Here is a 72089-nt window from a genome sequence, read left to right as displayed (position 1 = left end):
AAAATAAATTCAATATATTAATGTTAATTCGTATTGTAGTTAATTTTGTGGACATAAAGAGGACTAATATGATTACCCTATTTCATCAGTTGTAGTTACCCATGCATGTTGGCTTTGGTAAACTTTCATATTCGTCCATCCTGCTTAACATATAAGATGTAACACAAATGCATGCTGTACATAGATTTTATTTATTTAATTGATGATGTTTGACATTACGTGGTGTTTGCCAAAAAATTGTTTACATCTGAATGTCCATGTATATGCATTTATCCTAATTATAGTTCGTTAGAATTTATTAATTATAGATCAAATTTAAATGAATGCATCAAAATGTGTATCTTTTTTTATTGTGATTCAAAGTATCGAAATGTGCATCGTTTTGAATAAATCCATTTTTTATAATATCTGTTTTTACTATTGTGAATTTTCTTTAATTTTTATTTTTTTCAATATTCAGCTTAATTAAATATATTCAGTTAAATTATTATTTTATTATTATATTTATATATATGATAATGGAGATGACATCAATTTTATATTAATGAAAATATAAAAACATTTTTCGTATATACAAATAACATCACTCTAGTTATATTAGTAGGAATGTGAATTCCTACGCGTAGCTAACCAGTTTTTTTTTAATATATACTCCCTCCGTCCCCAAAATAAGTATGTTATGAGTTAATATGTTATAATTAGTATTGGGATTGGTGAAAATGTGAAAAGTGGTAAAGTGTATTGATAGTGGAAAAAAATATGTTATAATTAGTATTGGGATTGGTGAAAATGTGAAAAAGTATTACTCCCTCCGTCCCAATAAAAGTGGCCACTTTTATTTGGGCACGGAGATTAAGAAACTTAGTGTTATGAGTTAATTGAGTGTGGTCCACCAAGTTTAATGAGAGTAATTACTTTTCACCATCTGACTTCTTCTCCTTCTCACTGCACCTGGACGCCGGCGACGACGACGGCGGCGCCGGCGCCGGCGGTCGCCCCTCACCGTCCTATCATCGCGAACCAGACACCCACATCTGACTTCACCTACGTCGAGCTCTCTCTCTCCTGTCGAACTAGCCCCCAAATCGCGGACCCAAATCGCGGACGGCGTCGGCGAAGATGACTGCGACGCCGGTGTTGGATTCAGACGAGGGATTCAGACGGGGATCTTACAAACCGCAAACCAGATCTCAAATCGCAAACCACAAAAATCGCAAACCACAAAAATGTTCAAGAAATCCCAAATTGCAAACCAGATCCCACAAACGGCGCCAGATTCAGACCGGATCTTACAGAGAGGCAAGGGCTCGCTCTCTTGCCGGAATTACAGAGACCAGGCGACAGTGCGACTCCAGAATTACAGAGAGAGGAAGAATGAGCGCGAGGGAGAGAATTAGGGCAGTGGCGATTTCGATTTCAGAGGAGAAAATTAGGGCTCTCTTGATGTTTCACAAATTGAGAAACTGAGAGAGAAAACTGAGAAAGCAATGGCGTCCTAGGCCGGAGGCAGCCTCACCGGCGGCTGAGACGGCCGGAGAAGAAGAAGGCGGACTCCTTGGTGAGAAGACCGAGCGAGGGAGAAGAACGAGCGAGCCTCAGTGAGGAATAGAGAAGAGAGGATAGAGGAGATAAGTTTAATTAGAAGCTTAATTAATTTTTATTTAATGGGCTTAATTAAGTTCAAACTTTCCTATTTTGAAAAGTGGCCACTTTTAATGGGACAAACCAAAATGGAAAGGTGGCCACTTTTATTGGGACGGATGGAGTATAATTAGTATTGTGAGTGGTGAAAAAGTGAAAAGTAAGAATAAATATAGTATTATTAGTGGTGGGGTAGTTATCCAAAAATGGAAAGAAAGAAAGAGGAACTTATTTGAGGGACGTCCCAAAAAAGAAAAAGAGGAACTTATTTCAGGGACGGATGGAGTATATTATTTTCTGATCAAAAAAGAAAAAAGTAGGAATGTGAATTCAAATTTTAGCATAAATTGTCCATTGTTCGCGTAGCTAACCAATATGGTTGTTTTGTTGTAGTAATTCAAAATTTTGTAACCACATTTATTATTTATGAAAAGGATATGTGTGGTTCCGCGAACTTGTGCATCTTTTCGAAAATACTAATGCACGACCAACATGTGGTCAACAATTTTTACCTAAAGAGAAGAAAAACATGTGGTCAATAAAAAAAACACGTGACTAATTAAAAAACAATAACTTTTGTGGTCATTCATATTGTATTGGGTTAATTGTAGTTTATGGCCCGAACTTTAAAAAATACAAAAAAATAGTCTGAACTTTGAATTCATTTGTAAAAATGACCCGAACTTTAAAAAGACAGAAACATAGCATGAACTTTGTAGTTATTTGTAAAAATGGCCTGAACTTTAAAGTCATTTGTAAAAATGACATGAACTTTAAAAAATACGAAAAATGAGATGAACTTTGAAGTCATTTGTAAAAATAGCCAAACTTTAAAGTCATTTGTAAAAATAACACGAATTAAAAAAAATACAAAAAATAATTTGAATTATGAAGATTTGTAAAAATGACCTGAATTTAAAAAAAATCTAAAATGGCTCGATTTTTCATAAATACAAAATCTAAAATGACCTGAAAAACATGTGAAAATTCTCTGTCTGTGCGTAATATGAATTTTATGTACTCGAAGTTTAAAAAATTCGTGTTGTCAATAATATTTTACGAGAGAAAAATTATTTGTACTAGATTAAAATTCTTATGATAAGAGAATTAATTATCATACTTTATTATAAATATTCCAAGTGATTTTATAATTTTCATATAATTTTCACGTCAATGTCGGACTTTCCACGTTGTCATAATTCGATTCCGAAAGTGTAAGCTCATGCCATTTTTATACATTTGATAAAATTTGAGTCATTTTTTGTATTAATAAAGTTCGTGCCATTTTTACAAATGACTTCAAAGTTCATGCCATTTTTTTGTATTTTTTAAAGTTAATGTCATTTTTACAAATGACTCCAAAGATCAGGCAATTTTTACAAATGATTTCAAAGTTCAGGCTATTTTTTTGTATTTTTCAAAGTTCAAGCCATTTTTACAAATGATTTCAAAGTTTAGGCTATTTTTTTTTTTTTAAAGTTCGGGCCATATTTACAAATGACTCCAAAGTTTAGGCCATAAAAATTACAATTAACCTTGTTGTATTCGTACGTAAAAGTGTACATCGATCGATCCTAATTGATATAAAATTATACTAGCGTCAAACCCGTCGAAATTCGACGGGAATCATTTTATGTCATCATTTATAATTATTTTATATTATTTTTATTACAATAGCGTATGAAATAGTTTATATATAAATTATTTCTTTAATTAATTTGATATGATCAAATTAAATTAGTAATACAATATTTGAAATAATATTAATCTTAATCACTTTCGCCAATTAAATGTAAGTTGTGATAATAGAAATACATTTTTATATAAATATTCATTTGATGAAGTTTATAAAAAGTTGATGTAGGATTGAAGATTTTAGAAGAAAAAATATGTAAATTTAAAGTATGATATGATGTACGATTGATGTGTCGCATCTGCTATTAATCGTATATCGATAATATTTACTCTCCCCGTCCCTCAAACATTCCCCTCCCCCCCCCATTCTTTTCTATTTTGGTTCGTCCCCAAAATATCTTCCTAACATATTGTTGGAAACAATTTCACTAATTATTATTCTTACAATTTCACTTTTTGTGGGACTCGTTCTCCACTTTCACTAACTATCACTTTTATAATTTCACTTTTTGTGGGACACATTCTCAACTTATCAAATACATAACTAACTTTTATTAAAACTCGTGTCATCCTCTCTTAGGAAGATGTTTGGGGGACAGAGGGAATATTAAGTTTGTTCAAATTCTTTAAATTTGACGGATAAAAAATAATTTAACTAAACATATGTCATCTGAGTATCATCTTATATGGACCTAATAAGACCAAATAATCATATGAAGCTCTAAAGACCACATATGACATTTGAACGCCAAAATTTTGAAAATCATATTCTTTGAAGTTTGAAATACCACATCTGAATTTTGAGCATCATCTTGTATGGATCGGAGCTTGAAGATTATAACTTACTTGTGACTATCATTTTCTCTAGCATTTGTGAAACTATAATTAAGTTATGAGAATAATTTCCTCTCAAAATTTAAACAACATCGTCGAATTTGAAATCATATTCAATCATATATATATATAGTTAATTATTTAAGTAAATACATATCTATATAAACGTATTATATATATACATATTAATTTGCGAGTATGATGTGATAAACTTAAAACTAATATTATATAATAAAATAAAATACAAATATAAATCTTTTTTAGATATGGAAATTGATTAATAATTTAGAAAAAAAGAATGAATGAAAATTGAAGAAAATTACAATAGAGTGATTATACGGCGCCACGTATGATAGGATTTATTTTGCTATTATATATATATTGATTGGGCATAGGCATGTATTTTATTTATTTATAACATTTAGTTGAAGAATATCTTTTCTAAAAAATGAATTGACATTTGAATTGATTGTTTTTCGTGGATTAATTTATTGGTATACTTTATTTAAGTTTTAGTCACACTTGGAACAATCTAAAAATTGATTAGAAATATATAAATACATAAGAATGAATGAGAACTAAGGAAAATTAGAATGAAGTGATTTTACGATGTCACGTAGGATAAGATTTATTTTGCTATAATATATGTAGGATTAATTAAATGGATATGTTGGATTTATCTAATAGTTTTATAAAATTATTTAATAGTACAGACTGTATCTAATAGTTTTATACGATTATTTAATAGTATATAATTTATATATAAATTTATATGATTATTTAATAGTTTTTAAATGTAAAAATTGATTAGAAATGTATAAATAAATAAGAATGAATGAGAATTGAGGAAAATTAGAATGAAGTGATTATACGATGCCACGTAGGATAAAATTTATTTTGCTATAATGTAAAAATTGATTAGAAATATATAAATAGATAAGAATGAATGAGAATTGAGTGATTATACGATGCCACGTAGGATAAGATTTATTTTGCTATTATATATGTAGGATATATATATATATATATATATATATATATATATATATATATATATATATATATATGTATATATAGATTGGGCATAGGCATGTATTTTATTTATTTATAACATTTAGTTGAAGAATATCTTTTCTAAAAAATGAATTGACATTTGAATTGATTGTTTTTCGTGGATTAATTTATTGGTATACTTTATTTAAGTTTTAGTCACACTTGTAACAATCTAAAAATTGATTAGAAATATATAAATAGATAAGAATGAATGAGAACTAAGGAAAATTAGAATGAAGTGATTTTACGATGCCACGTAGAATAAGATTTATTTTGCTATAATATACTCCCTCCGTCCACGAAAGAACTTCCTATCTTTTCTTTTTGGGACGTCCACAAAAGAACTTCCTACCTATTTTTGGACTATACCCCACCACTTATAATCCTCTTACTTTTCACTTTTCACAACTCCCAATATTAATTATAACACATTTTCACCACTCCCAATACACTCAACTACCTTTTATCCACTTTCAATACACTTAACAATATTTTTTCTTAAACCCCGTGTCACTCCCTCCTAGGAAGTTCTTTCATGGACGGAGGGAGTATGTAGGATTTATAATTAAATGGATATGTTGGATTTATCTAATAATTTTATAAAATTATTTAATAGTACAGACTGTATCTAATAGTTTTATACGATTATTTAACAGTATATAATTTATATGATTATTTAATAGTTTTTAAATGTAAAAATTGATTAGAAATGTATAAATAAATAAGAATGAATGAGAATTGAGGAAAATTAGAATGAAGTGATTATACGATGCCACGTAGAATAAAATTTATTTTGCTATAATGTAAAAATTGATTAGAAATATATAAATAGATAAGAATGAATGAGAATTGAGTGATTATACGATGCCACGTAGGATAAGACTTATTTTGCTATTATATATGTAGGATATATATATATATATATATATATATATATATATAGATTGGGCATAGGCATGTATTTTATTTATTTATAACATTTAGTTGAAGAATATCTTTTCTAAAAAATGAATTGACATTTGAATTGATTGTTTTTCGTGGATTAATTTATTGGTATACTTTATTTAAGTTTTAGTCACACTTGGAACAATCTAAAAATTGATTAGAAATATATAAATAGATAAGAATGAATGAGAACTAAGGAAAATTAGAATGAAGTGATTTTACGATGCCACGTAGGATAAGATTTATTTTGCTATAATATATGTAGGATTTATAATTAAATGGATATGTTGGATTTATCTAATAGTTTTATAAAATTATTTAATAGTACAGACTGTATCTAATAGTTTTATACGATTATTTAATAGTATATAATTTATATATAAATTTATATGATTATTTAATAGTTTTTAAATGTAAAAATTGATTAGAAATGTATAAATAAATAAGAATGAATGAGAATTGAGGAAAATTAGAATGAAGTGATTATACGATGCCACGTAGGATAAAATTTATTTTGCTATAATGTAAAAATTGATTGATTAGAAATATATAAATAGATAAGAATGAATGAGAATTGAGGAAAATTAGAATGAAGTGATTATACCACGTAGGATAAGATTTATTTTGCTATTATATATACATAGCTATTTGCTAAGCACTATCATATCCTCATATATAATTGTTGAATCGCGATTGCCAAGCTATACGCATCAAGAATATACAATAATTTTTGCAATAATATAAAACCGGAACAAATTTATTTCTTCTATAGTTTAATTTTATTCAAAAAAAATTCATAACAATGATGCAATTTTTGTATTTAAAATATTGGAGAAATTTAGAAAATAAAGTAGAACAATAAATTAAATCTAATATAATCTTAAAATTATTCTAGAAATCTATCTTCGTCACGTATTCACATTCCTAGTTTTATATTAGTGACTAATTAAAAAAGAACCAATAAGCATTGACCTCATTGATCACGAGACTAAATTATATTGTAGTTGACAATTAATATGGTTGTAAATGTACAGCAATATATTATCTCAACAAGAATGTTTTATGGAGTAACAGAAAAATAAAACTCACACGTGCATGTGTGCTAAGATTTTTTCCTTGCATAAATAAGACCATCTTCTTCAGCTCAGAATGCACAGAACTCATTAGCCTCTCTCTCTCTCTCTCTCTCTCTCTCTGTCGCTCTCTGTGTGTACTGTTTGTCTCTCTCTCTCTCTCTCTCTCTCTCTCTCTCTCTCATATTAGAAAAAGAAAATGGCGAAGATTGTCGAAAGCATGAAGAAAGGCTTACTTAATCTTGTCGAAATTGTAACATGTGGCAGCACAGGCGGTAATAATATTTTCCTTTTCTTTTTACTCTCATTTCTTTTTCTTCAGCTCCTTTAATTTGTTGCTGATAATTAATGTCATAACCGCTTCAATCAATTCGTTATCGGTTTTTCAGCGAAGGAAAATGATGGTGAAATACCAAAGCTGAAAGTTGAGGTACGATTCTTTTTCTTAGTCAGATTAATTAGTTTTTCTGACCAATCACTAAACTAAACTATATATATGAGTATGTTTTTTTGAGGGACATGCATGATTCCATTTATTATATCGCTTAATTATCAGATCATTATTTTTTCACGCCAAAACGATTCAACGGTAAGATCTCAAGAAAGAATTAAAGATATAAATTCTTATATATATAATAGAAAGAAAATAATAAAGCAAGTGCCAACAAATGGCTGATGTTTAATTTTATTTACAGGTAGGCCAGGGGTCTGCCTAACCCCCACCCCTCGGTTGTTTTGTTTTCTTTTTTCTATTTTTTTTTTCTTAAATCTGCTGTATTATTTTTTTCTATTAATTATTCCATTTTTTTTGTGATTTACAGATAAAATTAGAAGAAAATTCGGATAGCCGTACGGTTGTATCAACTTAGAAGAAAATATTTATCCATGAAAAAAATAAATTGTCTGCCCTAATACTTCTTGTCTTATTAATTTATTTCAGTTATTGAAGTGTCTTTGTTATGTAATGTTGCCGGATTTGGCACTTGTAGCAAGTCTTTAATGAAAGTTCTGTTTGAGAGATCAGCTTTCAAATGTTAGAAGACTCCTTAGACATATCGTCTAGGGGAGTTTGGTTGAATTTTCATTCTTAGAGTTCACATGTACTCAATTTTAATTTTATATACAAACTTTAAAATGTAACTTAATAATTACCTAACTATTGATTTATACAAATGATATTTTTTTCGTATTAAAATGTCTTCTGTAAATAACTTAACTTTGACCAAATTTTAGTTTTGCACAAAAACTTAAAAACCTGTCAGATGATTACTGAAAATTTAGATTTATCTAGTTTCATTGGCAAATTGCGTTCCTGCTCAATTTAATGCTGACACGTTCGCTTCAAAATATAAGTTAGTCAAATAGTCCAACTAATAAAACTACACAACGTAGTTTTTAATTATTTACAAAAACATTTCCAACGAATATAGTAAAACAAATAGTCCAAACGACGTAAAATTTTCTCAGATTTTAGATTTTTCATCTGACCACCAACCAAAATACGGTCCACAAAACTTCAAAATCTCATTTTGCAAAATTGTTGGAAATAGCACAACATCATTATTTAAATTTGTAAATTTCAAATGATTTTTAAATTATTGCAGTTAAAACATTACTTTTATTTTATTTTTGAAATTACAACGTTTACGTACTTTTTTTTTTTTCCTTTTATCAAATTATGTAATACAAAATGACATCAAACGTTCGACGACGTAGTTTTATTAATATTAAAAAGCTGAATATGTTGTTGCAACGACTTCATAAGAATTATACAAATAAAAAATTCAAATAATGTCTTATTATTTCCTACAATTAACCCAATTTTTTGTACTTTTAATTTACTTTGAAAGATGTTACAGAGAATTAAGGGTCAAAATTAATAGTTACTCCTACTTCATAATACAATAGGACCTCTATAATCGAGACTGTGAAATTTTGTCATTATAGAGATGTACGGATTAATCAATAATTCATTGATTAAAAAAGATAATCGATATGATAATCATCGAATTCAAATTTAATTACATTAGAAATTTAGCAAACTTAAATTCAATAACATGTAGTGTATTCCTATTAAATTAGGGTTTTTGTCCTATATATATATATATATATATGGTGCGGTTATAGTGAGAACCACACTTATCGTGAGAACATAAGAACCATTAAAATCAATGCATCTACTATATAAATTAATGCATTCGCTATTAAATTTAATGCATCCGAAAATAATAAATTTTTTGCTCCCTTCAGGATTCGAACCCAGGATCTGCATTCATCCACCGTAGATCTTGATGATCGAATGATTTAAAATGGTTCTCTGTTCTAATTTTATTTAGTGGTTCTTATTTGAACCTCTCCCTATATATATATATATATATATATATATATATATATATATATATATATAAATGCATTCATTATAAACAACACAAGCTACTTACAAGAAATATTTTTAACACTTTGGATATTCAAGCTTTTCCGGTCTTCATTGATACCAGGTTTTATTGTGCTTTATTATGAGCATATATAACAACTGGCGCCATCTGTGAGAATGCAAACTCAAACTAAGACGTTGATGTTTATATTTATTTTTCACAGGCTAATTATTAGTTGTAGTTGGTAATTGGAAACCTTATTTCTGAATTGGCAAGTTCCAACACCAGTTTTTGAGTTCAAGAAAAATTACAATGGAGAAGGACAACACCAATCGGGACCCCAATGTAGAGCTCGATCTGAGGGACGTTGTTGCCATATAACTAGGATAAAGGAGTTAGCAGCAGTGTTGTTAAAGGAATAGGGTGCGTCTGTTGACCCGAAGTCAGCCCTGCCATTCAACAACATCACATCCACGTCAGAAGAATGAGGCACCCATGTGGTGATGACCGACCAAATGCTCCAAATTTTAAACATTATGCTCATGCGACAAATGATGAGCATGTCGGGAACCCCCTCTAGTCCATTTGTCACTCTGACACCGGTACTAGCAGCCCCAGGAAAACTCCCACATATGCCGGAGGACAACGATCAAGAGAAGCAGACAAAAGAGATAACTCTCAACTTGGTGGAAGCCCCTCAGAGATAATTGAAAACCAACAGAGGAACCCAATGATAATCAGCGAGACTAGGTAACAATAGAAAATGAAGTAGAGTCAACCAAAAGGGCATCACAACACACATACCCAGGCAATGAAGGTCAAGTTCTGCAGGCATAGTTGGCCTTCATGCAACAATAGGTTCATAAGCTTCAAACAACATTGACAGAAGCCTAAGGAAGAGAAGCAAGCATATGTCGAAAATGTCAGAGGTATTTCAAAGGATGTGCTAGTTAAGAAACGAAACAACATCTACACAGCAAAAACACCACTAAGAATGAGCTAGTGACAAAGTGCATACACCACTCGCCCACACTAGTTGTACTACTCGGAGTGAGAGACACTCGACACTTTGATCTGATTATTACTTGTAACCTAATCTTGCCCAAAATGTTATCGATAGAATTAACACTTTAAGGGAGTTGGGGGGGGGGTGGGGGTGGGGTATTCAATTCAGATCGTGCCAGATCTTTCTAAAGAAGGTAAGTGGATCTCGTCTTCTTCCCCGTTTGCTAATGGGGTGCACTGCTTTGCCCAATTTTCACCCAAAGTCTGGCTCGCTGCTTTGTCTGTTTTGCCTAATTTTCGCCCAAACTCTGTCTCGCCGCTTTGCCTGTTTTTCCCCCAAAACGTGGTTCGTCGCTTTGACCTTGAACACGACTGGATCCCGCACGGTACTTGATCTGGACAAAAGGTGCACGAGTGTTATGCCCATTAATGATCTCAAGTTTTTGCCTCTCTTATGGAATGCAGTCTGTTCTACCCAGATTTCTGCCCTGTTATCCTGTTGTCCAAAATGTGTCCTCCCAAACACAAAGACACAAGAAATAAACAAAAAAAGACTCGATTTAACGTACAAAAAGATCATGAAAAATGAGCTCGTCAGCATGCAATTAAATTTAGCAAGACATTTCATCCTCCGACTTATCGACAATCAAAAAGGACAATTCAAAACTTAGAAAATATACTGCAAATGATCAATATTGTAGATAAAAGCTGAAAAATGAGAAAATGTCATGTTATTGATCGCATTTGCTTATAATAGGGTTAATAGTGTTTTATGTCACGAACTTTTAGCGTTTTTCATAAAATGTTCCTAACTTTCATTTTCCCCTAAAAAGCCCCGAACTTTCAATTTTTTCCATAAAATGTCTTACTATATAAAATTCGATGAAGGAAAGATGACTTATCTCGCCGAATGAAATACTTTCGGGACCGTCATTGTTGGAAAACCATATTAGGAACCACCATTGTTAAAAAACGTTGAATATTCGGGGTTTTTTTGTCATCTTTCCATACCGAATTTTATATAATGAGATATTTTATGGAAGAAACTGAAAGTTCAGAATTTTTTAGGAAAAAATAAAAATTCGAGACATTTTATAAAAAACGTTAAAAGCTCGAGACATAAAATACTATTAACACTAATAATTATCGGGCCTAGCTCGGCCAAAATGTGTTTAAATGCGCACGACTAAGTGACACAAAATTGAAACCACGATAGATTATTTTTAATTGTAACTAATTATATTCAACGAACTGTTTTCACAAACAATTTTTCTATAAACTTAGAAAGTAAATATAATATTCTAATTTTTGAGTATATTATATCGGTAAATATTAATAAAATACTACAATTATGTTTTCATATCTGCATTAGATTCCTCGAATCCTCGTATAATAGTGACTAGGGAAAAAAGAAAGACCCTAGCTCATAAGCATTGACCTCATGGATCACGAGATTAAACTATTTTATAATTGACCATATGGTCCTAAAAGTACAGCTCTATTTAATTAACGACAACAAATTTCATCGGTAATTGACGTTTTATTTTTTATTTTTATTAATTTCAATTGAAATGATTTTATTTTTAATTTTTTAAAGTGTATAGAAGATACCAATAATTGATATATTAGTACTTCTATTCATTAAAAATCTCTTTTAATATATAATCTCATTTATGCATATGTTTAAAATATGTCAAGATGTATAACTAAAACTTGTTAATTTTTAATAATGATTGATTTCAAAATTAAAAAAAAAACTAATATTATAGTTTAAAAAAAGTTAAGATATTATCATCAATTTTAAAATAAAAAAATATAAAATACAAAATAAAATTAATTTTAAATTAAATTATTATTTAACTACGTAAATAATAAATTAAATTAAATATAAAAATAAATTAATTTTTAATTAAATATTAATTAACGACGGATTAACGTTGATAATAATAAAAATAAAATTAATTTTAAATTACAATATTAATTAACAACAAAAATAATAAAGATAAATTAATTTTAAATTAAAATATTAATTAACGACATATTAACGATAAAATAATAAAACTAAAATTAATTTTAAATTAAAATATATTTTATTTCAAAATTTTTAAAAAAATTGTGTAAATTCAGAATTTGTCCAAATTTTATGTATTTTACGATAATTTACCAAATGAAAATATAAGCCCAAGCACCGGTCTGGGCTTGCACGGGCTTCCCAAAGAGCCCATTTCACAGATGACCAATAGATTCTCTTTCAATAAATCAATGGGAATGGAAACAACATATAGAAAGAAAAAAATATATATAAAAGGTTAAAACTAGAAAAATAAGTATGAAATGAAAAACAAAAAACACGATGAAATGATATTAATTATCATTCACAATTCACATTAAAGCTCATGTTTGGTTTTACTTTTTTGGAGCTTGGAAAATGATTCAGTTAATTGAATCCATTTTTTGTTTGATTTGGATAATGAGTAAATTATTACTCTCACTTGAGAGTAACCCAATCATCCAATTTGTTAGCCCTCAAAATAGAGGAGAAACAAAAGAAAGTGAATCCATTAATTACTAGTGATTCATTTATATTGTTGAACTAAACGCTCAATAAAAATAACAGTTATTATTACCATTTCTCTCATTTATTTGATTTCATTCTCTTTTCATTTTTCTATTTAAACCAAACAAGCACTAGGTTTCCTTCGCTCCAATTACATTTCCCAAATTTTACCGGATGCATTTTTTTGATGTATTTTGAAGTATCTTACTGACCATATAATATAGTAATTAATTATCCTTTGTGTTTTTATAAATTGTAAATTCACAGCAGTTGAATAGCAGATCAGATCCAAGATTGAAGCAACGAACAATCAAACAAGAAACTTGAAAATAAATGCACAAGTGTTTATGTGGTTCGAATCCACAAATCCTCTTTCCACGGATAAGAAAATGAATCACTTTTATTCACTTTTGACAAAAAAAAATATTATGCACATCCATCAATCTCACCCCAATTAACCTCAAAGACCTCATCATGTCCTTCCATGAAGTCGCTTGAAGATTGTGAATGCTCATAATAAAAATGGATGTGAATTATAACCTAGAAAATCAGAACGAACCAAAGAGGCATTTTATCAAACAGATAGGAGAGCTTTACAATCTTGAACTCACAACAGGGGAGGGAGGGGAAACCAAGACTTCGAATTGAGGCAACAAGCTTACCAAAGGGGTCAGGGACGGGCCGGATTGCTGAGGCGATAGTGATGCGGCATTTCTTCACGAGGTTAGGGATTTCTCGACATTTTTGGAGACCTCGATGGTGATGCGGCGGACGGGGCAGACGTAGAAGGTGGTGCCGGGCACGGTGGAGGTGGCGAGGCGGAAGGCGGTGCAGAGCATCTACCAGAGGCACTCGACCTGCTTGCCAACCTCAGAGCACTCGAATTTGAAATTTGAAGTTGAAGTATGTACCTTGTTCACAGAAGTATTATTTGGCATGCCTCACCAACTGTCGGAGTGTAGACAGCTGGGAATAGCTTCTCTACATTATCAATGAGAAGCTTGTAAAACAATCTCTCGGTTCTCTCCTGCAAAGCAGAATCAGAATCAATAAATGGCATCCATCAGATTCTTCTTAAAAGAAGTATAATGACTAAATCACCTATCTGAGCAAAAATAAATATTTGAAGTACCTCGAGTTCCATCATGGCTATGTACTTGTGCAGGGGAAGCTGATACTGGCGAAGGCTATGCATAAACTTTTGAAACCAATGGCAGCTGAAGGACTCCTATTTATCAAGTAACATGCAGTAATAGTTACATCACCCCAGAACCTTTTGGGAATACCACTTGTAGCAAACATAGACCTTATCCTTTCAAGCTCTATTCATCCTTTCAATGATTTCGTTTTGCTGTGGGTTTGCCGGTACGATTCTATGCCTTATTATTCCTTTATCTGCACAAAACCTTTGGAACTCTTCAGAAAGAAATTTCAATCCATTGTTTGTTATGAGGTATTTTAGCTTTAGACCAGTATGATTCTCCACCTCTTTGTGCCAATCAGTAAACTTTTGGAAGGTGTCAGACTTTGCCTTTAGAATATACAGCCACAACTTTCTGGAATAGTGATCAATAAGAGAGAGATACCACTTTCCACCTCCTACTGTCTCATTTTTAGATTACCCCCATAAGTCACTATGCACATATTCTAGAGGTCCATTTGTTTTTATCTGGCTGTTTAGGAATGGGAGCCTCTTTCTTTTTCCAAGAACACATTCATCATATGCCTTTACAGTAAATTTCTGGTGGTGTTGCAACAAACCTTGTTTGAGCATTTTATTAAGACCCTTTTCACCAAGATGCCCCAATCTGCCAGATTCACCAACAATTGTAGTTGCCTCCAGATAATAGAGGCTCTTGTGTCTTTTGCCTATCATGAAACATTTTGAGCCTTTCTTAACATGCAGCATACCATGATCAGAAAAATATGATTAGCCTTTTGACTCTAGTTGTCCCAAAGAAACTAGATTCATTTTTAAATCTAGTATGTACCTTACATCTTGTAAAGTTCTTATAACACCATCATGCATCTTCATCTTGATGTTTTCAGTTCCTCTAACAATGCATATTTGATCATTCCCTAACACAACAGATCCCCCACCTCTTAGGTGTAGGCCATTGAACCACTCCTTTATGTGGACACATATGGAAAGAATGTAATACCCCGTTCCTTTTTGCTAAGTTTAGAATAATTTTAAACTTAGATTTAAGATGATTCACACCGGATTGAGAAAATAAATTTATTTAATTCCAACAAAAATGATTTACAAAAACTTTTGTAAATATTTAGTTATTTAAATTTTTGTGCATTGCATATTTATTTAACATTTAGCATCTACACGAGCTATTTATTTAAGCGAACACTGAACGATTATTACAGTTTTCATAGTACAACCCGGAAGACTTTTTATTGTATTTTATTTTATCCAACCACCTACTCCCTCCCACACCTACCTCTCCCATCAGCCACCCTATGCCTACCCAATTTCCTTTCCAGCCATGCCTAAGGGCAGGCTGTCAAATTCCCTTGCTTTAAGCTTTAAGCCATGTCTTTAAGTATGCAGTCCAATCCCCACGCTAAATCAAAACACTCAAGGCCATTTCCTGGCACCTCTTTACAACTCTCAGCAACTCTCAACTCTCTCCCAAGCGTTATGCTAATTACACATGTAAGTTTGAGTTTTTGAACTTGAAATTTCTCCATTTCTTTCATGTTTCATCTTGCAAGTATTGAAAATAAATCAATATCTGTAGTTATTCTACTAGCTCCATTCACGAAGTTCAGTAGCAGTAAATCCAGCAGCTGCACCTTTCAAACTTCAGCAACAAATCCAGTGAAAAGTTTATATTTCCAACTCATTCAATTCATGCCAAATCCATCAATCCTTAGCCGAGTAGAAAAGCACAAACACACGTCCATCATCTCATCAGATATATGCATACATATTTGTGTATATAATTACATTCAGAACATGATTGTTTTTAAAAGAAGAAAAGAAAGAAGTCTTGAACTTGTTTTCGCTTGTCACGTTTTGTGTGTTCGCTGGAGTTGAGTCGAATCGAGGGAGGTGGCGGCGGCGGCGGTTCATCGCTGCTGTTCGTCCGGTGGTGGTGGTGGTTCGCCACTGTCACAGAGAGAGAGGGAGGGAGCGGCGATCTCGCCATTTCCAAGGAGGGAGACGACTCGGACGGAGTGAGGCGTGGGTATCAATATCGAGGGAGAGTCGGCGGCAGCCTATCTGCTGCTGAGGGTCGGAGATCTGAGGGAGAGACGGCGGTGGTTGTCGTTGCAGTGGCCGAAGAGAGAGATCGAGGGCGGCGGCGTCCGTTGTCGCCAAGGGGGAGAGGGAGAACAGAGGTTGTTCCCGCCGGGTTCGGTGAACAGAGGGGAGAACGGCTGCGGCCGGAACTAGAGAAGAGAGATGAGGGGCGGAGACATTGCCGGTGGTTGTCGTCCGCCGGAGTAGAAACTGAAACTTGAGGGCGGTGGTCGTGGATTTGGGCTTCGGCTGCCGTATTTCAAGGCACCGCTCCTCGCCGGGGCCGTGAGCGGTGCAAGGAGCGTCTGCGTGTGTGGGTTCTGTTTGAGTGAGAAGAGGGGTGACGGCTGGCGGCCTTGCTGCCGTCGACCTGAGGAGGGAGAGCCGAGCGTCGTCAGCGGCTGTCGCTGTTGCTCCGGCAAGCTTCGGCGGCGGCGAAATTCTGAGGGAGAAGGGGGCGGATTTCTGGCGGAACCGAGGGAGAGAGAGAAAAGCTATGTGTTTGTGTGGGTGCGTGTGAGTGCGACCGAGAGAGAGAATAGGGAAGAAAGGGGGTGGGATGTTGGGCTAGGGCTTAGGTGTTGGGCTAGGGCTTGAAGGTTGGGATGTTGGGCTTTGAGTCTTGGGCCGAGTTGGGCCGATTTTCCATTTGTTTTAAATTTCAGCTGGGCTCTTGTTTTTAATAAATGTGTTGGGCCCCTATTTTATTTAAAGACTTTGGACTGCCTTCAATTAATTAAATTGGGCTTTCTTAGTTTTAATTAATTGAACTATTATTAGTTTGATTAATTTATATAAAGGATAATTTTCATAATAATATTAAATTATTATTATGTGCATATTTTAAGTAAATTACTTATTATATGCTAAGCATGACATGAAAATTGCATTTTTACTTGCAATAAAAGTATTTAATTGGTTTTAATTATAAATCCAATTATTAAAGAAAGACGAGTAAGAATATTGTTGGTGTTCTTAACTCAAGAGAAATGTTTTTAATTATTTATTCATTAAATTTTGAAAACCCGGCTAAGTGAATCATAGAATATTAAGCACTACACCATGACTTAAGATTAGAATTCAAGGAGACCTATTGAGAATAAATTTCTTGTAGGCTTTGAGCAACAGGAGGATTAGCACTGCTATTCCGATTCAGAGATAAGGTTAAACGACAGGCTTTGCCTATACAGGTGGGCTTACTTTCCAAATGTATAAAGTATGATTGAGTTATTAAGCTCTAAATGTTTCAATGAAATGCAAATTGTTTATTTAATAAAATGCAAACTGTTTATCCAATAAAATGTTTATGTGCACTCTACTCTGTTTAAGGCTCGCAATTCATGGATCGATCGAGGTTCTCTTATGGCCTAACACGTTATTTGAGAATTGTGTACACTTGTTAGTTGTTTCGGTGGGTTGATCTCCATCGGGTACTAATTCATGTAAGAGCCGTTATAAGGGTGCTTGGTTGGATGTGTTCCGGAGCATGTATCATGTAAGGCCTGCCTGGGTAGCGTCCCGAGGTCAATTCAACTTGTCTGAGTTATGTCCTCAGGGCAAGTGCAATGGGATAAATGGATCCGTCGGTGGCTAAAAGGTCCGGGATCACAGCGAGTAACAGAAAAGGGAGTGTGACATGTGCGCACAAATGAAAGAAATGTTTTAACATGCTTAGAAGTTATTTCAATTTAAAACCTTCTAAGTCATGTCAAGTATGATTGGATAAACTGTCTTTATTAAAATATGAAATGTTTCAGAAAATGCATGCCCACTAAGTACATTAGTACTTAGCCCAAAAATACTTTCAAATGTTTTCAGGTTGGCTGGCCGGTGCTGACGGGACGGAGCTGAGGCTAGAGATAAATTCCTATGTTAGACTTCCGCTGTAGCAATTACTCATATCAGTCTTTTGTTTTCCCAACTTAAGATCTTCATGTTAAATTTCAAATGATATACCTGACCGAGCTTAGACTCTTCACTACTAAATTTATGCCAATGAATGTCGGTTGTCAGAAGCATGAAACAAAACTTGTGATCCAAAGGGGCATAGCCCGACTTTCTATCCTATTTCGGGTTTTAACAAGGTATTTCCCTTGTTTATTTCTATGAATTATTTATACCTCGATTATATTTATTCTTTCAAGAATTGGGGTGTGACAAAGAACAAGCCTAGTCCATAATCCACTGACTCCCCACCTTATGGTTGACAACATTCAACATCTCTGGTTCTTCAACTTGGTCAGCAGAATCAGCTCCTTATTTTACTTTCCCTTCCTTAGCCTGTTTTCTTTTCCAAGAATAACAGTCTTTCCTTAGGTGTCCAGGCTTTTTGCAGTGATAACACTTCTTGTCATCACCTTCTTCATTCTCCTTTGGTTTCTTCTGGTTTCCCTTCTTGGTCTGCCCATTTCCTTTCTTGAATTTGCCAGTCTTACTCTTCTTGATATGCAGACTTTCAGGTTGTGATTCTTTTCTACCTTCTGCAGTTCTTTGGCTCTCAAAACATTCATCACCTCATTAAATGTTATAGAGCTTTCCTTTCCAAAGAGCATATATAGCATCCTTTAGATGCTCATAACTCTTGGGTAGAGCATTGAGCAACAATATTGCTTTATCCTCGTCAGCCAGTTTTGCATCGATGCTTTCTAAATCATCTAGTGACTTATTGAACTCATCTAGTTGATCAGAAAGACTTTTATCTTCGGTGAACTTATAAAAATAAAGCAATTATTTCATATACAATCTGTTCGCAACAGACTTCGTCATGTACATAGAATGAAGCTTATTTCATACCTCCAATGCAGTAGTCTCCTTTGCCACCTCACGAAGTACTTCATCATCTAGACACAAAATGATGAGGCTGTGAGCTCTCTGGTCAATTTCAACCCAGCTGATCTTAGAGGCTTCTTTTGCTTTGGCCTTCTCATCCGCCGGTGGTGCCATTAGAGCATCAACAAGGCCTTGTTGAATGAGTATGGCACACATCTTAATTTTTCACAAAGTGAAATCGTTTTTACCATTAAACTTTTCAGCCTCGAATTTTGCGGTCGACATCTTCTCTGATTAGAGCCTCTACCTTTTCCGATTGATCTTGCCCCGCCGTGTATTCTCTTCATCCTTCCCACAAACGGCGCCAAATGTAAATTCACAGCAGTTGAATAGCAGATCGGATCCAAGATTGAAGTAACGAACAATCAAACAAGAAACTTAAAAATAAATGCACAAGTGTTTACGTGGTTCGGATCCACAGATCCTATATTCACGGACAAGAAAACGAATCACTTTTATTCACTATCAAATGAAGAACAATTCAGACTCAAGAATGAGCTAGTAAACTCAGCCTCTCAAGATCTATGATCTAGCTGCACACTTTTACTCTCTCGCTATCTACTGAAAATCAACTCTCTCACAAAATGAAAAACACACCGTATCGCATGACTGGAAACTGAGCTAAACACACGCATAACTAACTAAAAGAACCATTATAGCAAATAACAAATCGGTCCTTATACTATAGCTAATTTGCACATAAGCCCAGATGCAATTGTGAAGTCACCATGCATTACATAAATAGAGATATGCATGTGGCCAGTAAGGACGGAGCTTTCAACTACATTATATTCTACTACTGTATATCAATAAGAGAGCTCAATCTATCAAATGGGGGCTAAGTTGAAGTTATTTGATATATTAACCAATCAATAATACTGCACATTTTCTTTGGCGTTTCAACTCTCACTCTAATAATTAGTTTCTTAAAAACAATAAACTCTTGACTCTAATTAATATTAATTGTGTCAATTGGGTCTACGCCCATTTTTCTTAGCCCGCATTTCGTGTTTTTGTTAATGTCGTTATAGTATCTTCTTATCCAAATTATTTCAATGTATAAAGAAGGGGAAAAAATAGAATTTTAATGTTAATTATTGAAAATATAAAATGATTCGCAGCTAGATGCAGACAATTTCGTAGCTTTCCCCAAATCTCATTCATATCTGGAAAATAATACTTTTTTTTCATGCACGAATATCATGAATAATTATAATAAACGAAAGCTTAATATATTAATAGGAAAATAAAAATTCCAACCCAATATCAACTGGTAAACTGGTCTATTCCGTGTACCTGCTCCTTTCTTTAAGCGAAAAGAGACAAAAAAACAACTCTACGTTTTGGATTTGCGAATCCTTCAACAGAAAATTTTATTTCATTAATTGCTGTTCATATCCTTGTCTCGGTATATGGTAGATATGCAATTATGCATAGCTCATCCTGATTTCTTATTTATAATTCAACTTCTCTATATGACTTACATTTTCAGTTGCATGAGACTAATTAATTGGGTTATAATTAGTATGTTTGCTCAAAATAATTTAGTCTCGAGTATTATCGTACGTAATAGATTTTCCTTCAATAATTATTCTGTAACTCGATCATAAACATTTTTTTTAGTACAAGACATTTTTGTAACTCTTTTATAACCAAAGAAGCGATTATTCTTCAATGGGTTTTGGTGAAAAGGGGGAAGAAATGGATGCACTGCGATTGTTGAGACAAAATAAAATTAGGCATAATATTATGAGCTGCAATTTGGTGCTTGATTGCTTGATCTGTAATAAGGAGTTTCCAGTTGCAGATAAGATGTTTGATAAGAGCAAAAGAGAGAAGAATTTCAGATTAGTTGGAAGAAAAATATTCATGAATAATTCATTTAAGAATCCGATAAGGTGATTCATAATTTTGTTGAGGAATTTTGTAATGTGGGATATATATTAAATTTTCTTAAAAATTAGAGGTTTCAATGTAAAAATGTGAATTAGAGATATATTCTGGTAAAATACTGAAAGTCGAAGCTATGATTAATCCTTTAATTTATTGGGTTCAATTTGGAAACGAGTATTATTGGCCTATTATTTTATTGATAAATTTATGGTCGTAAACAGTGAGCTATGATCATGTCAAGAAAATGATAAAATAAGTGCATTTCTTTAATAGATAAATAAACTCAGAGGCACGAGGTGCTGTGAGCTTTGATGTATAAATAAACTCAGACTCATCTTCTTCAGCTGTACACATCTGATCCCTCTCTCTCTCTGGATCTCTCACATATCAGAAAGTGAAAATGGTGAATATTGTGGAAAACGTGAAGAAAGGCATAAGTAATCTTGTTGAGATTGTATCTTGCGGCAGCAGAGGCAGTAAGACTTCATCTTCTATTTGCTTCTTTATTGCTGTATATAACGCGCATTAATTTCATTTTCATTTTCAATTAATGTTTCAGCAAAGGAAAGTGATGTAGAAGTTCCAAAGATGAAAGTTCAGGTATACTTTCATTTATCTGTTTGAATTCTCACGCCAAAAAGATTGGAGGAAAATATCCCTCCATTCACAAAAATTGTGAATAATATATTCGGACCCAAACAAACATGAGTTGTATTTTAGGCGTCCCATAAAACTTGTGACGTTTTCTTTATACATTTTTTTTCACTTTTCACATATCCCACTTAACACATTAAATACTATTTTCTTAAATTTCGTGCCGAAAAGAAACGAACCGGGAAGAAGGGAGTATTATCCTAACCTTTGATTTTGTGATTGACAGACTAAATTACAAGCGACGACAGCAAGAAGTGCGGCTCCTGAAGACAAACCCAGTGGTCCTGGGGTTGAATCGAGTTAGAAGATGAGGCGATTAAAGAAACACAAAAATTCGCCATAGTAGTTATTCATTGTACTTCTATTTCTATTTCTCTTCTTTATTGTTTCAATTGTTTAAGTATCTATGTTATGTAGCGTTGCCAGATTTGCACCTTAATTAATATGAAGATTTAATTTGTTATACTCACCTCTTCCACCAAAAATGTGGTCTTTTCGATATTATGGTCGGGAAATAATAAGTGAAATATTTTCATTTGATACACATACCTTATATTTTCAATTTCATTCACACACAATTGTACGAAAATCTAATCAAGTTAAACCATTCAAGTATAATTGTGACTCATTTTTTTCACTTTATGCACATCTCTTAATTATTTATTGAAATTTGTGCCTCTTAAATCACACCACATTTTTAATAGACGGAGGGAGTATTTCTACGAGTATCTTATTCTATAAAGGAATACTATGTATATTAACATTTCTAAGAACTAAAAGGCTAAAATAACGTTTCAATATAAACTAAAGCAAATATACTCTTGTTACTTGTATGCTTCCTCTATTTATGAAATATTTTTCTATTGAGTTGGATGTGAGTTTTAAGTAAACCTATATTTGGTACGTGAAAGGAACTTCACATTTTAAAAAAAGTGATGATAGTTACGTGTGTATAAATATAGTTAATGAGATTTTATGTGTGTGAGAATTTTAACAATGATCATAATTAATGAGATTTTGTCCAAAAAGAAATTGAAAGATATTTTGTGGATACATAAATATATGTGGGAATTGACATTTGTAGCCTAAAGCACATACTTTATGACTTTTTTAGCCACCTCTTTTAAAGAATGACTTTTATAGCCAAAATCCTCTTTAAAGATAATTGCGCCCCTAGGTCAACTGTGCACGTTATTAATCAACTGTGTACAAATGATGAAAAATTGCTTAATTATAGTGCTGATCCCGCGTTTCCAAAAATGGTATCAGAGCGGGTTTTTATTGAGGAATTATATTATATTTAATTTATTTTATGATTAACCTATGTGGGAGGAGACTCCATTTGAATTGGTATGGATCCGGACGAATGTCCGAGATGTCTTGTATACATGATATCTTTCCAATATTTGGAAAGAGAGACTAGTCGCCTACTAGGCGAATTACGATGGTATTGGCGATCCCTTATGATCAACATTGTTTGGCATGGAGTAAACACTCTTGCCATTCTTGTTGTAGCATCTCCAGGTTGTCCAGGAGCTGCCTCTGGTTTTCCATGATGGTGTCAACCTCAGTTGGCTCCATCCCTCGTTAAGAAATCTGTAAGAACATTTTCATCAGATTTCAAAATGACAATATTAAAATCATAATATTGGCACTCGGCTTGCCATCTAAGTAATCTAGCCTTTTCAGGCTTAGATTCTATTTTCTTGGTTAAGAAAGCTTTAACATTAGTGTTATCAACTTTCAAAACGAATTTCTTCGCAAGTAAGAATAGCGGCCATTTTTTGAACGCCTTTCTAACTGCATAGAACTCCTTTTCGTTGATGTGCCATCGCACAGCTTCATTGTCGGAAAAGAGACTGCTACAGTATCTGCATGATTCTTCTCCATAAGGGGTGATCTTTGTGAGCACGGCTGCCCACCAGGAATCGGTGGTCACAATTGGTTGTGAACACCAGCCTCCTGGCCTCATTGTCCTGTGTATACCGCTTAAAGGTTTGCAGAAAATTATTTCCAAATAATATATCTGCTCCGGTATCATGGAAATATATCGGTGGAGTCTTGACCTTGTACCAAGGTGTCTGTCCTGCGCCGCCGATCAATATTTCCGTTTGTTTTACTCCCTTTGATAGGAGCAAAATCTTTTTGGAGAAATCCCTTCCCGCAATTCGAGGCAATTCTTCTTCAACTTCTGCTGGAAAGACTCCTCGTTTTGCTGTACAGATTCCTGCTCCTGAATCCACATAAGCAGCAAAATATTCTGCTTTGAATTTCTCATATAACATCCCTACAGAGATGTATATAGAGAATGGACTTGTCATTGGATCATTAATCTTTTGTTTCCGATTGTGATCTCCATTCCTCCTGCTCTCCATGACCATGGCTGATAGCTGTCAATTCGAATTGGGCAGATGGGAGAAGATCAATACCAGAAAAGGTATCAATCCGAATTACAGTCGGGTTGATGTTGGAAGAAAATATCCTCGAATCTGGATGACCACCAGAGCCAATCCTCAGGAGGTCAAGGAGTGGTATGAATTCGGGGCGCTAGCCTCAGTTTATACTATATCGCCAGCATTCAGCGAAATCAAGGGTCTACCAAGGTGGATCCAAGAAACGGTCTATGATGCTTGGTCGAACAATCCGCCTCTAAACAGGGGAGACGTCCTGGAGTTATATTTTCTAAGTGCAGCTCCAGAACCAGTAGGCAAAGGGAATTATGAAGCTTTTCATTTCATTAAGCTTCGGAGACCCGACACGGAGGCCTTAAACAGAATCAAGGCACCAGATCACCAGATCTCTATCGTCACCACTTTTACGGAGGATCAAATCTCCATAAGACGTGCATGGGGACTATGGGTCTGTCTCACGGAGATGGACAAAGTAAAGTATCAATTCAAGTTCTCTCATAACGCAGGACTTGGATCGTTCCTGTTAAATACTATGACAGGAAAAACTACAAGCTTTGCGGAGAAGGCCTTCGAAGAAAAAAGACAGACTCTCTAGCGAAATAAGGTGGCAGGGAGCAAAGAAACCCGTCACAAGTTCTGCAACATGGCTCATTTAGGCCATTGGGTAGATCATATCTGCACGGAGTGTCCTACGCAGAAGGAACCGGAGTTTGTCAAAGGCTTCTTTCCAAAGCCTAACAAGAAGAAGTTCCGGTCCGACGAGTATGAGGAGCACAAGACTCCACATGGACGAGCACCTCGGGCACCAAAAAAGTAAGAGGCCTGACAAAGAAAAGGGAGTCATGTGACTCAGGACAGGAGGACCACCCACTAAAAGAGAAACGACGAAAGTGGGTGGATAATATTGCAGGCCAACTACCCACTGACCAAAGTGGGTAATTCTACAGAAGCTCCACTCATCAAAAGAAGACAAAGGATGGTGGAAAAGTTGCAGGCTGGCCCCTCACAGCATTATCAATGAAATAATGAAGTATGGGACCAGGAAAAGCACCACTCACCGAAAACAGGAGACAAGGCTGAGTGGAAGATAAAACAACTGGACCTCACCAACCATTATCACAAAAGGATAAAGGAAGGTTCAACTCCATGTGAAGGCACTAACTAGTGTCGGCAATCATGACCGACAAAAGAAGGTGGCTGTCACCATCCAAGTTAGCTGGCCACGAAGAAGGAATCCAAGGCCAACTATCGAGCAATTATAGAGGGTATCAAACCTCTATATAAACCCGAGCTCTGGAGAGAAGAGATCATCGAAAATTCACAACCATCTCACACAATACACTCTCTCTAGAATTTATCTTTGTATTTAAAATTTTAGTTTTCAAAGTTTTTCAGTTTTAGTTTTAGTTTCTTTTTATTTTATGTATACAAGTAGTAGCTACCAATGAGTAGCTAAACAAGTTAGTCTCCTCCCTTAGGGAGATTATTATGAAATAAATTAAGTATTTTATAAATCCTCATTAAACGCTTTGTTTTGCCCAACTTTCGGTTTAGTAAAAATATTTTCTTTTCATTTATCAACAAAAATATTTTCTTTTCTACCAATTGCCCAGACAACGAGAAAAGAGGGATAAGGAAATTCGAATCCACACCAGATATCGAAGACGCCCTCTACCACCAGAAATTGATACCCGTGTATCAGTTCGAATATATATCCTCTGACGATAGTATATACGAGCAGGAAGAAGTCTTTAGCTCTGAAAATTCGGATTTGACCGATGGATCAACCGGAGACGAGTCAGACTAAAGAAGAGAACGAGATTTTCCACACTCAGACGGAGGATCAGAAAGGATTTACCAGCCATTTTCTGATTCCACAAGAAGAGGTAGTGAAAAAGCTCGTGAAAAAACTCAAGAAGGAAACCGAAGAGGTACAAACATACCAAGGGTTTTCTAGTGGAAGAATGAATCAAGTTTTACATAGCTTGAGTTCTGTCTTGTCCACATAGTCCTTGGCTTCCAAGGACTCCTCATTGATCTTTTTTCATAGGGCTGGTACCTATGTTTCTTTCTGCTCTTCCGTTGATACAGCAACTCAGCTCCAATCTCTGTTGGAAGATCAATGTTGTCGCACATCAATGGAGATCTTTTGTTGAGTCTTCTCAATTTTTTGAGATTTCTCTGGTCCGCTGCCTTTTGGCACCATTCGGACAACTTCTTGTGAACATATGACATCCTTCTTGACGCACTATCAAGAGGATAATCTCCCGGTGATACGTACTCATTGATGAGCATTTCTCTCCTTGGACTTGGAAACTTTGTGAAGAATAGGTCCATGGCGGTTTGATCATCGATTACCCCCATATGGGCATATAGGGTGTATAGGCGCAAAAATTCATTGAGAGCTTTTGGCTCTAGCACCACCAATCTTAGATTGTAAAGTGCATGTCGATAATTTTTGCGCTCATTCCTATGAGAGAAGGGCGATTCAGGAAACACCAGTGCCAGACAAGAGAGTCAAGCTCAAATGTCCCGAAGGATGGATAAGGGTTTCCACAAGATTTAATACAACCGAAAGGAAAAATCAGCCTTTGCACAATGATCTTGTGGTCACAATTGGTTGTGAACACCAGCCTCCTGGCCTCATTGTCCTGTGTATACCGCTTAAAGGTTTGCAGAAAATTATTTCCAAATAATATATCTGCTCCGGTATCATGGAAATATATCGGTGGAGTTCTACCAGATTCGCATGGAGAAAGGGAGTAAGAAGTTCACAGCCTTCTCAACTCCACAAGGACATTATGTCTGGAATGTCATGCCAATGGGGCCTATTCTTCACAAAGTTTCCAAGTCCATGGAGAGAAATGCTCATCAATGAGTACGTATCACCGGGAGATTATCCTTTTGATAGTGCGTCAAGAAGGATGTCATATGTTCACAAGAAGCTGTCCGAATGGTGCCAAAAGGCAGCGAACCAGAGAAATCTCAAAAAATTGAGAAGACTCAACAAAAGATCTCCAATGATGTTTATTCTTCGTTTATGTTTGTTTATATTGATGACATTCTTATTGCATCAAAGAACATTCATGAACATGTCAGGCATCTGGAGATCTTTGCGGATGTTTGTCAACAAGAAGGACTAGTGCTATCTGAAAAGAAGGCAGTGATCATCCAGATTCGAGGATATTTTCCTCCAACATCAACCCGACTGTAATTCGAATTGATACCTTTTCTGGTATTGATCTTCTCCCATTTGGACTGGTACATCTGCCAAACAGGAGATATTTCAATAATGTTAATATCAATCTTAGATTTGCCAGTCAATGGCCTAAGACTGATCTCTTCATTTTTTACCCCAGAGGTGGAGGGTTGACATGTTGGTTCGGGCGGTGAAGCCTTAACAACATCTTTTTCTCGGGGATCCGGTTTTGACACCTTAGCCTCAGAACTTGTGCTAGGGGTATTTGAATCCCCTGCTACAGGTAATCCGACCTGTACGGTAATGCCTGCTTCGATCATGGGAGCCATGATCCCGCGCAGGAGCGGCTTGTGGGTTGCCTCATTAAGATTTAGCATCTTTTTGAGACATTCTCGTATACGGTTGGACACTTTGGATTCATCATCCGATTGTATCCTTCCTGCTTGTTTGGCATGGAGTAAACACTCTTGCCATTCTTGTTGTAGCATCTCCAGGTTGTCCAGGAGCTGCCTCTGGTTTTCCATGATGGTGTCAACCTCAGTTGGCTCCATCCCTCGTTAAGAAAATTGCAAGAACATTTTCATCAGATTTCAAAATGACAATATTAAAATCATAATATTGGCACTCAGCTTGCCATCTAAGTAATCTAGCCTTTTCAGGCTTAGATTCTATTTTCTTGGTTAAGAAAGCTTTAACATTAGTGTTATCAACTTTCAAAACGAATTTCTTCGCAAGTAAGAATAGCGGCCATTTTTTTAACGCCTTTCTAACTGCATAGAACTCCTTTTCGTTGATGTGCCATCGCACAGCTTCATTGTCGGAAAAGAGACCGCTACAGTATCTGCATGGTTCTTCTCCATAAGGGGTGATCTTTGTGAGCACGGCTGCCCACCAGGAATCACTCGCGTCGGTGTAGAGGACCAGGTCATCCTCGTCTTGTGGTATTGAAAGTTTTGGGAGATTTTTGCAAATCTCCTTCAACTTCTTCATACCCTCTCGATGCTCCTCCTTCCATATGAATGGAACCTCTTTCTTCAGTAGTGGGCTGAAGACTTTTCTATGTTCTGCAAGGTTTTTGATAAACATCCTTGCAAAATTGACAACTCCGAGAAAACTTTGGAGCTACTTCTTCTCCTTGAGATCTTCCGGGAAATTCTGGACTTTTTCCACAATATGGTCTTGTAGAATTATTCCCGATTCATCGATCTAAATTCCCAGAAATTCCATCTTCTGGGTGGCTATGACTGCCTTCTTTTCAGACAGCACTAGTCCTTCTTGTTGACAAACATCCGCAAAGATCTCCAGATGCCTGACATGTTCATGAATGTTCTTTGATGCAATAAGAATGTCATCAATATAAACAAACATAAACGAAGAATAATCCTTAAAGAGATTATCCATCTTCCTTTGGAATATCTGAGGCGCGTTGGCTAACCCCATTGGCATGGCATTTGGCGGGTCGTTTTACACCAAATATATCCGGCAGTCAGCCGGTATGCCCACACTGCGCAGACAGCAGTAAGCAAAATCGTCTCCCAAGGGACTGGCGAGAATTTCTCTAATTAAAGTCTGCAAAGTAACCACGAAATTTTGAGAAGAAAATATAGAAAATACTAAACTTAAAATTAAATAAATAAAATCCGAATAAACCAATTTTTCCAATTAACCAAAAGATGAATAAAAATTCCAACAATTAATAAAAGAATTCCAGCAATCAATTAAGTCCACCCTAGCTCAATTATTCCGATCATCGATGCAAAAATAACTTTAAATTATGCAAACAAACCAGTTATAACCACCGAAGACGCTTCTGACGTGATCTTAATTCTCCTTAATTATTCAGTAACCAGGAAGACGCTTCACTAATTACTACCCTAATCGACTGACAACCGTAAGAGACGCTCTATAAGTTTAATGAGCCGATAGCATTAATATCTAGAGAAACCCGATTCAAAACCAATAAACTCTGACGCAGGATTATTGAATTAAGACTGCTTTTCCCTTGACCCTGATGTGTCAATTTACCACTAATCAAACCTAAACCACAATTACGGATGGCCGGTTCAATTGGCTATATAATTAATTCTAACCCAATAAATATTTGCAACTATCTAATGGATCAAAACAATTAATATCATTAAACATGGAGAATCGCAGATGCAAGCATAAAAATAAAGTATAAGAACAATTAGATCTCACAGAATAATTTCGCTAGTGCTTCCCTAATCAATGCCGGAATATAGAAATTTAGCTAGAACTCATAATAAAAATAAATCAAACAAAATAAATAATTAATTGCAAAGGAAAGATGAAGGAATAAAACTTGAATTGAGAACTCCAAATTTGCTTCCACAATTTTGCTTCAAAGTTGCCGTCTGGAATATGTATGATATCTCCAAAAACAAAGTCCCCCTCAAATTGATCTCTAGCTAATATATATATAACTAAGGAAAAATCAAAACCTACTAACCTAGTCTAAATAGGCAACTAAAAAAAGTAACGTAAAGTCCACAAAAACAAACTAGTGGACTACTAGCTAATTAACTAACTTAAAATCAGTCCTCTTCAAACATGGTGGCCCAGCATGTCTTTCTTTTCGGCACTTTAGCCTTCAATCCATGCAATCAATTCACGCCCAGGCAGAATGGGCACACCGCACGGCAGACGTGCACAACTTCCTCTTCACACAGCTTCACGACTTCAAAACTCTTCTCAAAATCAATACTTTTCTCCAAAACCTATCAAATACCATAAACATTTATATAAGACCATAATTCATATCCAAAGACGATATTTAACACGAATTAAACATAGAAACCACACCAAAATCCCCCAAATAAATGCGTATAAATACGCCCAATCAAATCCCCCCACACTTAAACAAAGCTCGCCCTCGAGCACCAAAAAGAATAAAACGACAGGGAAGGAACAAAAGAAGACTCAAAACAGCAAAAACAAAGATTTGGCAACAATATGATAGATAATACTCAAAGTCTTGATCAAGATACAATCATCCACAAACCACTAATCATGCTCTTGCTCAGAAAATTATGCCATGTTCTTCATTCAAGTCAAAATTGTGCAAATTCAATCCTGCCTCACCAAGTTCACTCAATTTCTCTCAAAAGACAAATATGGACAGAATATATTCACACAATTCACAACTTTATGCCTTCAAACACAGTTTGCCCTTATGTCACTATCTCCACCAAAATATGGAACCAATGCACAAATCAAAAGGTCTTGCATTTTGGTTGTAATGGGGCTTGGGTGCGTATAGGTGGGATAAACAAGGAAAAAGGGATCAAAGAGGCTCAATATATGATTGAAAACATGCAATACACCAGACCTTCCATCAATAAAACTCTAGAGTAACTCCTCAACATATCCACAATCCTCTAAACGTATGCATTTTATTATAGAATTCTATTTTTTTTTTTTTTTTATGTTTTTTTTTTAACAGCATATATATCCCATAGAATCAATGAACTATCTCTCAACACACTAAAATTATAGGAGTACTCATCTTCTCATCTTGTCATAATCTAGTGCATTCACATGTTTTCAAGGGACAAAAGCAGGCTAAAACAGGCTAAGGCTCAATATATGTGAGTTTTCATCAAACAAAAAGGAGCAAATTAGGCACAAACGGGCTCACTAAGGGAATAGTGAAGTTTCGGATAATATGTTCAGGCCAAACAATGGTTATTCCTAAATGCCTTAATCATTTTCATGCATTAAATTCTCAAACTCAGTCTTGACTATGGCAACAAGGCAAACCAGAAATTCGGCATTGAAGTTCGAATCAATCACTCATCAAAGAAACAATTAGAGCTAGTCATGTGTGCTCATTAGGGCTCAATCCTCACAATTTAGTAGGCTTCAAGTATTTTGATCAAATTTTGCACACTTTTCTCATACAAGAATACCTACGAACATATGCATAATTCCATCACAAGAGCAACAGCCTATCATACCAATTCCAATATCCTAATCTCAACTCTTCACATCATCCATCATAATATTGCCAAAGGACTCGAAACTGACTCGAAAACCAAATCAACAGATCAATAGAGCAAAAACACACAAAATAAAAAAACCCCCCCACACTTGGACAACACAATGTCCTCATTGTGTGAGAGTATGACAGACCAAAACAGAAACAACAACAGACAACTAAAAGAAATCAAAAGCTTCAAAAACGAAAAGCAAAAAGAAAGAAACTTCCCTGAAATGGAATCATGTAGGTGGATGAGGAGGCTGAAGCTTCCGGCGATGAGGAATGGGCCACCGGAAAGGGTAGAGGCGCCGGCAGAGGACTCGTACTCGGTGTACGCAGAGGTGGACGGGCGTTCGAAACTGCAGCAGCGGCGGAATGGATGGGGTGGTGTTGGGGGAAACCAAATTGAGGAAATTTTGACTTTAGTAAAAAAAAAACTAGTTCCAGAATTTGCACCTTGGCCCCCAACTTTTCAGAAACTGGAGGGCAACCCCCAACCTGCGAAATTGACCAAAACACACCCCAAGTTTTTTTTTTTTTTTTTTTTTTTTTGAGAAAAAAAAAACGAAAATAAACAAAACAAGGGCAAGAAAAATCGGGTTGCCTCCCGATGAGCGCCTTTGTTTAACGTCCTTGGCTGGACAGAAAAGAAGTTCATAATCCTTAGACGATGGTTGGAGACGTCAGGCTGAGAGCATTGAACGACTCCATCTTGACTCCAGCATAGTATGGCTTGAGTAATTGTCCATTAACCTTAAAACACTTTCGTGTTTCGAGGCTTTGGATTTCCACAGCTCCATGAGGACTCACACTAACAACTTCAAACGGGCCCAACCAACGAGATTTCAATTTTCCTGGCATAATCCTTAAGCGTGCGTTAAACAAGAGAACCTTCTGCCCAACTTCAAAGGATTTCCTTCGAATGTATTTGTCATGTAGAAATTTGGTTCGTTCCTTGTAACGACTTGCATGATCATACGCCTCCAATCGAATCTCCTCTAATTCTTGCAGTTGAAATTTTCGCTCTTTGCCAACAACTTTCTCATCTAAACAGAATTCCTTCACGGCCCAAAAAGCTTTATGCTCCATCTCAACAGGTAGATGACATTGCTTCCCAAAAATTAGCCGGTACGGAGACATACCAATCGGCGACTTGAATGCAGTGCGGTATGCCCATACCGCATCGTCCAGTCTCAAACTCCAATCCTTTCGTCTCGGGTTGACTGTTTTTTCAAGGATGCTCTTGATTTCTCGGTTAGAAACTTCAGCCTGACCGTTGGATTGTGGATGATATGCCGTGGCAACTCGATGGTGGACTCCATATTTCTTGAAAAGTGCTTCCAAAGTGCGGTTGCAAAAGTGAGTTCCTTGATCGCTAATGATGGCACGTGGTACTCCAAATCTGTTAAAAATATTAGCCTTAAGGAACCCTGCAACAACTTTAGAGTCATTAGTGCGGGTGGCCTTCACTTCCACCCACTTCGAAACATAATCAACAGCCAAAAGGATGTAAGAATTTCCAAAAGAACTAGGAAACGGCCCCATAAAATCCATCCCCCAAACGTCAAAGATTTCACAAACCAAAATAGGGACTTGAGGCATTTCATTGCGAGAAGAGATATTACCTGTTCTTTGGCACTTGTCACAATTTTTGCAGAAATTGTAAGAATCTTTAAAAATAGTTTCCCAATAAAAACCACAATCAAGAATCTTACGTGCCGTTCTTTTGGGACCAAAGTGACCTCCACAAGCATGAGCATGGCAAAAATTCAAAATGGAATGAATCTCCTCATCAGGGATGCAACGTCGTATCACTTGATCCGCACAAGTCTTCCACAAATAAGGATCATCCCATATGAAGTATTTTGCTTGGCTCCTCAACTTATTCTTACGGGCTGTCTCCATTCCCTTAGGAAAAACTCCAGCAGTTAGAAAATTAACCAAATCAGCATACCAGGGAGTGTTACCGTCGATGTGCAGCAGTTGTTCGTCTGGGAAGTCGTCTGGTATGGGCATACCGTCCGACACAGTCTGCAGTCTGCTCAGATGGTCAGCTACCAAGTTCTCGGCTCCCTTTTTATCTTTAATCTCCAAGTCAAATTCCTGCAAAAGTAGAATCCAACGGATCAAGCGAGGCTTAGATTCTTTCTTAGAGAGCAAATACTTAAGAGCTGCATGGTCAGAGTACACAACAACTTTAGAACCAATCAAATATGATCTAAATTTTTCACAAGCAAAAACGATGGCTAAAAGCTCCTTCTCCGTGGTTGTGTAATTGCATTGAGCCGGGTTGAGAGTTTTGGAAGCATAGTAAATCACATGGCTCTCTTTCCCAACTTTCTGCCCTAGCACTGCTCCAACGGCGTAGTCGCTTGCATCGCACATGATTTCAAAAGGTTCTCCCCAAATTGGTGGCTGAATGATGGGGGCAGAAGTGAGTCTACTTTTCAACAAATCAAAGGCCTCCTTGCACTTGTCATCGAACACAAAAGACACATCTTGATGAAGCAACCTAGTGAGAGGTTGAGCAGTCTTTGCGAAGTCTTTTATGAAGCGCCTATAAAAACCTGCATGGCCTAAGAAAGCACGAATCTCTTTCACATTAGAAGGATAAGGTAATTTAACAATCAAATCAATTTTCGCCTTATCAACTTCTACTCCTCTTGCAGAAATCACATGCCCAAGAACAATCCCCTCTCTCACCATGAAATGACATTTCTCAAAGTTCAACACCAAATTAGTGTCGACACATCTCTGCAAAACTTGTTCAAGATTAGTCAAACAATGGTCAAAAGAGTCTCCATGCACAGTAATATCATCCATGAAAATTTCTATGCAACTCTCAATCATGTCAGAAAATAGACTCATCATACAACGCTGAAAAGTACCAGGAGCATTACATAATCCAAACGGCATACGACGCCATGCAAAAGTGCCAAAAGGACAAGTGAAAGTGGTTTTCTCTTGATCTTCCTGAGCTACAAAAATTTGAAAATATCCAGAGTAGCCATCAAGAAAACAAAAGAATTCCTTACCAGCCAATCGCTCAAGCATCTCATCAATGAAAGGTAATGGAAAATGATCTTTCCTAGTAGCATTATTCAACTTCCTAAAATCAATGCACATACGCCAACCAGTTTGCAACCTCATGGGAATCAACTCATTCTTCTCATTCTTAACCAATTGAAAACCAGACTTCTTAGGAACCACATGAACAGGACTGACCCATGTACTATCAGAAATCGGATAAATAATCCCTAGATCAAGCAATTTAAGAATTTCTTTAAGCACAACTTCTTTCATGACAGGGTTCAATTTTCTTTGAGGATCCCTAGACGGCTTACTATTAGGCTCAAGTAAGATTCTATGCATGCAAGTAGAGGGACTAATACCTTTGATATCGGCTATAGTCCATCCAATGGCAGATTTATGCATCTTAAGAAGACTTACCAACCTTACCTCTTGTTCTGCACTGAGTTCATTGCTGATGATCACTGGCAGCGTGTCATCCTCTCCTAAAAACACATATTTCAGATGCTGGGGCAGTACCTTCAAGTCCAGCTTCGGTGGCTTCACAACAGAGGGCAAAATTGGTTCTGTGCTGGTCGGTATGGGCATCCTGCTCGACAGGTGCCGAACTGGAATTTCCTCCGTTGAGTACAGCTGCATGATAATCTCTCTAATGGCTTCATTCTCCTCAGTTTTGGAGTTCTCTTCAGTTAGGGAACTGAAAATAACATGCTCAAGCTCATCCTCCCTGAAATTCTTAACAAATTCCTCAACCAAAGGGTCAATAACATCAATCATGAACACAGATTCAGGATCCTCAACATGCTTCATAGCCTCAAAAATATTAAATGTGACAATATCTCCATCAAATTCAAGGCTAAGCATTCCACTATCCACATCAATTTTTGCCTTAGCAGTTTTCATGAATGGTCTCCCTAAAAGAATCAAAGATTGCTTAGCAGAGGCAGAATCATCCATATCAACAATATAAAAATCCACAGGAAAAATCAAATCATTGACCTTGACAAGGACATCCTCAACAACACCTTCGGGATATGCAGTAGACCTATCAGCTAACTGAATGATAACACGAGTGTCTTTCAAAGGTCCTAATTGCAAATCCTTATACACAGAATAAGGCATGACATTTATGGATGCTCCTAAATCTAGCATGGCTCTCTCAACAGTCTTATTACCTATAATGCATGGAATGGTGAACATACCAGGATCTCGACACTTTTGGGGTAATTTTCTTTGAAGAACAGCAGACACATTCTCACTCACTCGAATTCTCGCATCATTCCCAAACTTCATTTTCTTAGAGCATAACTCTTTTAAAAACTTTGCGTACCTGGGAACTTGCTTAATTGCATCAAGCAAGGGCAAGTTTATTTCTACCTTCTTGAAGATTTCCAGAATATCCTTCTCTTCTTCAATTCTCTTGTTCTGAGCCAACCTAGAAGGAAAAGGTGGTGCAGTCAGTGATTGAGGAATTGAAACCTTAGGTTTTCCACTTACCTTAGAAGAGCTAGGCTCGGTGGATTCTGGTGACTTCTCACTAATTGCATTGTCCTTGGCTTCATCGAGCTTTTCTTCTTTGTCCTGCTGCTTAGGTTGTGGCTCAACTAGAATTCTCCCACTTCTTGTAGTTACAGCACTTGCATTTTCCTTGGGATTCATCTCCGTGACAGAAGGAAGTCGGCCTTGATTCGCCTGCAGCTTGTTCACCTGAGTGGCTAACTGCGTGATTTGTGTGCCCATATTACTCAACGCTGCCTGAGTTTCATGCTGGAATGCCTGCTGACTTTGCACCAAATTCTTCACAATTTCACTGCTCTGGGCGAGGCTCTTCATGATATCGCTCATATTGGGTGCAGAACTCGGTGCAGGACGTGCGGTATGGGCATACTGTCCAGCCTGTGGCGGATTCGGCGCGTACATCCCTGGTTCCTGCTGTCTCCACCTAAAATTTGGGTGATTTCTCCACCCTGGATTGTAGGTGTTGGAAAAAGGGTCGTTTCGCCTTTGCCTTTGTGCGTTCATCTCTTGCTCATCAGCAGATCCCATGCACGCTTGCTCAGTATTATTATCCTGCAGAGATGGACATGCATCAGTATGATGATTATTTTCAAAGCAAATTCCACATTGAACGTGTTGAGTTTTAGAGATAGCAAGTCCTCTAACTAAAGAGGTGAGAGCATCAATTCTCTCATTCATGTTGGAATCTTCTACTTTCTGCACTGGCCTATAACGATCATCATCCTCATCCTCATATTGTTGGCCATTTGAAACCATGTCAACGATGAGTTGCTTTGCTTCGTCCAAAGTTTTATTGGTCAAGCTTCCACCACAAGCAGCGTCAACAATTTTCCTATCAAAAGAAGACATACCACGATAAAAATAGTTAGTAAGCAATTGGTAGTCAGAAAATCCATGATCAGGACACTTGCGACACAGCTGTTGGAATCTCTCCCAATAATCGGCTAAACTCTCCGCCTTCTTCTGTTTAATGCTGCTAATGGCCATTCTCAAATTTGCAGCTCTGGACTCAGGAAAGAATTTTCGCAAGAATTGTTCTTCTAAATCTCCCCAAGTTCTAATCGAACCAGGAGGAAGATCAAAAAGCCAATCTCTCGCTCTACCCTGCAAAGTATGAGAAAAAGTCAATAGCCTCAAATTATTTTCAGTAAAACCATGAGGGCGTAGAGTTGAGCAAACTAGATCAAATTCAGCCAGATGCTTGTGTGCACTCTCTCCAGGTAAATCACCGAATTTGGGTAGCACTTGAATGAAACCAGGCCGTATTTCAGCGTTGCCATTAATGGCAGGAAGGACAATGCACAAAGGGCGATTGCTTCTATGACGGCCTAACTCTCTGATCAGTTGAGGTGGTTCCTGTCGAGGATCAACGATCTCTCTATCGTTCTCCTCATCCCTATTATTACGGTCACCCATTGGATCTTCAATTTCTTCTTGATCCTCAAGACTCGGTGGAGCAGAATTGGATCTCTTTTTCCACTCCTTAGCTTGCTTCTTCAACTTTCGTGCGGTCTTCTCGATTTCTGGATCAAAAACTAATACGCCTGTACGAGAAGAACGGGGCATAAACTTAAAAATAAAATAACTAAAAATAAAAGACAGACTGAAATCAGTAAAATCCTGCTTAAAACCAATCCCCGGCAACGGCGCCAAAATTTGGCGGGTCGTTTTACACCAAATATATCCGGCAGTCAGCCGGTATGCCCACACTGCGCAGACAGCAGTAAGCAAAATCGTCTCCCAAGGGACTGGCGAGAATTTCTCTAATTAAAGTCTGCAAAGTAACCACGAAATTTTGAGAAGAAAATATAGAAAATACTAAACTTAAAATTAAATAAATAAAATCCGAATAAACCAATTTTTCCAATTAACCAAAAGATGAATAAAAATTCCAACAATTAATAAAAGAATTCCAGCAATCAATTAAGTCCACCCTAGCTCAATTATTCCGATCATCGATGCAAAAATAACTTTAAATTATGCAAACAAACCAGTTATAACCACCGAAGACGCTTCTGACGTGATCTTAATTCTCCTTAATTATTCGGTAACCAGGAAGACGCTTCACTAATTACTACCCTAATCGACTGACAACCGTAAGAGACGCTCTATAAGTTTAATGAGCCGATAGCATTAATATCTAGAGAAACCCGATTCAAAACCAATAAACTCTGACGCAGGATTATTGAATTAAGACTGCTTTTCCCTTGACCCTGATGTGTCAATTTACCACTAATCAAACCTAAACCACAATTACGGATGGCCGGTTCAATTGGCTATATAATTAATTCTAACCCAATAAATATTTGCAACTATCTAATGGATCAAAACAATTAATATCATTAAACATGGAGAATCGCAGATGCAAGCATAAAAATAAAGTATAAGAACAATTAGATCTCACAGAATAATTTCGCTAGTGCTTCCCTAATCAATGCCGGAATATAGAAATTTAGCTAGAACTCATAATAAAAATAAATCAAACAAAATAAATAATTAATTGCAAAGGAAAGATGAAGGAATAAAACTTGAATTGAGAACTCCAAATTTGCTTCCACAATTTTGCTTCAAAGTTGCCGTCTGGAATATGTATGATATCTCCAAAAACAAAGTCCCCCTCAAATTGATCTCTAGCTAATATATATATAACTAAGGAAAAATCAAAACCTACTAACCTAGTCTAAATAGGCAACTAAAAAAAGTAACGTAAAGTCCACAAAAACAAACTAGTGGACTACTAGCTAATTAACTAACTTAAAATCAGTCCTCTTCAAACATGGTGGCCCAGCATGTCTTTCTTTTCGGCACTTTAGCCTTCAATCCATGCAATCAATTCACGCCCAGGCAGAATGGGCACACCGCACGGCAGACGTGCACAACTTCCTCTTCACACAGCTTCACGACTTCAAAACTCTTCTCAAAATCAATACTTTTCTCCAAAACCTATCAAATACCATAAACATTTATATAAGACCATAATTCATATCCAAAGACGATATTTAACACGAATTAAACATAGAAACCACACCAAAATCCCCCAAATAAATGCGTATAAATACGCCCAATCAGCATTCCAGACATAATATCCTTGTGGAGTTGAGAAGGCTGTGAACTTCTTACTCCCTTTCTCCATGCGAATCTGGTAGAAACCTGATTTGCAATCGAACTTTGAGAATACCCTTGCACTTCTAATGCAGTTGATAAGGTGTTCTCTGCTTGGGATGAAATATCCGTCAAACTCAAGAATATCATTAATCCCTTTGTAATTAATGACCAATCTTGGCTTTCCTCGCTTGATCTCCCCATGATTTCTCACCAGAAATCCAGGACTGCTGTAAGGCGAATTCCCTGGTTCGATCAACTTCAGATCAAGGTGTTCCTTGATTATACTCCTCATATCCTGTTGATCTTGAGTGTTCATCAGGATAGGTCTGAACCTTACGAACTCATGCTCCTTTCCAGTTTTAACTTTCAAGGAAGCTTCGAGCTGGTTCTTGTCCCACCATGCCAAAGGATTCTCGTGGTAACACTTCTAGATTCCCCTTTTGACGTCGGCAGAATTATTTCTGGGAAAAGAATTCATTGAAGTACCAGAAATATTCAAAGAAGTAGCCAAGGCAGTCAATCCAAACCGAGTGGAAATTCCCCAGATCAGGGAAATTGATATCGAAGTAGGAGACAAGCAGGTGCTAAACCACAATCAAAGTCTTAGATTGGGAGCACCAAGGCTATCATTCCAGGGAGATAAGCTAACTTCAGGGCCTATAACAAGGAGTTTCTCTCATTCCTATGAGAGAAGGGCGATTTAGAAAACACCAGTTCCAGACATGAGAGTCAAGCTCAAATGTTCCGAAGGATGGAGAAGGGTTTCCACAAGATTTAATACAATCGAAAGGAAAAATCAGTTTCCTTGTGATACATTGTATTATCTGGCGAATCCAGAAAGCAACCGATACATCGGAACATTGATGGTTGGAGGCTTTGAAATCCAAGTCGAGGGACAAGCCGAACAAGAAGCTAACGTTCTTATCTTAGGACGCAATTTCCTTGACAGCTATCAGCCATGGTCATGGAGAGCAGGAGGAATGGAGATCACAATCGGAAACAAAAGATTAATGATCAAATGACAAGTCCATTCTCTATATACATCTCTGTAGGGATGTTATATGAGAAATTCAAAGCAGAATATTTTGCTGCTTATGTGGATTCAGGAGCAGGAATCTGTACAGCAAAACGAGGAGTCTTTCCAGCAGAAGTTGAAGAAGAACTGCCGAGTGCGTGGTTGGACGAGAGCCTGGAGGGCGGAAGGTCCGTAAAACGCGACGTGAACTGACTCCTGAAGGTGACCATTCGGCGAAAGGTATAATGTTGATTTATGTTTAGAATTATTTTGAAGTGTTACGGAAGCATGTTGGGCCTGATATTACTGTATGCATGTATTAATTAAGCATGATTTATGACGAAGGGCTATTTGGTCATTTAATTGGCTTTTGGTTACTAAAGTCCTACTTTAAACCTTGTGGCTATATAAGTCTTTAACTATGTGAGTTTGGCTAAATGTGTCTTTTTCCCTAAATATATTATTAATACGAAATCTGGAAATCTTTTATCAATCAATCTGACAGTCATGAATTGTCACCAAATATTCGCACTCAGATTCGAACTAAAAAATTAGTTAGAATACTTATACAACTGTAAGTGAAAGTAAAATAAACTTAAAAATTAGTTAGAAACTCATGCAACTGTAAGTGAAAGTAAAGTAGACTTTGATGGGTGAACTTCATGCTGTGCTCTTGGGTATTGGTTTTTGTATGGAGAATGAGCTCGGTCCTATTCTTGTCTACTCAGATTCTCTTTTGACGGTGCATATCGTTCATGATGATCATGGAGGGATGGGTTTGCTTTGTGACTATCTTTTTTAAGCTTTTGTGCATGCTAAAAAGAATATTGTTTTAGGACCGCCCATTGTTTAGCTGCTTGATTTGATGGTGTAATAATCTGGAAGCAAGAATTTCCATCCTAGCTTACAAATATTGTTTCCGCTGATTTAATATAATTGCTTCGTTTCTTCTCAAAAAAAAAAAAAAAAAGATATAGAGTCATAAAACACATTTTTTTGTATATCGGAATATGCTCCTCAAAACCATGCATCTTATGTTGCCCTTTTGTGTTGGTATTATAATCTTATATGTAGAATCAATTATCAAACAAAAGTTAGTACTATGGTCAAATTGAATATATGAATGAAGATTTGGTCCAAAGTGTGAGACAAACCAATAGTTTTCGGGAACCTCAAGAATCTTTGGAAAATTACACTTTTTTTTACTGTCGACATTATAAAATAGCCTAGATATAGCAACTAAGGTAAATATTGGATTGGATGGTTGGAGACAACGGACATTAATCTATCTATATATAAAAGCTCATCCACTCATATAAATAATAAGTTATGTTTTCAATCACTTTACTATTTTTAGGAATAAACTTCTTTTTATTTGATTTTAATTTCGTCTACTTCAAATTATATGAATATTTTTTATTGTAATTTTTTATATTGTCCCAATTAAAGTATTAGTTAATTTTTTATCTTTTAAATATTTTATATTTACGAATAAAATGTAAACAAACTGTTGAATAAATAATTATAATATTATTAAAATATTTATATTGACAAGATTTATGATTAAAACTATACTTTAAGATATTTATTTATTATTTCTTGAATATTTAATCAACATATGTAAAACATTTGAAATTTAAGATTAATCAAACATTATGATTGTGTATAATTATAATCCTAAAAAATTAATTATAACATAATCATAGCTCTATAATTTATTGCATTAGTTATTTTTAATCTCTTAAATATGTTATAGGTAATAGTTATATTATATATAATTTTTTTAAATGGAATATATAGTACATATTTTTGTATAAAATGATCACGCATGTTCAGTAAATGTAAATAAAATATTTAATAAATGTAGGTATTAGAGATGTAACAAGTGGTGGTGATAATGATGATTATGCATCTACCCATCTCCTTGAGGATATATTACTTAAATCATCTGATGTTCCTATACAAGATATCATTTTAAACACTTACTCGTCTTACTCTAACAACATCAACAATATATAATTTTTATTTGAAAGAACGAGCAATAAGTGCTCCTACTCATATATTGTACAACATAAATTTTTTAACATTAATAAAAAAAAATTAAAATTCTAAATCTACATAATACTTTAAAATAATATTTTATTATCAAAAAATAATATTTCTCGCATGGGAGCCAAACTACATATGTATATATTTTAGTACTATATATATTTGAGGAGAAATTTTGTACTCCCTCCGTCCCTGAAATAAGTTCCTCTTTTTCCTTTTCGGGACGTCCCCCAAATAAGTTTCTCTTTCTTTCTTTCCATTTTTGGACAACTATATTTTATTTATTCTTACTTTTCACTTTTTCACCACTCTCAATACTAATTATAACACTTTTTCACATTTTCACCACTCTCAATACTAATTACAACACATTTTTCTCCACTATCAATACACTTTACCATTTTTCCTTAAAACTCGTGCCGTCCCCTTATAGGAACTTATTTCAGGGACGGATGAAGTATAAGTTATTGAGGTTGTCTCCTGTACACTCAGGCGGTAGGTACACCCGGATGTAAATAACACTAACACTAACTGTCACAGCCCACTATCCCAATGACGGGTTAACCGGGGTTATGACTTGGGTGAACAATAAGAAATGGAAATTAAAAAGGGATTTACCAAATAACCAACGTTAATAACAACAAACTAGTGGTATATATATATATAACCACTTATGTAATTAACAAATGAGCCAGCCATAACGACTAAACCCCAAATGAAAGTTAAACAAAATGAAGGAGTAATAAGTTCCACAATACGATAACAAATTCAGAGTGTTTGCAGCGGAAAAACGTGTGAGTTATGCATATGGAGATGCATACTCAAGGTTTCATTACATAAACATCAAAAGGGAAATCCGCTCAACACCGATCCATTCCATCGCCTGCTCAACCTGCACATTTAGAAATACATGCAGGGCTGAGTATAAAAATACTCAGTGACATAAGCCGAAAATACAACATGCATACATATATAAATTGAACTGCCATAACAGTAACACACAGGGGTTTTCATAAATGACCTGCGCTTACTAAAACATTTCGTTCATTTTCATAAAGGTGGATGCATCCCATTTTCAGTCTATATGATCCATATCTGTCCTTTCTGTCACGCGCCGGGAAGGAGGCCTCCTTACCACGGACGCCAAGACCGGTCGCAAGCGACTCGCGGTCTCCATGAGTGTACACGTTAACCCTAGCTAGCGACCTTTGTCTAGCATAGGATCCCAATTGGATTTCCTTTAAAGTTGGCGAACCAACACAGATAGGATACATATAAAAACATAAACATTTTGGCAGTCAATCATTTCATAAACATTTCATTTTCATAACATTTTCATTTTCATAAAGGGCATTGAACATATAAGCATTTTATAAGAACTGAATAAATAGTCAAAACATATCATGCATATATATTCGCATATGAGGCCTACGTCACGCAGGGGATCTCTATATACGTAATAATAAAATAATGCCCACCTCAATTGTTCTTAAAGCTGGCGTGGAATCGTTTCTTCTTCTGCTTCACTTTCTGTCGCCCGGACCTTCATTGATGAAGAGTCGATAAGTTCGTGAAGAAATTGTCATAAGACAAAGTCTAATTCTACGTGCCTAGGGTATCTTTTAAAGTTTTAGGGTTCTAGCATCCATATTAATCTCGTTTCATTCAATCAATAAAATGTAACCAATTATCATGTAACTATTATATAGGTTCGAACCCATTTGTTCGAACATCAACATGTACATAATCCATAACCTCCCTCTACACCCGTCATTTAGTCAAGTACTCCATCAATTAAGAACAAGCCATATATTATCACCCTGAAAATTTAATCATTATAAATCATGCTTTCTCATACTTCGCACATTTTCATCACTTAAATAAATAAATCATTTATAAACACATGCTTAGTAATTTAATATCTCAATTAAATCTCAAGCTCATTTGATAAAGTAAATCATATACTTAATCATTCTATAACACAATTCCACATTTTTTTTTATCATGTAAATAAATAAGAAATTCCATTATTCATTTATAAATAATAAAACATTTTAAAATACATTGAGATGAAATAAAACATTTTAACCATTTAAAAAAAATCCATACTCGTAAGCTTTGAAAATAATTTTATCATGTAATAAATAGGGCTTAATCCCAAAATATTTGCTTTAAAGTCCATTAATAATTTAAATAATAGAATGGACTTCATTTAGAATAAATAATCCCAACTTTAAATATTAAAATTTAAATCAAGAGATTTAAATTCACTAAATAATTTAGTGTAAATTCAAACATTTTTTTAAAAAAAAAAAAAAAAATAAGGCCAAAAATTCGTAGGCTTTATTAATCAATTAACAGTTCAAAACTTAATTAAAATGGGCCCATTACATTTTATTAAATAAAAATCGGCCCATTCCTTTTTTTTTACAAAGCAGGAAGGCCCAGCAACATAAAATAAAATCGGCCCATTTTATTTAAAACTTTCGGCCCAAGCTAAATAAATAAATCGGCCCAAACAAAATTAATAAAAAAAAAACCCAATTAAATCCTAACCCTAACATAACACACATATATCACACACACAAACACATAACACACGCACATCACACAAATACACACACTCAGCACACACAACACTCTCACTCTCCCTCTCGGCTCTCTCTCTCGCCTCTCTTACTCTCACTCGGCTGAGGGCGGCACCGCCTCCGGCGCGCCGCCTCGCCGGACGTCTCCCCTCTCCCTCTCACTCTCATCGCTCTGTCTCGCCGGAAGTCAGCCGCACGCCGCCGCTTTCGCGTGCCACTGCCGCCTCCGCCGTGGCCAAGCACGGCGCCGCCTGGTCGTCCCCAGCCTTGGAACAGGGTGACAGAGGCCTCTCCGCCGCTGCATGTGCCTTCTCCGGCCGTTGTGAAAAGCCGAGCGTCGCCGCGCCGCTTCCCCCGTTCTCCGCCGTCTCCGCCATGGCCGGAATCGTGGTGGATGGCCGAGCCTTGCCTCGCCGTGAAGGTAGGCTCCAGATCTGAGCTCCCTTTCCTCTCCTTTCTATTTTAAAAAAAAACAGATCTGAACTCCTCCCTTTTCTCCTCTTTTCCGGCCGAACAGAACCGCCGTTCGTGTCGCTGCGCCGCTGTTTCCGCCGCGTCGCCGGAAAAGATAAGTCTCTCCCCCTTTTTCCCGTATCTCTCTCTCTTTTTTTTTATTTTTACAGAAGCCCTAACCATCTCTCTCTCTACCCTCTTCTCTCTCGTTTTGGCAGGACAAGGGCTAGCGGCTGTGCCGCCGCCGCCGTCGCCGACCGTGAGCAGCCCCCGGCTGCTCTCACCTCTTTCCCCATTTTCGGACATACACAGAAGGCAAAGACACAAGAACCCCCAAATTTTTCAGTCCAGATTCAAAATATAGAACAAGTTAGGGTTTTAAAAATCTGTTCTTTCATCATTCATTTCCTTTTTATTAAAACTGATTGTACATGTAATAGATTAGAGAATATAGTAAAATGTGTGCGTGTGTATTATTCTGTTGGTGGTTCTCTGATGGTGATAAGCTGATGTAATTGAAACAATAATAGTCTAAAAGAAGTGGTAATGGATGCGTGTGTTCGATCTGTTTTCATTTGAATCATAGTTTTGTAATTTAACAAATGAATGTATGGAGAAAGTAAAGTAGGAGGTAACCTTGATAATTTTCTGAACTCACAAAGTTTGATCTGCGAATCAACAATTTAACAATGAATTTGGATCTGAATCTGCTTGATTACTGGAATTTGGAAACATAAACATAGTTAAAATGGAGGGTTGTATCCCCAAGGAAGAAGAAGAGAATTGGTTGGAACACTTACCTCTGCACTTTAAACTTTGTTGGGTGTGTTGAAAAGAGAAGGAAAGAGCGGATGAACTAATAGAAGGAAACTTAGCTTTTAAAACTTGGCTTTTGTCTAATTGAAATGGCAGAGGATTGATGATAAGATTTTGATTAAATAAAAGCTAATTGCATGTTGAGATGTTAAAGGTGTAGAAGATGGCTGGCAAAAGAAAGTGTAAAGAGTGTTTAGTGGAATGATGAGTGTGTGGAATAATGAGTGTTTAGTGGAATGATGAGTGTTTAGTGGGATGGTTGGCATATGATGAGTGTTTCCAACACCATCAATTTATTTAAGAGTAAGATGGATGTGGAAATGTGTAGGTGCTAGATGAATGTGATGAATAAAATTCTTATTCTGTATTTGTAATACTAATTTCGGGTTCTCATATAACGAAGCTTCGTTATAACTCTCTATAAATTACATATTTTATAACTCGTTTTATAAGTCGAAAATTAATTACGACTTCAAGTAAATAATAGAAATATTATTTCTATCGTATATAAATTAAATAACATGACTTTGCTAAGTCAGTTATAATCCGAAATAATAATTATTGACTACTCAATAATCCTTTAAATCTCAAACGGATTCAAAAAAAATAATAAGAATTTAGCACATCAAAACACATATATAACAATTAAATCATATCAGATAAATCAAATCAGTTTTATTATTAATGGATGCCGAACCCTAATTATTAAGTCTTTAATCAGTGATTAAAAACTGGGATATGACATACTATCCTCCTTAAAATAAATTTCGTCCCGAAATTTGTACCTCAGGAAATAATTCTGGGTATTTCTCCTTCATGCTAGACTCGAGTTCCCATGTCGCCTCTTCTTGATCATGGTGCTTCCAAAGGACTTTTACTAAGGGTATCGACTTATTCCTTAGTACTTGAACCTTCCGATCTAGAATAGATTCGGGTCTCTCTTCATAGCTCATATCTGGGCTAAGGATAACGTCGTCTCTTTGGATCACGTGTTTTGGATCATAAACATATTTTCTCAACTGCGACACATGAAACACATTATGCACATTCCCAAGGCTTGGCGGCAACGCCAGCCTGTAAGCTACCGGGCCCACCCTTTCTAGGATCTCATAGGGTCCTATAAAACGGGGTCTAAGCTTACCCTTTACGCCAAATCTTGTAATCCCTTTAGAAGGAGAAATCTTCAAAAAGACTTTATCCCCACACTCAAACTGCAAGTCGGTTCGACGTTTGTCGGCATAAGACTTTTGTCTATCTTGGGCCTCTTTAATACGCTGTCGAATCTGACGGACGATCTTAATCATCTCGCCTACTGTATCTGGCCCCAAGATTCTTCTTTCGCCGACTTCATCCCAGTAAAGCGGCGATCTACATTTCTTCCCGTATAACGCCTCATAAGGTGCCATGGCGATAGTTGCTTGATAGCTGTTGTTGTAAGCAAATTCGATTAGTGGCAACACACGCTCCCAATCTTCTCCTCTATCTAGCACAACAGTCCTTAACATATCTTCTAGCGTTTGAATTGTCCTTTCGGACTGACCGTCGGTCTGCGGGTGGAAAGCTGTGCTGAAATTCAACCTTGTTCCCAATTCCTTCTGCAAGCTTATCCAGAATCTGGAGGTAAACTTAGAATCTCTGTCGGACGTGATTGTCTTCGGCACCCCATGTAAACGCACGATCTCCTTGATGTAGAGTTGGGCTAACTTATCTGATCTATACGTGATAGGGATAGGCAGAAAGTGTGCACTCTTTGTGAGTCTGTCTACAATGACCCATATTACCGTGTTACCTCGTCTTGTTTTTGGCAATCCTGTAACAAAGTCCATTGCAATATCGTCCCATTTCCATTCTGGAATCTCCAAAGGCTGTAGCTCGCCGTAAGGTCGTTGGTGTAAAGCCTTTACTTGCTGGCAAACTAGACACTTTTCGACGAATAAAGCCACGTCTCGTTTCATTCCTTCCCACCAGAAATTCTCTTTTAGATCTTGATACATCTTAGTGCTTCCCGGGTGGGCGACATAAGGAGTGTCATGGGCTTCGCTCATGATCTTGTTCTTGAGTTCCTCGTCATGAGGGATGCATATTCTCCTCTCAAAGAAAATAGCATTATCGGCTTCTTCGTGGTAGTTCTTAAGATTTCCTTCTCTTATCTTAGCTCGTAATTTCTCCAATTTATCATCCTTCCTTTGAGCTTCTACCACCAATTTCCTCAAATTCGGTATAATCGCGACCACCCCCGCTATTGTAGCAGGTGGGTTTATCACCTCTAATTTCATCCTATCAAAATCTCGTATGAGCTCTTCTTCCTTTGTAAGGATGTATCCCAGTTTCAATGGGACCTTGCGGCTCAATGCGTCGGCTACTACATTGGCCTTCCCCGGGTGATAATTTATACCACAGTCATAATCTTTTACTAATTCGAGCCACCTTCGCTGTCTCATGTTGAGATCCTTTTGCTCGAAAAAGTATTTTAGACTTTTGTGATCGGTGTAAATCTCACACCTGACACCATATAGATGATGTCTCCAGATTTTTAGTGCGTGCACTACCGCCGCTAGTTCAAGATCATGGGTCGGATAATTCAATTCGTGTGGCCTAAGTTGCCGCGATGCATATGCAATCACTTTGCCTTCCTGCATCAAAACGCATCCTAGTCCGTTCTTTGATGCATCCGTGTAGACCACATACTCCTTGTCTGGTTCCGGAATTGTTAGCACTGGCGCTGTAGTTAGCTTTTCCTTGAGCAGCTGAAAACTTTCTTCACACTCGTTAGTCCATGTGTATTTAATTCCCTTTCGGAGCAATTGCGTCATCGGCCTTGCTATCTTGGAAAATCCCTCAATGAATCTTCGATAGTAGCCAGCCAATCCCAAGAAACTTCTGATCTCGTTTGGGGTAGTTGGCGACTTCCATCCTTGTACTGCTTCCACTTTGGCGGGGTCCACCTTAATACCTTCTGAAGATACAATATGTCCCAGAAATGTAACTTCTTTGAGCCAAAACTCACATTTGTTGAATTTGGCATAAAGGCGCTCATCCCTAAGAGTTTGCAAAACAGTTCTCAGATGTTCCCTGTGTTCTTCTTCATTCTTGGAGTAAATGAGGATATCATCAATAAACACCAAGACGAATTTATCCAAATAAGGATGAAATACTCTGTTCATGAGGTCCATGAACACAGCTGGTGCATTTGTTAGTCCGAACGGTACAACTACGAACTCGTAGTGACCATATCTTGTTCGGAAAGCCGTTTTGGGTATATCTTCATGTCTAACCTTTAACTGATGATACCCAGACTTCAAATCGATTTTGGAGAAAACACTCGTGCCCTTGAGTTGGTCGAATAAATCATCAATTCTGGGCAATGGATACTTGTTCTTAAGCGTTAGCTTGTTCAGCTCTCGATAATCGATGCACAATCTCAAGGTTCCATCTTTCTTCTTGACAAACAGCACCGGCGCTCCCCATGGGGACACACTAGGCCTGATGAAGCCTAGGTCCAGCAACTCTTGTAACTGGATTTTCAACTCTTCCAATTCCTTCGGGCCCATTCTGTACGGTGCTTTTGATACCGGCGCCGCTCCTGGCTCTAGATCGATGGTGAATTCTACTTGTCTGTCAGGTGGTAATCCTGGCAAATTTTCTGGGAAAACATCTTGAAAATCCCGCACGATCTCTACATCTTCCATTGTCTTTTCGGTCTCAATTCCCCCGTTCAGGTATACGAGGAAGGCTTGGCAGTCTTTCTTGTTCATCATCTTCCTTGCCTGTAAAGCTGAAATAGTCGGCACTCTGTTCCTCCTGCATATTCCGTGGAAACTCAAAGCGTCCCTTCCTGGAAAGTTGAAACCGATTTTCCGCTCTTGGCACAATATCGTGGCATAGTTCTCCGCTAGCCAGTCCATTCCCAGGATTATATCAACGTCCTCCATCGATATAACATGCAAGTTGTTTGCTATAACCTTAAACGATCCTATGGTCAGTTCTAGGTTCGAGCAAGCATGTGTTACTACTGCTATTCCTCCTATTGGTGAAGAAATTCTCAAGTCCTGATTAGTCTTTTCAGGTTGGAGCTTTAAAGTTTTTACACATACACTTGCAATAAAAGAATGCGAGGCACCCGTGTCGAACAGAAGTATAACAGGTGTGTCAAGTAATGTGCCCATACCTGCCAAATTCCCTTGGTTGTTTCCTTGTTTATTCTTGTGCAAGGCATAGGCTCTTGCCTGTGGAATTTGCGGTGGACGTGCCGCAGGTCGATACTGCTGCTGTGGTGGTGGGTAGAGTAACTGTTGGCCTTGGATAGCCCTGAGTGGTTGTACTTGGCCCGGCTGATTCGGCCCTCTCATTCCTCCTTGTGGTTTTCCTTGGCAGTCTCTGGCAAAATGGCCCTTCTGGCCACACTTAAAGCAGGTATTGCTGCCAGCCAAGCATATGCCGTGATGTGACTTGGAGCATTTGGGACACAAAGGTGCCCTGAGCTGGCCCTGATTGTTTCCAGCTGATCCTGGATTGACTGGTCGTCCTTGCCATTGCCCTTGTGGCATCATGTTTCCTTGCCATGGCCTCTTGTTATCTTGGTTGTTGTAGTAACCCCTATTATTGTTGTTGTTGCCATCCCATTTTCTCTTCCCACGATCGTTGTTTCCCGAAGCTTGAGTCTGGGTTGGGCGGTCTTCAGGCATGGCTGCTTCAACATCCAGGGCTCTGCTAAGTGCCTCAGAGTGGGTGAGATTACCATGACCAGCAAGCGCCATCTTGATCTCATGCCTAAGGCCTGAACGAAACTTCTCGGCCATCTTTTCATCAGTGTCGATCAGATGAGGGGCATAGCGAGACATGTCGCAGAAAGCACGATCGTATTCCGTCACGGACATCTTGTTTTGTTTCAGATTGAAAAACTCCGTCTCTTTCTTCTTTCTGTAGCTCTTGGGAATGTATTTATCGTAGATCTCCGTCTTGAAGTCTTCCCAAGTCAGGTTTTCCAATTGTTCGAGGGTCATTGCCCTCTTCTTGGTTTCCCACCAAAAATCTGCCGACCCAGTTAGTTGGAATGCAACACAAGAGAGTCTCTCTTGGTCAGAACAGTAAAGAAAGTCGAAAATCCTTTCCATTGCTCTAATCCAGATTTCGGCATCAGTCGGGTTGCCGGTCCCGTTGAATGTTGGCGGGCTCTGTTTAAGAAAAAGTTCCTCAACTCTTCGTGGGGGTTCGTTTGCGGTTCCCACATTGTTTCTTGGGGCTCTTCTGGGAGGCATTCTGTGCTTCAAAAATAAAAGATCCTTAGTATATTCCTTACCTCAATTCATAACATATTCCTCTTGATTTAATCATGAAAGCATCATAACAAAACATCTAAATCCTTATTGATCACAAGAGGGTACTAGGACAACTTAACAATTGTAAGGCTCAATTCTTGAACGATATCAAAACAAAGTGGTGCAGAAAAAATTTGTTGAGAAACTCAAACGAATAACCAGATGGTAGAAAGGAGTAACTACTAGGTCGAACAAAATGATCTAGAGTAAAAACTCATCTGGCTTTTCAACCGAAAGTTGAAACACATGGGTTTTCAACCCAAAATACGTCTACTGATATTTGGATCATGTGGACTGGCTAGGTCCAACATCATCACCTCCCAATCACACGGAAAACATCATCCCAAACTTTAAAAGCCGTGGACAACTATTCATAATAATAAAACTTAAGTTCGTACTGACAACCAAAAGCTTAATTTAAAGTTCTATGTCCCATTGAACTCAAACCCCCACGTATAACATGTACACAAATATATACATATATATAGGCAAAGCATACTGTTCTTAAAATCTATCGTGTACTAAAAGTCGATTCAGTGTTCCATCGCGTGTGAACATTTGAACGTAGAGACTATGCTCAAACCCTTGATGCAGCGTTTGCCTTGAATTCGTCTTGTATCATCATCCCGTGTTTTTCCTTCAACGCGTACATGTCTTTTCATTCCTCTTTGTAGTTCAAAAGAACCATTGTTTCATTGTGGAAGCTGAAATGCTCTAAGTTCTCTTTCATTCTTCTAAATCATCACTTCAAGAATCTAGATTGTAGAGATATCCTACTAATCCAGTAGTCTATGTTCTTTTAGAATAGTGATCATGCAACTTATAGCAATCTATGTTTTCTGGGGAAAGCATGTGTCAATTCTCTATCATTCTTCTCTTATCATAACATCATAACTGCAATGATATGCCATGAAAGGCAAAACATTCAACATTTCAATGAAAGGCAAAACATTCAACATTTCATCATAGCATGCTCTTTACATAAACATTTTCATGAAACAGTTTAGAATAATAACATCTTTAAAACATTGTAACTGCAGTTACCTTTTTCCTTGATTGAGCACGATGCAATGGAGTGTTGAGCGGTGTCGTATGAACCCACGTATGTCTAGTGAATCAAACTAGACATGACTTTTTAGAAAATGGTTTCTAGGGCCAGAGCAAACGAACTGCTCTGATACCACTCTGTCACAGCCCACTATCCCAATGACGGGTTAACCGGGGTTATGACTTGGGTGAACAATAAGAAATGGAAATTTAAAAGGGATTTACCAAATAACCAACATTAATAACAACAAACTAGTGGTATATATATATATAACCACTTAGGTAATTAACAAATGAGCCAGCCATAACGACTAAACCCCAAATGAAAGTTAAACAAAATGAAGGAGTAATAAGTTCCACAATACGATAATAAATTCAGAGTGTTTGCAGCGGAAAAACGTGTGAGTTATGCATATGGAGATGCATACTCAAGGTTTCATTACATAAACATCAAAAGGGAAATCCGCTCAACACCGATCCATTCCATCGCCTGCTCAACCTGCACATTTAGAAATACATGCAGGGCTGAGTATAAAAATACTCAGTGACATAAGCCGAAAATACAACATGCATACATATATAAATTGAACTGCCATAACAGTAACACACAGGGGTTTTCATAAATGACCTGCGCTTACTAAAACATTTCGTTCATTTTCATAAAGGTGGATGCATCCCATTTTCAGTCTATATGATCCATATCTGTCCTTTCTGTCACGCGCCGGGAAGGAGGCCTCCTTACCACGGACGCCAAGACCGGTCGCAAGCGACTCGCGGTCTCCATGAGTGTACACGTTAACCCTAGCTAGCGACCTTTGTCTAGCATAGGATCCCAATTGGATTTCCTTTAAAGTTGGCGAACCAACACAGATAGGATACATATAAAAACATAAACATTTTGGCAGTCAATCATTTCATAAACATTTCATTTTCATAACATTTTCATTTTCATAAAGGGCATTGAACATATAAGCATTTTATAAGAACTGAATAAATAGTCAAAACATATCATGCATATATATTCGCATATGAGGCCTACGTCACGCAGGGGATCTCTATATACGTAATAATAAAATAATGCCCACCTCAATTGTTCTTAAAGCTGGCGTGGAATCGTTTCTTCTTCTGCTTCACTTTCTGTCGCCCGGACCTTCATTGATGAAGAGTCGATAAGTTCGTGAAGAAATTGTCATAAGACAAAGTCTAATTCTACGTGCCTAGGGTATCTTTTAAAGTTTTAGGGTTCTAGCATCCATATTAATCTCGTTTCATTCAATCAATAAAATGTAACCAATTATCATGTAACTATTATATAGGTTCGAACCCATTTGTTCGAACATCAACATGTACATAATCCATAACCTCCCTCTACACCCGTCATTTAGTCAAGTACTCCATCAATTAAGAACAAGCCATATATTATCACCCTGAAAATTTAATCATTATAAATCATGCTTTCTCATACTTCGCACATTTTCATCACTTAAATAAATAAATCATTTATAAACACATGCTTAGTAATTTAATATCTCAATTAAATCTCAAGCTCATTTGATAAAGTAAATCATATACTTAATCATTCTATAACACAATTCCACATTTTTTTTTATCATGTAAATAAATAAGAAATTCCATTATTCATTTATAAATAATAAAACATTTTAAAATACATTGAGATGAAATAAAACATTTTAACCATTTAAAAAAAATCCATACTCGTAAGCTTTGAAAATAATTTTATCATGTAATAAATAGGGCTTAATCCCAAAATATTTGCTTTAAAGTCCATTAATAATTTAAATAATAGAATGGACTTCATTTAGAATAAATAATCCCAACTTTAAATATTAAAATTTAAATCAAGAGATTTAAATTCACTAAATAATTTAGTGTAAATTCAAACATTTTTAAAAAAAAAAAAAAAAATAAGGCCAAAAATTCGTAGGCTTTATTAATCAATTAACAGTTCAAAACTTAATTAAAATGGGCCCATTACATTTTATTAAATAAAAATCGGCCCATTCCTTTTTTTTTTACAAAGCAGGAAGGCCCAGCAACATAAAATAAAATCGGCCCATTACATTTAAAACTTTCGGCCCAAGCTAAATAAATAAATCGACCCAAACAAAATTAATAAAAAAAAAGCCCAATTAAATCCTAACCCTAACATAACACACATATATCACACACACAAACACATAACACACGCACATCACACAAATACACACACTCAGCACACACAACACTCTCACTCTCCCTCTCGGCTCTCTCTCTCGCCTCTCTTACTCTCACTCGGCTGAGGGCGGCACCGCCTCCGGCGCGCCGCCTCGCCGGACGTCTCCCCTCTCCCTCTCACTCTCATCGCTCTGTCTCGCCGGAAGTCAGCCGCACGCCGCCGCCTTCGCGTGCCACTGCCGCCTCCGCCGTGGCCAAGCACGGCGCCGCCTGGTCGTCCCCAGCCTTGGAACAGGGTGACAGAGGCCTCTCCGCCGCTGCATGTGCCTTCTCCGGCCGTTGTGAAAAGCCGAGCGTCGCCGCGCCGCTTCCCCCGTTCTCCGCCGTCTCCGCCATGGCCGGAATCGTGGTGGATGGCCGAGCCTTGCCTCGCCGTGAAGGTAGGCTCCAGATCTGAGCTCCCTTTCCTCTCCTTTCTATTTTAAAAAAAAACAGATCTGAACTCCTCCCTTTTCTCCTCTTTTCCGGCCGAACAGAACCGCCGTTCGTGTCGCTGCGCCGCTGTTTCCGCCGCGTCGCCGGAAAAGATAAGTCTCTCCCCCTTTTTCCCGTATCTCTCTCTCTTTTTTTTTATTTTTACAGAAGCCCTAACCATCTCTCTCTCTACCCTCTTCTCTCTCGTTTTGGCAGGACAAGGGCTAGCGGCTGTGCCGCCGCCGCCGTCGCCGACCGTGAGCAGCCCCCGGCTGCTCTCACCTCTTTCCCCATTTTCGGACATACACAGAAGGCAAAGACACAAGAACCCCCAAATTTTTCAGTCCAGATTCAAAATATAGAACAAGTTAGGGTTTTAAAAATCTGTTCTTTCATCATTCATTTCCTTTTTATTAAAACTGATTGTACATGTAATAGATTAGAGAATATAGTAAAATGTGTGCGTGTGTATTATTCTGTTGGTGGTTCTCTGATGGTGATAAGCTGATGTAATTGAAACAATAATAGTCTAAAAGAAGTGGTAATGGATGCGTGTGTTCGATCTGTTTTCATTTGAATCATAGTTTTGTAATTTAACAAATGAATGTATGGAGAAAGTAAAGTAGGAGGTAACCTTGATAATTTTCTGAACTCACAAAGTTTGATCTGCGAATCAACAATTTAACAATGAATTTGGATCTGAATCTGCTTGATTACTGGAATTTGGAAACATAAACATAGTTAAAATGGAGGGTTGTATCCCCAAGGAAGAAGAAGAGAATTGGTTGGAACACTTACCTCTGCACTTTAAACTTTGTTGGGTGTGTTGAAAAGAGAAGGAAAGAGCGGATGAACTAATAGAAGGAAACTTAGCTTTTAAAACTTGGCTTTTGTCTAATTGAAATGGCAGAGGATTGATGATAAGATTTTGATTAAATAAAAGCTAATTGCATGTTGAGATGTTAAAGGTGTAGAAGATGGCTGGCAAAAGAAAGTGTAAAGAGTGTTTAGTGGAATGATGAGTGTGTGGAATAATGAGTGTTTAGTGGAATGATGAGTGTTTAGTGGGATGGTTGGCATATGATGAGTGTTTCCAACACCATCAATTTATTTAAGAGTAAGATGGATGTGGAAATGTGTAGGTGCTAGATGAATGTGATGAATAAAATTCTTATTCTGTATTTGTAATACTAATTTCGGGTTCTCATATAACGAAGCTTCGTTATAACTCTCTATAAATTACATATTTTATAACTCGTTTTATAAGTCGAAAATTAATTACGACTTCAAGTAAATAATAGAAATATTATTTCTATCGTATATAAATTAAATAACATGACTTTGCTAAGTCAGTTATAATCCGAAATAATAATTATTGACTACTCAATAATCCTTTAAATCTCAAACGGATTCAAAAAAAAATAATAAGAATTTAGCACATCAAAACACATATATAACAATTAAATCATATCAGATAAATCAAATCAGTTTTATTATTAATGGATGCCGAACCCTAATTATTAAGTCTTTAATCAGTGATTAAAAACTGGGATATGACACTAACACTATTTTGTTTTACAAATGACACTATCATGTTATATAAATAACATTATCTCGAAATGACACTAACAATAAATGACACTATCATATTATCGAAATGACACAAATACTCTGGGTGTACCGTACACCAGGGTGTACAGGAGATTTTGTGTAAGTTATTTTATTACGATGTGTATATATTATATCATCTTTAATTTTGTCATATATTTTTTAAATTTGAAAGAAATTAAAATTTAGTGCAAATTTTGAAAAGGGCTAAAGTTTATGTATTTATATTAGGGTTAATTGCCGAAAAAAACATATACTTTTTTGATTTTTGGTTATTTCCCATGACAAAAAAAGTCTGAACAGAAATCCATGAATTGAAAACTTAATTGTAATTTTCCCCCGCGTCCATTTTTTCCCCAAATTGAATCCGAGGTGGCAATCGGATTTCCAGCGTGTCATCGCCGGGAATTGGAGTTTTGCGGCGATAGTGAAGCTTTTTTGAGTCCCGTCACCTCGACCTCCGGCGCCAGCAAACCAGTCAACGGTCGCCTTGCCCGAGCCTCGTGACTCGACCCCGAGTCCTCGACGCCTGCGGCGATTGGCAGTTGGCACGACAATTAGTTTTGAGAGAACTGATTTAGATCCCAGCTCCCACCTCCGCCGCCCTCATCTCGCCTCCAACCTCCGCCCTCTCGCCTCGCCGCTTCCACACACCGCCTCCGCCCTCCCCTTTCCTCTTCCAGTTCGCTCGCCTCTATTCTCATTAATTAGGGCTCATTGCTTGACAAAGCAGGGGGAGGGAGACAGAACCAGATCTGCAGCGCCTCTTTAAGAAATTTGGGTAACTGATTCAGATCCCGGCTCCCACTTCCGCCGCCCTCGTCTCGCCTCCAACCTCTGCCCTCTCGCCTCGCCGCCTTCGCCCTCCCCTTTCCTCTTCCAGTTTGCTCGCCTCCATTCTCATTAATTAGGGCTCATTGCTTGACAAAGCAGGAGGAGGGAGACAGAACCAGATCTGCGGCGCCTCTTTTAGAAATTTGGGTTTCAGGCGGCGGCGATGTGGCTGCCTAGTCATCAGGCGATGTGGCTGCCTAGTCATCAATTTATTTTGACAGATGGAATGAATTATGCCACGTTGGATCGGAGCTCCATCGGAGATCGCCGGAAAATGGACGCGGGGGAAAATTACAATTAAGTTTTCAATTCATGGATTTCTGTTCAGACTTTTTTTGTCATGGGAAATAACCAAAAATCGAAAAAGTATATGGTTTTTCCGGCAATTAACCCTTTATATTACAACTTTATATAATTGAAAAAAATACCAAAATTCACTAATAGAATGTGGATTTACAGTCAATTAACGCTTAAAAAAATATGTTGTTAAATGAAAATCAGTAAAAAGTAATTAAAAGTTCCAAAAACTCTTTCAAGACTAATAGAAAATTTGAAAGAAAAATATCTAGATATTTTGGTGAGAATTTTAAATAAATAATAATAATCAATAGATAAAAAGTTTTTGTCAAAATCCTCGTCGTTCATTTGATTAGCCTCCAACTATAAGATGGTTTCATCTTCATTTAATGTTATTATCGTTATTAAAGCTATTTTATAAAATAATATAGGTAATTTATAGAATTTTATAAACATAATATTTTAAAAAATATTTTTTTTACTATTTTAATTAAGTAGGTATCACTGTGCATCGCACGTGAGTAATACTAGTTGACAATGAAACTTAGGAGATGATTGATACAAAGGAATGAAGGTGGGAATGGAATGATGATTCCTACCTTCATTCAATTTCTTTGCTTGGTATACTTTTTTTGATAGAAATCATTATTCCATTTAGAATCACCATTTCTACATCTATGAAAATCATCATTCATTCCACCCACCATTGTCAATAACGTAGTCACAAGGGAGGCAGTGGGGGTATCAGACCCCACTAAAACTTTCAAAAAATAGGAGTGTTTTAGTAATTTCATATTTAATATTAAATAAATACATAAATCTATTATTTTAGTAATAATCTCAATTTCTTTTTATGTTGTATGAGAGATAAGCTATTCAATGGTTGTCTGATATCTTACATAAAAAACGATGCGTTTGTAAATATTACTAATAAAACGATTATGTAGCCATTTCAAAACATGAAATTAAGAAAATAAATGTTATGATGGTAGGGTATTTAGTTTTATCTTTGTAATATCATGATGCAACTAATGCATGATTGTGATTGTATTGACATTGATATTTTTATATTCTTTTTATGAATTTATAATATTGTGATTATTACTCCCATTCGTCCCAGTTAAATTCTTTTCGACACAGAATTTAAGAAACTAATAGTATTTTAAATAATTTGGCAATAAAATGAATAAGTGATTAAATGATTCTTTGCATATATTTATTTTATATAAGAAAATTAATTAAGTTAATTGAGACGGTTCAAAAATAATATTGATCAAATTAGTTAAGTCGAAAAAAATATTTGGACTCCCCTGACTGAAAAGTCTGGCTACGTCACTGACCATGGTATTAGCCATTTCATTCCATTCTTAATCATTCTAAATTTATGTTTTGACATGTATATTTGTATGGAACATGCATTATTTATTATTATTATTATTATTATTATTATTTTTTTTAATTATAAAAAATATTTTTTTGAATAAAAAACTATTTAAAAATAAAATAAAATATCATCAACCTTATATAAGCAATAGTCTAATATATGGATTGAAAGTGATTCAACACATTACACAATCATATACATGGATTGATATAAACAAAATAAAATAATTTCATTTCATTCATAAACTTTATTTTTAGCTACCAATTATAAGAATTGAATTAAACAAATAATCGCAATTATATTCCTTTGGTATTTCTTGTGCATACCAAGCATAGGAATCACTAATATTTGTCATTCCTTTCCCACCCTCATTCCATTCCTATTTCCATTTCATTCCACCCTTATTTCATTCCATCATACCAATCACCTCTTAAATATGGAAAAAAAAAAATTTAATCGAAAAATCAAACCGAACAAAACATACCCACACCATATATCCCGAATAGGTCGTTGACGAATTCTGAATGGTGCGGATCGTTCCACAATGTTCTAAGTCTACACAAATACGCTTGATCATAAAGTATTACTTTCTCCGTCCCGCTAAAAGTGACGAATTACTTTATTACAAATAAAATCTTTATTACAAATAAAATAAAATAAATATAAATTGATTAAAAATGATAGAATCTATATTTTTTAAGTATTAAATTTTGCTATTCGTAAAAATAAGTCATATTTTAATGGGACAATGGAAGCATTAATGAATGCGTATATTTTATCTGATAAATTTAATTGGCAGGATAGATTTTAATCTTTTGAGAAATGGTTTATGGATGAGTCACAGGACTCACGAGTCACGACACATAATTTTTTGGAATAAAGGGTGCTACAATAAATTTTAGGATGGCTTGGATTATTTAATTGTTGCATATTCGGCGAATTTGAAACATAGTTTTTCGGATAAATTGTATGTTCCCTCTGTCCCAATTCAATAGATCATAAAATTTGAATACGGATATTAAAAAATAAATAATTTATTAATAAAATAGAGAAAAAAAAATTGAGGATGTATATGTCCAAAAAGTAGTTGAAAGAAATAAAGAAAAAATAATTATGTGTAAAGTACAATGACATTTTGTGTAAATAATAAGCTATATGAGGATATTTGTAATGTATTGACTTTCTATTTTGGGAAGTGACCTATTGAATTGGGACGTCCAAATAAGAAAATATGACCTATTGAATTGGGACAGATAAAATACGCTAACTGGTATATTCCTCCCCCCTATACACCAGTACATACTGGCCTCAGGATCAACAATTGGTATCAGAGTCGGGGGCTCAAAAGAACTCTGCATTCTAATACCAATAATTGGTATCAGAACAGGTGTTTCTCTTGACCATTGCTTCAGAATATTAAGTCTCTCAAAATTGATCACAGAAAATCTTTTCAAAATTAGGGTTCAAAATCTTTTTACAATAACATTATCTTAGTGCATTTTTGCCATAGTGCACTCTGCATTCTGATGCCGACACTTGGTATCTAAGTAGGAGTTTAAAAGATCTCTGTATTTTGCAAAAGATTTTTCATTCATCCAATAATACATAAACTGTGATTATGAAATCTCTCTTGTCATACAAAGATTGAGTCCTTTCGCAGATGAATAAAGATCAAATCTTTCACTCAAAAGCTCGCCTATTGAAGAGAAAGCTTAGAAGTCATCCGACAGAAGTGTGGACTCAACAATCAAGATAGTAGCTTCGCTAATCTTGATCACAGGCTAAATGAGTCAGAGATAACATCCAAACTTCAGTTTAAGCCCATATCTAAAACTGTTGTTATCTCTGAACAAGAAGCAGACTCAAGGGAATCACCCCTGAAATAGAGAAGATTGAGCAAATCAAACTAAAACATAAGAATATGCTCAATTTGCTCAATCAAGCCCAACATGAGATTGGTTATATGAAGGAAAAGCTTCATCAAACTAAAGCTAATCATGTTGAGGAAATCAAAGAGTTCAGAGAAGAGAACTTCGAACTGAAGTACAAAATCGAGTTGTACTACAAGATCAACAACAACAACGAGAATAGCCAAAAAAGCTCGTGGACAAATATTGCGTCATCTATCATGAAACAGAAACTGCCAAGGCTCAACTCAAAGTTCCTCTATCCACAGTGTGGCTCACGAAGTGGGCGCGAGTCGCCTGCCGATTCCGAGGGAAGACAAGACTCGCAGTTGCAAGCTCGATGCGAAAGAGGAGAGATGAAATGCATGCGCTTCACAGGTCAATAGGAAAAAAAGAACAGAAATCTTGAGAGCATTGGTCTTCTCGGCCAAAAAATATACTCCCTCCGTCCACGAAAGAACTTCCTATCTTTTTTTTTTTTTGGGAATTCCACAAAAGAACTTCCTACCTATTTTTGGACTATACCCCATCACTTATAATCCTCTTACTTTTCACTTTTCACAACTCTCAATATTAATTATAACACCTTTTCACCACTCTCAATACACTCAACTATCTTTTATCCACTCTCAATACACTCAACAATATTTTTTCTTAAAACCCGTGTCACTCCCTCCTAGGAAGTTCTTTCATGGACTGGAGGGAGTATATGTTTTTATTTATTTATTGTAAAAGAGTTAATTTGGCTCAAGCGGTCTTATCATTTTTATTCTTTATTCTTGATTTTATTCTATAAATACTTTATTCCTTCAACACCATATTCACACCATTCTCTTCTTCATCTTATTCTTCGAATCATATATTTCCCTTTCTTTCGTTTTAAAAAATGGATTGGGATGGTGAAACAATAATCCACAAAATTCAGCGCCGTCGTCGAAAAATTTAAATTTATTTAATTTAATTTAGAATAAAAATAAAATTAAAGAGATCGAAGATAAAAAAAAAAAAAAATCTAATGCGAGAGTGACTGAAAAAAAAAAAAAAAAAAAAGAGAAGTTTGTGACTCGTCAACGTACGGTCACACATGGTACCCTGCTTTTCCGACGCCATAATCATCTCCATCGAAATCCTCCGCTCTTATCTCACACACAACACCCACACATACACATACTAAATTACACATACACGCATAATCATGTATAAACCCACATGTGATGCAGTTCTGCGCATTCATTGACGCATCCACATGGCAATTCTGAGCTCTCTCGCTCATCTCCCCGTTTCTCTCTCTATCCATTCCAAGCCCCTTCCTCCCACGCCCAATCGTATTAGGGCTCAATTTCAAAATGGGGTGTGCTTATCGCCCGGCGAGGATTTACCGGCGGACTATGAGAGCTGGATGCCGAAGCGCGACGCCAAGAGTCGCCGGAGGGCAGGAATTCTGCTCCATCCGACGTCGTTTCCCGGCCCTTTCGGCATTGGTGATCTCGGCCCCCAAGCCTTCCAGTTCCTCGATTGGCTTCACGACGCCGGCTGCTCCGTTTGGCAGGTTCAGCGATTGCATTCATCATTTGTGTTTAACTTCACTTTGGATGTTAAGTAAAATGGGAAATACTTCAGACTGATTGCAATGTTAACATTGTAAAACTGATTCGCTGCTTGTTTATTTGACTTTTTAACTTTTTTGTATTTTGTTTAAATTTCAAATTGGATTCCTCTAGTACAGGTATTGCATGCTCATATATCTTTAGGTTATAGCAAAGCATGAAGAGGAAAAAAGTTTGATTTTTGTATTTCTCCAAGTATTTAATACTAATAGATACAGCTGAGTAGTTTATGCTCCCCCACCCTCAACTAAAAAACTAAGACGAACTTTGAAGTTTGACGAATCTACTGTTGTTGGCCTAGTCATGTAGCTCAAGGTAGTAGGACGTGTTCCACATTGAAGTTGGATTAGATATATATTATTGAGGAAAGAACTTAATGATCGTCTATGTGTAAAAGTGAACAATTTTATGCGTTTGCTGTTATGGTCACTTAATTGGTAGATAGACTTGTTTTTTGAACCTTTAGTAATGGTTTTGGTGTTCTAACAGGTTCTCCCACTTGTTCCTCCTGGGAGGAGGGCTAATGAAGAGGGATCTCCATATTCAGGACAGGTTTCACGGTTTTCTTTTACTCATATTTCGTATTTAATTTATTTTCATCAGAATATTATTTGAATATTTCTCAATTAAAGGGAGTACATATACTACAGAAAGAAGTCATTTTTTCAAAATTTTGAGCAACTATTGTGCTAAGATTCTAGTTGTATTTAATTTTTAGCTTTGTACAAAATAATGTTCTATCATTTAGTCATGCTCATAATGTTTCAGGATGCTAATTGTGGCAACACACTTTTGATATCTCTTGAGGAACTTGTGAAAGATGGTTTACTGTCAAAGGAAGATTTACCCAAACCATTGTGAGAATTATGTTTCATCGACCATGTTTATACTCTGACTTCCTTCTGTAATTTATGTCATATAATTCTTGCAGAGATATGGATCTTGTGAATTACACAGCTGTGGCTGATGTCAAGGATCCTTTGGTGGCTGAGGTAGAGCATAGACTCTCATCTTTTCAGCTAATGATTTTGAATTCTTAAAATTAGTTATACACATAGTTATCCATGTTAGTTCAAGTAATTTTTGCATGAGGCGTACCTGAAAGTTGGTCTACCCATTCAGGACTTGCTGCAATAATTTATTTAGTAAACCAATGTGTAAATATTGAAGAAATTTATTTAGAAATATCCCATCAAGAAGCAAGCTCATATTGTTGATTACTCTTGAGAAACAGAAAAGACTATCACATGGTTGTTTAACCCTTATGAATGAATTTTCATTCTTTAACTTTGAATTGAAATGCATAACTAGTCAGTAGTCACAGATGTTTTTATAGTGGACGAAAATGTTGAAGAAATTGATAATCTATTGATGAGTGAATCTTGTATATCGTTAATTGGACGATACTCATCCTGCTTCAGTCATTGCCATTAATAGTTTCTGAGTTATCTGATTTCATTTCACAGCTGATATGCCTGAGTATTAGTCTACTTGAAGTTCATGAATATTCCTTTCATCCTTTCTCAGGCAGTATCATTTTTTATTAGTCAAATTGAACTGAAATCAGTATCATGGCTGGTTTTCGATAATAACCTTTTAAGGCCATTCCTATGAGTAGACCATTGTTTTCATTATGTTGTAGGCTGCAAAGAGGCTTATTTCAAGTGAGGGGGAGCTAAAGAATCAACTTAATGAATTCCGCAAAGATCCTAGTATTGCAGGTGAGAATTTTGGGTTCCTTTTCCTTATTAGTCACTCCTCTAGCAAGAAGATTATTACAATGAAGCCATCAATACTAAATGAGTGGTAAATTGAAATCATAATCTTATGTTCCTTACTTTTCTTATTAAGTTATGTTATGTTGCCAAATCAGGCAATAGGCAGTTCGGTTATGAAAGATTCCTATTCAATGCAAAAGTTAGTATTGTTTAGATTGAGTGCTATGCTTTTATTGGCTACTAAATACTAATGTAATAGTTCATCCTCAATAGAATATGCACCCACCACTTTTGTAGTTTTTTGGCCTGGTAGTATTATTGCCTGCTTATTACTTCAAGAGGCTTGACAAGTTGAAGACACTGGTCCTGGCTGGATACAAGTGTCCTTGCTTCGATTAATGGATCTCTTCTATCCAGTTTACAAAGCACATGTTTATTTTCCGGACTTAGATTTTGCTTGATCTTTTTCATCCATCTTCGGTTCATATTTGTTTTCATCTTACTAAATGTTAGAAAGATACCTTTTTTTACTCTGTCAACATGCTGTAATGCTCAAGTAAAAACATTTATTTGTCCTTATGTATGCTTTTCGTGTCTTGTTCCTGAGAGAGTCTAAGTGCTATAAAAAATGATTGTACAGGTTGGCTTGAGGATGCAGCATACTTTGCTGCCGTGGATGATGCTATGGATACATCTAGTTGGTATGAGTGGCCCGAACCTTTAAAACACTGCCATGTGGCTGCTCTGGAAGAAATTTATCAAAGCAAAAAGGAATTTGTAAGATCTCTTGACCCTTTGCCTCGTTTGGTTCTTGCTTATTTACATTTCTGGAATATGCTTCTCTTCTGCAGATAGATATTTTCATCGCTCAGCAATTCTTGTTCCAAAGGCAATGGCAGAAAGTTCGTGATTATGCTCAGACGAAAGGAATAAGTATAATGGGCGATATGCCTATATATGTAGGTTATCATAGTGCAGATGTATGGGCTAATAAGAAACATTTTTTGCTGGTAAGATCATCATTTATTGCCAATTTCTATCGTATGCTCCAGTGCTTCTATATTGTTCAACTTGCCATCTATGGTTCCACCAGAATCGAAGTGGCTTTCCTCTTCTTGTTAGTGGTGTCCCCCCTGATGCTTTCAGCGAAACTGGTCAGCTTTGGAACAGGTCAACGCTCTTCTAAAGATTAATATATACAGAATTCTCTTTATCTTAATGCTTTGCCAGTGATTGTGAGTGATTGCTCTGCTAACTCTGCTGCTACTTGACCAAATAACCTGAAGTTTCATATACAGCAAAGAGAATATGTTTCCGAACAAAATTCTGCTTTTATGTGCCATACCAGCCATATTTGATTAATTTAGGTAATTGAAAACTGCTTTTGATTTAAACTCAATCATATGTTTTTGTGCTCTTACCAACATGAAGTAATGTTTGTACACCCAAACTATTATGACCGAAAGTTGCTGATCTCTTGTACTTAAGTATGTTGCATACTGGTTGAGTTGGTAGCCTGAAGAAACAATCTTCACTGAAAAAGTGTTTTGGGGGCAAAGATTCGTCATCTAAGTTATTAGGGTTGCTAAATCCTGCATCATTGCATGAGTTTTTACTATAAAACTATCTGGACTGAAATCTGATCTCATCTCATCCAACACTATCAATGTGGCTGGAAAACAAACTCTTGATCTATATAATATTAAAACTTCATAACTAAAGATGAAGCATATTTTGTAATGACTTATTGACTGAACCTTTGCTTTGTGAAAAGCCCGTTATATGATTGGAAAGCTATGGAAAGAGATGGATTTTCATGGTGGACACGGCGTTTAAGACGGGCTCAGAATTTGTTTGATGAATTCCGGATTGATCACTTCAGAGGATTTTCTGGCTTTTGGGCTGTTCCTTCTGGTGAGATGACTATAATTGACAAAAATTTACATGATCCTATTGTTATAACAAACAATAACATTTCATTACTTCTTTGTTCAGAAGCTAAAGTTGCTACAGTAGGACGATGGAAGGTGAGATCCATCATTTCACTGTTTTTCCAGCACCTCGGACTGACAATATACGGCAAATTCCCTAAATGATATTTTGATTGACAGTAGGTTGGACCTGGAAAGTCTCTCTTTGACGCCATCTTCAGAGATGTTGGAGAGATCAATATTATAGCAGAAGACTTGGTATGTTTGACCAATAAGATGCTTAAAAGTATCAAAGTTTTGATTAAATTATATTTTCTTGCAAGTTATTAGAGCACAATGTTATTAGAGCAGTATAATGCTGAAAGTAAAGGCGCCTTCACAAGATATTTCTCATCTCCTTATCAACCTCATTGAATGCTTTATTTGTACAAGGCAATACTGGTGTTGCTGTGGGCTTTTTATGAATTAGCTGGGAACTGGGACTTTTGAAAGTTTCTTTGAAATACATTATTTTATCTCCCTTTAGAACTCAATCTTGCTATCATTTCATCTTACGCTAGGTTCACATTTTGCTTGTATTCCTGCAGGGTGTGATCACTGAAGATGTGGTTGGGCTTAGGAGATCCATTGGGGCACCTGGCATGGCTGTTCTCCAGTTTGGTAATTTTGTTATTTCATTCCTATGTTTTAATCTTGTTGTGAGCATCTATATTATTGTTACCCTTTATTCATTTCTTGGTCTTATTTCTTTGTGGTTGGTTTCCAGGCTTTGGAAGTGATGCTGAAAATCCCCATTTACCTCACAATCATGAAGAAAATCAAGTGGTGTACACTGGCACTCATGACAATGACACGGTAGCTTTATTTGTGATTTGACTTCCCCGTATTGTCATAACCATTGATTTACAAGTATTCAGCCTTTGCACTTAATTTGACAGTTTTTCGTTGGATAGAATGTCATGTGATGGTGATGGTAGAATGTCATGTTGCAAAATGACTAAAAGATATTATTGTCCAAACAATTATTCCATGGATATTCGTTTTACATTTCTTTTTTGTGTTCAATAATTTTTAAATTTTGGTGGGAAGTCCATGGCTGGTGGAAGAAAGTTTATTGTTATAATTCTTTATTTTCTCAGATTCGAGGATGGTGGGATGTCTTGCCAGAAGAAGAGAAATCTAATGTGAGCATGGATGAGAGCTGTTAACCAAAACTTTGAATGTGGAAGTTGATCAAACAGATCTTGTTCTTACATACTTGTGTTATTTAGGTGGTCAAATATCTTGGTAATATTGTTGAAGACGATGTCTCGTGGGGGCTAATCAAGGCAGCACTTTCTTCAGTTGCACAAACTACTATTATACCAATGCAAGATATACTGAAATTGGGAAGTTCAGCTAGGATGAATACTCCAGCCACTCAGGTAAAAAAGGCTTCATATGTATGTATTTGTGTGATGACTCTTATGCACTTGTACTTTCGATAAACTTTCCTCAGAGTTCAATACTGAAAACATGGGGAAAAGAACAAACAGATTGAGATTTCAGGGGCAAGGGTCAGAGTGACTACGCTGCAATCTCTCTTTGCTTTTAGAAGTGTGATATTCGAGGGGGAAACTTGGCTTTTATAGGGGCAGATTTGCGTATGGTGTTCCCATGTTTGAGTATTAAGATGGTTTTTGTGTACATGTGTTGCTGTATATCCTCTATCTTATAGATTATAGAAGTTCCAGACATAAATAAATCTCGGAGGAGGAATAGAAGTTGGGTTACGTGAATGTTGCATCACTTAGGAGGAGCAGTCTGACACGACAAGGGAAAATCTGGAATAAAATGAACAGAAAGCATGCTTTGATGATGGAAGGCCTTGATGCTTAATTTTTGAATGTGCAGTTTGGAAACTGGAGTTGGAGGGTACCACAGTCGACGAGCTTTCATAGCATGACATCTGAAGCACAGAGACTTAGAGATATGCTTTTGTTGTACGGCCGGATGTAAAATGAAGACGGGTAAGCATTTCATACTAATTACTATGCAAGGAATTCATAATCCAGCCTTCTAAGACTTGTTTCATGCCTTTCCTTTCAGGCTGCGACATCAGCAACTGAAACTCAGCAAATTCCTATGTTGTGACGCCAGAATTCCTATGCGTCATATGTTGTGCGAATTGAATTAATTCGATCGATTAGCTAAAGGAGGATAAAATAAAGGGTCTACGCTTTTGCTTTTATTATATGCTGTAATATCTTCAAGGATATTGACATGTTTCGAAACGTGATTTAATTGAATCTTGTGAAATCCCTATATATCATGATCAAATAAGAATCATTTGAAAATGATTTACCAAAAGTAGTAATAAGTATTTACGGAGTATAATGTATATAGATTGGCCCCCTTGGCAAATAAAAGATCATTTACTCAAGGGTCATTTGGTGGTATGAGGCACGAATTAATCGACCCACTTTCAGGCCGGGCCCCTATATATAGTGTCCATGACATTCTTCGATTCCTCTAATTTTCTTCTTTCTATTCATTGTTTTGGTTAATTCATCATTTGTTATGTTTCAATTGATTTAGGACGCGTTTACTTGAAAGATTAGTCTTGATAGATAATAATTGAATTGAAATTTTGAAATATCCTAACTTATTGATTATTTCTATTATTTAAGCTAGTTTTACTTGATTTTTATCTTATTAAAAAGGTGAGAGGATAAAAACACTCAATTGTGTTCTTATCAATCATGCAAAGTAAACGCTCCCTTAAAGATAATTTACGTCGATAATGATAATATAAACTTTACTGAATATTTGATGAGGACGTATGTCGATCACGTATAAATTATAATATAATATTCATAAATGTCCTATTAGAGCGTGTAATATGATATTTATGAGTGTTCTATTAAAATATGTGTATGTGTCTTCTATAAATTTTTGAATATTTTTATCTTTATACAGGGATTTTTGTAGTCTTAACCGTTTTTAACAGGATATGAATAGAATAAATAGTTTCATTCGTGTCAGTCGCCCCAAAATTTGACTCGCATGTGCGAGAAATGAGTGGAACGAAACATCAATTTTGTTCCAACCGTGAAGAGTGTACAGTGGGATGAAAATTTGTTCCATCTATGCCAAGTGCGCATGATGAGGGTGAGGAAAAAACTAATTTCCAGTCTTCCCCAATTCATTACCGTTGCACGATGTACAACCCCTTTCCTTTAGTGCAAGAAAGTGAATGCAATGATGAATATGAAGATCTAGTTTAGGAAATTAATTAGTTAGATTTTTAGTTAGTTGTAACATTTTGCGTTATTTGCTCATATGATTTGTAATTTTAATATTATTTGTAAAATGTAGAAAATGAATAAATGTTACTTCGAATTTTGTTCATCAATTATAGTTATATTTGTTATAATAAACTTCAAGTCTGTTATTTTTTTATTGCATCATTTTTGTGGGATGAATGGTACGAAATGAAATATTCGTCCCAATGGCTTTCGTGCCACGTGTTTGTTACTAATGATACAAATATGCTTTTCGCACCATTTATGCCAAGGTCTTTCACGCTAATATTGACATGAGTAGATCATTTGCACTTCATACCATTCGTTCCAACACTTGGCGTGACAAACCTTGGCATGAATGTTACTAAATGAAATATTGGTACCGTTCGTACCAAGCACTTGCTGCGAAAGATATTAGGATGTACGGTACGAGATAACATATTTATTCCATTAATTCGTCTCGCGCCAAGTGTTTGGCACAGATAGTGGGAAATGACGTATCATATATATTCATTGTCTACATAGGAAGATTAATTGATGTGATGCTCATTTGACCCATCTCATATATTTCGTATATATCTTTTACTCTGATTTATGTTACTATATACTAATAGATAGGCATGCATGCACTACAAAGATGCATCTCAGTCCTCCAAAGATGGACTGAGTGAATGTGACAATGAAGGATCAAGTGCAAGTTGCATATATAAGCTGAATTAAACTAGAACTAAATTAATAGCGAGACTATTCACCTCTGTGAAGTTCTGATTAATTAAGAAGAATATAGTCCATAATTGAAATTATATAAGTTACATTCTGACAAAGTCAAAAACGGCGGTCATGGAAGCATGTAACATTATATGCTCAACTCCAAAACAAAAAGAAAGACTACATCCAAATAGCATTGGCCTTGATAAGCAAAGGCTTGAGCTTTCCTTGGATATTGAGGCTCATAACTTGATCAGATCCACCAACAAATTTAGCCCCCACGAAGACGGCGGGAACGCTGGGGTTGCACCCTAATGCAAGCAATGCCTTCTCCATTTCTACTCCATTTGAGGCTGAGGCTCCATCCAGCTCATACACAACCGGGTTCGCCCCAAAGCCGCGTATCAGAATCAGAATCACATGCGACATGCAGCAGCTGCTTTTGCTGAATATCACCACGGGGCTCGCTGCCACTATTTCCTTCACCATTTCCATCTTAATAAATCTTTGAAATTTGGGATGATGAGAAACTTGGGGTTGTTTGAAGCTCAATATATAGGTGATGATCATGCACTTGGGCAAGAGCAAGCTAGTTGTAGTGTCAAATTGAAGGTGGATAAACTCTTTTTACCTTTATGCTAGAGAGAATAACTTCCCTTTCTCTTCCGCTTCTAGTATATTGACATGATTGTAAACGTGATTTATTTGGAAAACAGTTTAAAGATGTACCCCAAAGCAATATAAGTTGGTATAATATATTTGAAATTGGCAAAAGGAGGAGTATAACATAGGGGAATATATGATTTAGATATTTAAGGCAAGGTCATGCATATGTCGTCCCATGGGAATATTGAATTCTTTACTATTAAAAAGGTCTCAGCACTTAAATTATCATAATTAATTAATTTGAGTTCCTGCTTATTAACAATTTAACAAATAATTCCCCAAGTTCATTTTTCAGTGCTTCAAAATTGCACGTCATGGAATATATAGAAAATTTTGTATGTATTTTACTACATGTTGCGTAAATTCACAAAAATAATTTCCAAAAGTATGTCCATTAATAACTTGGTAGCAATAATCATTTATTTATTTTATCAGATTTCAGACAAAAAAAATATTAAGCTTTTGGTGCATTTTGATTCAGGGTATGTTCAATTTAATTATGATTAATACATTTAATTAGATATTAGTAAACTCTAATTAGAGATTATGGGCCTTAAATATAAATTTAAGTAGAAGCACAGTGTATCGGACAAATTTTTGTCGAAGGAAAAAGAATCCATATACCAGCCATACAGGGGTCGAAATTTATTTGTGGAAAACACGACAATTTATTCTGCAACATATAGAAGTTTGTATCACACTCAATCATGTGTGTCTCGAAATTGAAGATTCTCAATTAAAAACAAGCTACTCTAGTAGTTAGTTAAACGAGATCGACTTCTCCTCAAATTAATTAAACGAGATGTTCAATGGATTATTGCTTTTAAAAAAATAATGCCCCAGTTTTAGCTCTCCAAGGATATTTAACTAACTGTGAATTAAACTAAAATTGGAATACCAGCAATCAAGGTTAAGAGGAAGATTTCAATAAAAAAAAAAAAAAAAACAGGTGAAGAGGAAGATTAAATTTGGTTAAAAATTCAAATTGAATGGGAATGAATAACAAGAAGAAGACAAGTAAATTATTTCAATTTGTTGAAATAATTTTCTATGTCCCACCATGTATAATTATAATATAATTTTTTTGCACACAGGCGCCTTACATATCGCTTGGATGAGCCTGACTCATTTACTTGAGCAGCAATTCGAGTCCCCATATGCATCGGTTGACTCATCACCAAGGCTGAAGATAAG

At 36.2% G+C, this 72089-nt stretch overlaps 2 protein-coding genes and 8 long non-coding RNA genes across 10 annotated transcripts; 6 read left to right on the top strand and 4 right to left on the bottom strand.

Moving 5' to 3' along the window:
- The first annotated feature begins 7189 nt into the window (after positions 1-7189).
- LOC131021725 (uncharacterized) lies at positions 7190-8204 on the top strand. Its single transcript, XR_009101048.1, has 3 exons — positions 7190-7456; positions 7571-7611; positions 8003-8204. It is a non-coding gene; the product is annotated as an uncharacterized LOC131021725 (long non-coding RNA).
- Positions 8205-14048: 5844 nt separating this feature from the next.
- On the bottom strand, positions 14049-15055 carry LOC131021724 (uncharacterized). The gene is made up of 2 exons (XR_009101047.1): positions 14251-15055; positions 14049-14145 (listed from the first exon to the last, which is right to left on the bottom strand). It is a non-coding gene; the product is annotated as an uncharacterized LOC131021724 (long non-coding RNA).
- A 2382-nt stretch (positions 15056-17437) lies between these two features.
- LOC131021723 (uncharacterized) lies at positions 17438-18505 on the top strand. The gene is made up of 2 exons (XR_009101046.1): positions 17438-17567; positions 18196-18505. It is a non-coding gene; the product is annotated as an uncharacterized LOC131021723 (long non-coding RNA).
- A 2878-nt stretch (positions 18506-21383) lies between these two features.
- On the top strand, positions 21384-22218 carry LOC131021722 (uncharacterized). Its single transcript, XR_009101045.1, has 3 exons — positions 21384-21575; positions 21659-21699; positions 21980-22218. It is a non-coding gene; the product is annotated as an uncharacterized LOC131021722 (long non-coding RNA).
- A 20494-nt stretch (positions 22219-42712) lies between these two features.
- LOC131021718 (uncharacterized) lies at positions 42713-46050 on the bottom strand. The gene is made up of 4 exons (XR_009101041.1): positions 45922-46050; positions 45758-45839; positions 43559-43623; positions 42713-42972 (listed from the first exon to the last, which is right to left on the bottom strand). It is a non-coding gene; the product is annotated as an uncharacterized LOC131021718 (long non-coding RNA).
- On the top strand, positions 44919-46304 carry LOC131021721 (uncharacterized). The gene is made up of 2 exons (XR_009101044.1): positions 44919-45089; positions 45186-46304. It is a non-coding gene; the product is annotated as an uncharacterized LOC131021721 (long non-coding RNA).
- Positions 46305-52508: 6204 nt separating this feature from the next.
- On the bottom strand, positions 52509-55878 carry LOC131021720 (uncharacterized). Its single transcript, XR_009101043.1, has 4 exons — positions 55750-55878; positions 55586-55667; positions 53388-53452; positions 52509-52801 (listed from the first exon to the last, which is right to left on the bottom strand). It is a non-coding gene; the product is annotated as an uncharacterized LOC131021720 (long non-coding RNA).
- LOC131021719 (uncharacterized) lies at positions 54513-56132 on the top strand. The gene is made up of 2 exons (XR_009101042.1): positions 54513-54917; positions 55014-56132. It is a non-coding gene; the product is annotated as an uncharacterized LOC131021719 (long non-coding RNA).
- Positions 56133-62060: 5928 nt separating this feature from the next.
- On the top strand, positions 62061-68543 carry LOC131021716 (4-alpha-glucanotransferase, chloroplastic/amyloplastic). The gene is made up of 17 exons (XM_057951002.1): positions 62061-62530; positions 63078-63140; positions 63357-63445; positions 63520-63580; positions 64231-64309; positions 64947-65083; positions 65158-65316; positions 65400-65476; positions 66081-66220; positions 66302-66333; positions 66421-66495; positions 66825-66897; positions 67004-67092; positions 67377-67421; positions 67509-67661; positions 68131-68246; positions 68326-68543. Exons 1-16 carry the CDS (start codon positions 62228-62230, stop codon positions 68233-68235), a joined length of 1680 nt encoding a protein of 559 aa, XP_057806985.1. The 5' UTR covers positions 62061-62227; the 3' UTR covers positions 68236-68246; positions 68326-68543.
- A 1794-nt stretch (positions 68544-70337) lies between these two features.
- LOC131021715 (monothiol glutaredoxin-S6-like) lies at positions 70338-70884 on the bottom strand. The gene has a single exon (XM_057951001.1). The coding sequence runs from the start codon at positions 70797-70799 to the stop codon at positions 70410-70412; it is 390 nt and encodes a 129-aa protein (XP_057806984.1). The 5' UTR covers positions 70800-70884; the 3' UTR covers positions 70338-70409.
- Positions 70885-72089: the final 1205 nt, after the last annotated feature.

Source organism: Salvia miltiorrhiza, chromosome 4, assembly GCF_028751815.1.
Source record: "Salvia miltiorrhiza cultivar Shanhuang (shh) chromosome 4, IMPLAD_Smil_shh, whole genome shotgun sequence".
NCBI classification, from domain to species: domain Eukaryota; kingdom Viridiplantae; phylum Streptophyta; class Magnoliopsida; order Lamiales; family Lamiaceae; genus Salvia; species Salvia miltiorrhiza.
Note: the sequence above shows the minus strand (reverse complement) of the source record. Positions and strands in the feature narration are given on the sequence as shown.

Coding starts and splice junctions, on each gene's coding strand:
- LOC131021716 (XM_057951002.1), top strand. CDS start 62,228: ATGGCAATTCTGAGCTCTCTCGCTCATCTCCCCGTTTCTCTCTCTATC. Junction 62,531..63,077: donor CCGGCTGCTCCGTTTGGCAG/GTTCAGCGATTG, acceptor GTGTTCTAACAG/GTTCTCCCACTTGTTCCTCC. Junction 66,221..66,301: donor CTTTTGGGCTGTTCCTTCTG/GTGAGATGACTA, acceptor TTCTTTGTTCAG/AAGCTAAAGTTGCTACAGTA.
- LOC131021715 (XM_057951001.1), bottom strand. CDS start 70,799: ATGATCATCACCTATATATTGAGCTTCAAACAACCCCAAGTTTCTCAT.